At 44.9% G+C, this 72,089-nt stretch overlaps 1 protein-coding gene across 1 annotated transcript; it reads left to right on the top strand.

Annotated features, from left to right (window-relative positions):
* Positions 1-532: 532 nt before the first annotated feature.
* LOC126209846 (uncharacterized) lies at positions 533-50,963 on the top strand. The gene is made up of 5 exons (XM_049938974.1): positions 533-544; positions 3,449-3,518; positions 5,218-5,349; positions 48,073-48,245; positions 50,607-50,963. The coding sequence occupies exons 1-5, from the start codon at positions 533-535 to the stop codon at positions 50,961-50,963; spliced, it is 744 nt and encodes a 247-aa protein (XP_049794931.1).
* Positions 50,964-72,089: the final 21,126 nt, after the last annotated feature.

A 72,089-nucleotide genomic window follows, 5' to 3' on the forward strand; every position in this document is an offset into this window, starting at 1 on the left:
AGATTATTTACAGCCACGGCGAACTTACGACCAAGAAAGTGATTCGTCACTACAAGTTCTTGTCTGTTGCCCACACGGTAATTTTCCCTCCCAGCAGGATCTTTTGCTAGCTGTATGAAATAACCTGCCGCTGTAGCGGCCGCACACAGGGTGAGCCCAATGCTAACGGGGTCCCGGTTAGTTAGAGAAGCTAGGGCCGCCGTATCCACCTTAAACTGTGTCGTAGTATCGCTGATATCCAAGTCAATCACGACTTTACCAGGCGCTTCCCCGGGTTCTGCCGAGAGTTGAGTTAAAGCCAGTGTCAATGATTGGTCAGCTTCTGCCAGTCACAGTGTATTGGCGAATACCGGCGCATGGGTTCGCAGTGCTGTCTTCCTGCCGTGGCACACCCTTGCTTGCAATCATAGCTTGTGACAGGCGTAACATGTGGCGCCTTCATCTGTCTGGACAAGATTTGAGCATAGGTGTGGGTGAATTCGATGCAGAGGGGAACCTTTCTTACCATCTAAGGAAAGTGATTTATGTCGAGATGCCCGGCTCGGTTGTGTCGGTTTATTAAATGCTTTTACATCTACTTGAGAGCAATAAGCGTTTCCTTGCGCAGCATTGAAACCCAGGGAGTCATCTGGGGAACTAACTCGCTAGCACGCAACAGAGAGCTTGGCTATTTGCCCAATATCTGAAAACGCATTTCGAGCTGCTGCCAACACCTCAAAGGTTTTGGCACTATTTGATATGGTGCTTAACTCGGGGTCTGACGTTTGCGAAGCTCGAGGCTGAACTCCCTTCTTTGATACTAATCTGACAATAACGCCTCTTACCCAAGAACCAGTGTATGAGACGTCGCTATTCGTACATTAAACCTGGATTCACGGGCGAGGCGTTGCAAACCCACTGTCCAGGACATGTAAGACTGATCACATTGTGTTAAACTGCTGACACGCTATACGACATGTTTTTGATGGCAACAATGCTCACTCAGCAGTCTGCACAGTTCATTAAATTATAATGCTTCAGGATCCATGCACGGTCGCCATTTTTAAACAGTTTCATAAATGCTACTAGTGCTGCTGCTAAGTAACAGAGTGCTATGGACTATGGGTTATGATATGTTTCTTATCATGTGAGACAGCATAAATCTATGCACATAATTTTTCCACTTCTCAACTGTTTCATCAAACACAGCGAAAGCCATGGTTGCCTGATTCGCAAGCTGTGTGCCCACGATTTGGATCAGCTCCATATTCTACTTGATCAGCTCCTGCACCTGGTTCTGCTGTAGTAGTAGTAACTGCATCAGTTCCTAATGTATTTCCTGTACCGTTATTTGACGCTGCCAGAGATCCACAAACTGTGGATCTGTCATTACGAGCTATTCTGCTCGTGAGAAACAATCGTGTCGTCACTTCTGTAGTGTAATTCACAGGAAGCAGGAAGGGAGAGAGTCACTTCACAGGTCATCTGGAAAACGGCATGTGTCCAAAAATGAGCAAATCGACAGCAGGTAGCTGTACACAAACAGTAAGGGACAAAGGAAGTTGAACGTGAAGCTAAAAATTCGCCAATAGTGTACAAACAAAAGCTGAATCACAGACTGAGTGAATAACCTAGAACAAGCTTGTGACTGCGTGCGAGTAATAACGTTGGCAACTGGTAATGTTCTGATACACTGTAAGGTGGTGTGGTCTCCTGACCTTCATTTCTTACATATTCCGTCCTCACAATCGTACTCTTCACATCAAGACACTTCATTCGAACCCAAACTCGATAAGGTAAAGTCAATTTTGTATGAATGCAAATCTAATAAGTAAATCGCAAGTGCACACCAAGATTGAAAAAAGTCGAGGCTGGTGTACACAACACGACAGCCACAGGAATTTTCGTTCTCAAGAGGAAACCAGCCCACTGGGAAGACCGTTCCTTCAGAGGGCTGGGTCAACAACATACCTACTTCGGATGAAGCGACCGCCCAGAGAGAAGACAGCTTTTGCCGGAGTGAAGGGATAACGACCCCCGTGTTCGACTTAAAAGCAAATTCCGCTACATTGTGTGGGAGCGCCCAGAAGACGTATTTTTTCACAGACCTACTGCGTAGTTCCGTAGTTCTCACAGGAGGACAGTATACGCCTAACGGAGATGCTACAGATTACCGCATTGGTCGACTCAAACGAAACCTCATTCTCCTGTTTAAAAGAGCAACGCTGATTGGCGGAATATTTCTGACGTAAAGAGCCAGAGGAGAGTGGGAAGACAGTGAAAGATATACCCTTGCAACTTTTCCAGAAAAAGGGGCCATTCTCTTCTCATTCCTGGAGCGGGAACACGTAACGAGAGCGAGTGCGTTCGTACGTGTTCGCAAAGAGCGAGAAACTAAGTCTCTCCTCAGTACTTCACTGGGAGAGCACCTCTGTCCTTAGCGAACCGGAGTGGTACTCTATATTGAATTGCTCGTCATTAAGCATCGTTCACTGTGTTGGCCACCACACTTACTGTGCAGCGTCAACATGGACACAGCACTAGTTAAACGCCTACGAACGAGTATTGAGTGGCACCGTGGTGGACTGGTCATCTGACTGGTGTACCATGCCAATAGTTAGACTAGGGGCAGATAGGAGTCCTTGACTTCGTCAAGGCATAGGGAGGGTTTGATTGGCGAAGGTCAATCCAGATAGAAAGAAATAGTTGTGTCATTTGTCAGCAGCGAGCGACGCAGCCAGCCGTCGTTGCAGCTCGCGGTATTGTGCGCTATAGCGTATGCAAGCCCCATCTGTCCTCTATAACAGTACACTCCATTACGTTTCTCACACGACAGCCTTGACCGTACCTAGAAAAGTTATTGATGTTGTGTAGGCGCACCTCTCAGGCATTCTGCTGAGTAAATAACATTCTTAAAGAAAAGGGAGAAAAGAACCTTTCCATACTTTGTAAAATAATAGCATTCCTATCCATAAGAGGCAATCTACTGTTCTGAAAAGAAACTGGAAATTTATAATTTTTTTATATAAGAAAAAGTTTCATTTCATTTCTCAGAATTTTTTTGCAATAAATTATATTTTTCGTTCGTTTAATGTTTTTCTTACAGTAACTAGCAACACTCCCGCAATGAAGTATTCCACTAGTTATGAAAGAATATAGAATATTTTGTGTCTTTTCGTTACGGCGGACGCCTCCAGAAGATATTTGTTGCTGAATGTTTTCCAAGCAGTTCTTATTGGTACATTATGAGCGTCGGTCTGGCTTCTGTAGTAGTGTGAGGTGGAAATTGTTTCTTGCAGGAACCAAAGGGTACTTGTTGGATCAATCCATTGCTGAACTTGACAGAATAAAGTCCACACACTCACAACATAAACGAAAAGGGCCAAGAAATGAACGCCTACTGTTCTCCTAGCCTAGCCCAGCAGATGGCTTGTCAACCAGAGGGGCATCTGCACCGCTACCAACATAGCCATCGTCACCATTGCCAATATCATCCTCATCACCGACGCCACCACTCTCATCTCCAACGCCACCGCCCTCATTTATTTATTTATCGTTCCGTGGGACAAAATGAAGGAGAAGTCTCCATGGTCATGGAACGAGTCAATACATGAAATTATAACAAGATGGTAGAAACAGATAAAATGAAATACAAGAAATGTACTCGGGCGACAATTCGTAAGTTTAAATAAAGAAAATCAACAATGTAACACTGCAATTTGTTTAATTTTTCAGCTCTTCCAGGAGCTCCTCAACAGAATAGAAGGAGTGAGCCATGAGGAAACTTCAGTTTAAACTTAAAAGCGTTTGGGCAACTGCTAAGATTTTTGAGTTCTTGTGGTAGCTTATTGAAAATGGATGCAGCAGAATAGTGCACTCCTTCCTGCACAAGAGTCAAGGAAGTGCATTCCACATGCCGATTGGATTTCTGCCTAGTATTAACTGAGTGAAAGCTGCTAACTCTTGGGAATAGGCTAATATTGCTAACAACAAACGACATTAAAGAAAATATATACTGTGACGGCAATGTCAGAATTCCCAGACTATTGAATAGGGGTCGACAAGAGGTTCTCGAACTTACACCACATATAGCTCAAACAGCCCGTTTTGGAGCAAAAAATACCCTTTTTGAATCAGAAGAATTACCCCAAAAAATAATACCATATGACATAAGCGTATGAAAATATGCGAAGCAGACTAATTTTCGTGTTGAACTGTCGCTTATTTCAGATACTGTTCTAATGGTAAATAAAGCAGCATTTAGTTTCTGAACAAGATCCTGAACATGGGCTTTCCACAACAGCTTACTATCTATCCGAACGCCTGGGAACTCTAACTGTTCCGTCTCGCTTATAATACGCACATTCTGTCTGATCAAAACATCAGTTCTTGTTGAATTGTGAGTTAGAAACTGTAAAAACTGAGTCTTACTGTGATTTAGCATCAAATTATTTTCCACAAGCCACGAACTTATTTCATGACCTACATTATTTGATAATGTTTCAATATTACACACAAGATCCTTCACTACCAAGCTGGTGTCATCAGCAAACCGAAATATTTTTTAATCACCTGTAATACTAGAAGGCATATCGTCTATATAAACAAACAGCAGTGGCCCCAGCACCGATCCTTGGGGAACGCCGCACTTAACAGTGCCCCATTGAGACTGAACATCACTACCACTCTCAATATTGTGGAGTATTACCTTCTGCTTTCTGTTCTTAAAGTAAGAGGCGAACCAATTGTAAGCTACTCCCCTTACTCCATAATGGTCCAACTTCTGCAGTAATATCCTGTGGTCAACACAGTCAAAAGCCTTCGTTAAATCAAAGAAAACACCTAGCGTTCGCAACCTTTTATTTAATCCGTCATCCGTCATCAGAATCACACCCCTCACACCCACATCACTATGCTTATCGCCAACATCACTATCCTCATCTCATTACCATCCTCATCAGCGACACCAACACTGTGTGCAGATCCGCTCTCGGCCCCGCTCCTCGCCGGCACTGCCCACCGCCGCAGGGTCACCGCCCCCACGGCCCACGCCGCCCCCACTGGCCATCGCCTCACTGCCGCCAGCGTCCGCCCCGGGCGCCACCTCAACGCCCCCGCAGCCCGGCGCCACCCCGCCCTCGCCCCCGCAGCAGCCGGGCCTGTCGACGTCGTGCCTGGTGCCGCTGGACAAGCCGCGCCGGCCGCCCACCGCCCCACTGCCGCCGCCGCCCCCGCGGCCGCCGCCCACGCCGCCTCCGCCGCCCCTGGCGGACGCCTACTCCAACTTCGTGCTGGCCAAGCGGCAGGCCCAGGACAACCTGCGCCACCAGCCGCTGCCGGACACCGTCGAGGACGCGCTCTACCGCTCCGGTAAGTCACTCCCACTGCACAGCTCTATTAACACGCGCACAAAACTGGAACATGGCCTATACCTGACATGATTTACCCTCTATGCAAAGATACTACTCAGTAGGGTCCACAGTGTTTTTGTGAGACTGTTGAATCCAACTCTAACGCAATCTGTAATCAAAAAGATGTGTATCTATCTATCTATCTATATCCGAATCCCGCTCCAGCTACTGCCGGGTCCGGGTGCTGACGAGTCCTCTCCATTTGGCTCGGTTCTCCCACCACTTTTCTTCCTCCACTTGCTGCCAGGTCACACCTCTCCTTCCACAGATATTCTCACTCCCATTTTCCACCGTGTTATTGGGCGCCCTCTAGGTCTTTTCCCATCCATCTTTAGTTCTTCCATAATTTTGGGGAGTCTCTGCCCATGCATCCTCTTAACATGCCCATACCATCTTAATCTCTTTCTTTCAACTTCTTCTCTCATACTTTCTTGTTTGAGGTCCTTTCTAATCTCTACATGCCTTACTCTGTCCATTCTTGTTTTTCCCTTAACTGCTCTGGGACATTTCATTTCCTCTGCTTGCAGTCTGCTCCAGTCCCTTTCTGTCATTGTCTATGTTTCTGCACCATAGGTGACAATAGGGAAGTAATCATTCTTATACATAAGGAGTTTTGCTCTTCTGAAACTTCATTATTCCAAATCAGGTGTTTTATTGTTTGGTAGAAATTGGCTCCCTTCTGTAACCTCCTATTAATTTCGTTAGTTATTCTTCCATCCCTAGATATTTCACTCCCTAAATAAGTGAAACTTTCTACCACTTTGAGGGGTTCTCCATTCAAGGTAATATTTCTGTCGATTCCTTTCTTTCTTCCAAATACCATTACTTCACTCTTATCTTTATTTATTTTTAATCCATACCTTTTCATTATTTCCTTCCACACATCAAGCTGTAAATGTACATCTACCTCTTTATCACCCCATATTACCATATCATCTGCAAAAATCATCTTTTTGTCTTTTTCTTTTACTATATCTTTAACTGCCCTATTCATTCCCTCCATCACAACATTAAAAAGCGCAGGAGATAGAATACTTCCTTGCTTAAGTCCTTGTCTTATTTTGAAGTATTCAGTTTTCCCCAATGGTGTTCTAAGTCTACAATTGTGGCCTCTGTACATTGTCTTTATAACATTAATGTATCCATGTTCTATATCTATCTTCTTCAGTTCTTCCCAGAGTCTTTCCCTGTCAACTGAGTCATATGCCTTTTCTATGCCTATGTACAGTGTGTTAACTGTAAGACGGCAGAGTTGTGAGGGGAGTGCGGGGAGAGGAGGGAGCAAGCATTGGCTGGCGGGGGGAGAGGAGCCGCTGGGGAAAAGGAGGGGGGGGGGACAAGGCACGCCTACCAGTTGCAGTGCTGGCACTACAAATTGCGCGTCGTGCTTACACGAAAGCAGACGAAAGGCTTGGAAGTAAAATTCGCTTTAAATGTTGTTCGTAAACGAAACTCAAATCGTCATGTACATTAAAATCTATATATAAAAAAATGAATGTATGTATGTTTGTCTACTATCCGCTCACAAACCATTCATCCGATTGCAATGAAACTTTGGTGAGCTGTTCTCCAAACGCCCGAGAAGAGTAATGGATGTTTCAACAGTTAGGTTACTGTAGCATGCGTAGCGTAATTGACAAGGTGAAGGCTTGTCATGCAGCGAACCTGGGTTTGATTCCCACTACTCGCAATTTCTTTTTTCATTTTATTTCATTACCCGCAATGTTAAACTATTAATTATAAAATTTAGATATACTTAAACAGGTCATATAGTATAACGTAACTGTCAATCTCTATATATAAAATGAATGTATGTATGTCTGCCCTCTGTGCGTTCCCAAACCATTCATCCGATTGCGATGAAATTTTGGTGATTTGTTCTCCGTACGCCCACGAAGGTTCCTAGCCGAAGAAAAAGAAATAAGACACATTCTTGAGGAAAAAATGCGAGTCAATGATGATGATGAAATGATGATGAGGAACACACAACACCCAGTCATCACGAGGCAGAGAAAATCCCTGACCCCGCCGGGAATCGAACCCGGGACCCTGTGCGCGGGAAGCAAGAACGCTACCGCAAGACCACGATCTGCGGACATTCTTGAGGAGATATGGCGTCATAAACAATGAGAGGTCACTGCGGGAAAATACTCAGAGTCATGCATCCACTATTTGAGAAGCGCTATGTAATACTGGTTTCCTTCTAACCGTACGCCTACCGGTGGGGGTTGTTGGCGACTCCCGAGATGGACCAGCAACTGCCTCTTCACTCATTTTGATAACGATTAGCACAACTGCACAATAAAAACAGGCAGAACAGTACAGCGCAAAACAATAACGAAGCAGACGACAATGGCTACCTTGTACAACACAGTCAGCTACGTAATGTTGGCAGCAGTCGCAACTGCGTGCCTACCGAAGCCTCCCGACGTTTACCGACCTCTACCGATTCAGGTCTAGGGAGAGGTCTGCCATCTAAAAGTTTACACACTGTACAGAGTGCGTTCCATAAGTAATACGACCAATTTTTTCTGACGCAACACAGCGTGTTGTAACCGGCTGGGCTAAGCTTCATAAGCTCTTTGTCTCATTCGGCTGCGAGCTGCCGGAGAGTCAGGACGTGCGTTTCCGTCAACCGCGTTTTGAGTTTATGCAACAGGGCACAGTGGATCATTCTGTAGAGCAAAGGTAAGCTATCAAACTTTGCGTTAAACCTGGGAAGTCCGCCAGCGGAACGTTTCCATTACTTCAACATGCCTTTGGGACTGATTGCTCGTCCAAATCACAAGTTTTCCGATGGCACAAGTCGTTCATGGAGGGCCGAGAGGAGATCACCGACGAACCTCGCAGTGGACGACCATCAAGTGCATGAGTCGACGAAAATGTGCCGCGTGTGCGCTATTTGAGCTCTGACAGACAGCTGAGCCTTCAATTGATAGCACAAACTTTAAACATGTCAAAAACAACCGTTTTCCGCATTGTGACCGAAGATGTCAACATGAGAAAGGTGTGTGCCAAACTCTTCCCAAAAGTGTTGATCGACGAAGCACATGCAAGTGCTTCGGTGCCGAGAAGTATTGGAAATGTGTGAAAATGATCCTCATTTTTTGAACTCAGTTATCACTGGTGATGAGTCGTGGATTTCTGAGTACCACCTTGAGACAAAAAGGCAGAGTTCAGAGTCGCACACCGCATCGTCGCCCCGTCCCAAGAAGGCACGCGTGAGCAAGTCCAGGATCAAAACCATGCTCATTGTCTTCTTTGACGTCAGAGGCATTGTCCACCACGAACACCTACCGGGACTACAGTGAACTCAGCCTTCTAGTTGGAAGTGCTCGAAAGACTGAAAAGGAGGGTCTCGCGCTGCTGAAGCGACATCGAGGACACGTGGAAAGTTCAGCACGACAACACGCCGAGTCACAGCGCCTTCATTGTCAACGACTTCCTGGCCAGGACCAAGACCCCATTGGTTCCCCAGTCTCCCTACAGTCCTGACCTGGCTCCCGTTGACTTTTTTGTTTCATCGGTTAAAAGGAGTCAATCAAAGGAAAACAATGGGACACGATTGAAAGCATCCAGGCGCATGTTACATCAACTCTAAAGGACATTCCGGAAAAGGCATTCCAGAATGCCTGCCAGGCATGGAAACACTGCCTCCAGAAGTGTATCGACGCAAGAGTGTTCTATTTTGAGAACTTTTGATTATTTGTACGAATATATTCAATAAATGATTTTTTATGAATTTGGTTGCATTACTTATGGAACGCACCTTGTACATGTGCTACATACACCTCACGCCTGGTCCATAAAGTTGCTGTGTGGAACCAGATACCTCGCCCATGACCAGTGATCTTGGTAACTTACAGATGTACTGTGGGAAACGATGTTACTTTGGGAGGCAACCTGACGTTAACTTGGAAACGAGTTAATCCTCCGAATGGGCATTTAGACAATCTTCTACATCGTTTGTGTTGAGTTCTGGTGTCTCGCAGACAGTGCCACTATCGCGCTGCAAACTCTGATGGGAATGCGGGTAGATACCAAATATAAACGCTTTGGGAGGCAACCTGACGTTAACTTGGAAACGAGTTAATCCTCCGAATGGGCATTTAGACAATCTTCTACATCGTTTGTGTTGAGTTCTGGTGTCTCGCAGACAGTGCCACTATCGCGCTGCAAACTCTGATGGGAATGCGGGTAGATACCAAATATAAACGAGAAACAAGGATACGACTGTAAAGTATGTATGTAGAACTGTAACCGGATCCTAGCCAAGACACGACTTACGTTACGTACCAAGAATAATGGGTATGTAACCCTTGTGCGCAATTTCTGGTTAAGCCATCTCACAAAGACGATTATAAATTTGAAAATTACAGGGTCGCCACAAGCCCAAGCCGTTCCTAACAATTAAGAAAAGACCGAACTGGAAATTATCAGTTTAATTTAATTAAGAATTTAACTATAAGAATGCAATTTTTTTAAAAAGAAACTAACAAGAGGAACAGCATTGTATGTCTTACATCAATGAACTTGTTTAATTACAAGTGAATTCCTTAACTTTGAGACAGTGCTACGATCACTTTGATTTTTCCTCCCATTTTTGTTCATCACAAGCAAGCAGATTAACTTTGGAAAAGTCAGGGATAGAATATTAATTTGAAAAGTGGCATCAATGAGAAAGATAAAGGAGCTGAATTTATCTTTTACGTAGCACATTTATGTCATGGCAGTTTGATTCACATACTATGAATATACATGACTGGTGGCTGAATAAAAAATTTAACTAAATAATTTGCGAAAAAATGGTAGAATAGCGCAATTAAAAAAGGAAAAAACACACAAAAGGGAAGTGGAACACATCTAAATACCCACGACAGAAATAGTTCAGAGAGATACCTATCACCATTATGCTCATGCACTAGCTTGCAAAGTCGTATATCCGATTCGCAAGGTTTGTATAGTAGATACGCGACATGGAATCCGCGCCTGCCGCTTACGAACGGCCGATTAGACATTAAACCAAGCACAAATGTAAGAAATTTTAATGGTGCAATACCATAATAACCGTTTCAACTTACATGTGGTCAGTTCAGAAATAAACCGTTACAAACATTTCCTCTATGCGCATGAAAGACTGATATTTTACTGAAATTATACACACGAAACGAACTGGTGATACGAAAACCTACTGCAGTGCAGTAGTAGACCAGAAGGATCGTCGGTTACTACACACGAGGTACAAGACGAGCACGAAGAGACAATAGCATCTTCCACGAAAACATAGAAAATAAGAATAATAAAAATCACATTCGCTTGAAAACACTATTATTCTCATGTTCATCCGAAGTTATGCTAACTAGCTTTTCCTAAACATATTCACTGCTAGAAATTACCCACCATGATGTCCGAAAGGAACAAAGCAACTTCTGCACTTTTAATTTCAACCACCATCATCACCGATTTTTTTTAACAAAAGAATTATGCCACATTCCGAATATACATAACTACACACGCTTCCGTTAAGCTGGAGTACTTAAATATTCCATGGGTTTAACATAAGGAAGTTCTAATTCGACCTACTTCCTATCAGCAGAAACCTTCTCTAGGACCTACGAACTGTACTCACCAAGCGCTAGCTGCAGAGTGTCCTTTCTCCACCGAGCTTCGCCTAACTACCGGTGCAACGGAAGCTACCAGAGGGGCAGGCTTTCGCCACCAACCTGACAAACCAACCTCAGACCTCTGTCCAGGTTCTGGGATCCTAAGTTGCTCATCCTGTGCTACCCTCCAAACGAGAAGCAATCACCACCTGCTCCTAGCAACTCAGCGTCCGCCACAAAAGAAACCCGAAACCGCACCTAAAAACACAGTCACATTCACGCACACATAGGGTAGGGTGAAGAGATAAACGTAATAAATACATTCATGATTTCCTATGGAACACAAAAAAATCAAACATAATATCATTTAATAAGCATTAGTCTGACTGCTCAGTCTTTCTGGGAGAGTTAATAAATTAAACCGCAATCAGGTGGTGGACAAAATAGGATGCACAGAATCCAGTGAGACAAGCGTCTTATGAAACGACTCCACAGAGACGTTTCACCATCATGGTGCGTTTATCGTAACTAAACATCGCGAACTTTGCAGTGATACACTTCTGATATGAGTGATCATGATTGGCTTGAAAACATCACTCCTAGCCAACACGGAGTCCTCTGCTACATCCTGTCTCAGGCCTGACGCACTTGGCGCAGTACAAAAACCTCTTAGGTGACTTCTCACTTCTCGAATGATCTTGGGAAACTTTATGAGCGACAGTTTTTGGGACAATCCTTACCTTTACTCCATTGTAATAATGTCACGATTACGGTGTTGTTGGGGGCGATGGTTGCCCCACTGATGACCGACCTGTACGCTGCACCTGGTGTAGTAGTTGTTACAACGGCATCTCTTCCTGCTGTTGTTCCTACAGTGTTATTAACATTGTATACTATAAGATTTCTGATTTAAGTTTGACTGTTTGACGCTTTTTCACTGGGTGATCCCTTACCTATACAGAGTCATTCAGCTTACCGATGTTTTATGGAACCTGCTATGTTGTCTTCATAAACCAGTGCAAGATTTACATATCTCTCTCGCTATTAGTCCTACAGAAAAAAATGAACACGAGCGTTTTGTGGAAAATGTAATGCAGTTAAATTTTGTACTGGGGTACGTTTTTGCAAGAGACCATAGTTTTTATGCAAGAAATACGTACGGAACTGTCCTTGAAACACATCCCCAACCAGCCGGCCGCTGTGACCGAGCGCTTCTAGGCGCTTCACTCCGGAACCGCGCTGCTGCTATGGTCGCAGCTTAGAACCCTGCCTCGGGCATGGATGTGTATGATGTCCTTAAGTTATTTATGTTTAAGCCGTTCTAAGTCTAGGGGACTAATGACCTCAGATGTTTCAAGTCCCATAGTGCTTAGAGGCATTTGAACCATTTTTTGAGCATCCCCAACCGTCACTGGTCAGGATTTCTAGTACCTTGTGCACGGCACTCCCTCCCATCATTGCACAAACATTAGACTGCGTGAATTATCGTCCACATTCGACCGTTTTTGGTCTTCATTGACTAGTCTTATCACGACACCAGCTCAGTCGAGCACCTACAAATCGTAAAATTGACGTTTGTGTAAAATTTACCTTACAGTTTTATGACTTGCAACACAATAAAATAAGCAATTACATCGTTGTGTTCTTCAGGTCTTCTGACTGACAAACTACTGCGCTTGTAAGGGTTAAGTTTCGCTCGAACTATCAACGTAATTAACATTAGCATAACCCTTACAAAAGTTTTTTTCTTTCATTTTCCTCACGGGAACGTTTAAATTAATAACGTTAACAATGTAGCCGACTATACTGGTGGCATTATAGCCTAATCAACAGGGACCAACAAAGGTCAAGCAGCGGAAATAGTTCGTGTAGTCGAAAATTTTTGTACAGTCTCAGGAGAGAGTGCCACGAGCCACATACTAAATATCCTGACTACTGAGGGATGAGTGTGGGGGTGGAGACTTGATTGAAGGTCACTTTTTTACGTGTTTCCTGGATAACTCGAAAACTACAGCTTCTAGCAAGAATGTACACCAGAGCAAAATTAAATTTCCTACAAAAAGTTTCTCTTAATTTTTTTTTCTGTAGGACCAATAGTTTGTGCATAGCGAGACACAGAAAATCAAATCCTGAAGCATTTTTTGGTTGCCAAATCTAACATTGTGGGTTGCATCAATCGACGTCGGTAGGGGCAGCTGAGTCGCGCTACATACACAATGTGATCAAATGTGTCCGGACACCTGGCTGAAAATGACTTAAAAGTTCGTGAAGCCCTCCATCGGTCAGGCTGGAATTTAAAATGATGTTTGGCCACCCTTAGCCTTGATCACAGCTTCCACTCTCGCAGGCATACGTTCAGTCAGGTGCTGGAAGGTTCCTTGGGGAATGGCAGCCCATTCTTGACGGAGTGCTGCACTGAGGAGAGGTACCGATGTCGGTCGGTGAGGCCTGGCACCAAGTCGGCGCTCCAAAACATCCCAAAGGTGTTCTTTAGGATTCAGGTCAGGACTCTGTGCAGGCCAGTCCATTACATAATAGTTAAATGGCTACCCGGCCATTGACCTTGGTCTCTGGGAGTGAGTACAGGTTGCCCGAGCTCTTACGGGAATCGTCAACTTCAGTTGGCGCGAATAACGAGTGGATGGGCAAAGTACCTATTAGAAACAACAATAAGTATGTAGATTGTGGACAGTTGGGAATGTGGGTCTCACGGGAAGCGTGCAAGGGATAAGTCCTTGCAGTCGTGCTATTCATCTGTGTCCTCGGTGTCTCAGATGGATAGAGCGTCTGCCATGTAAGCAGGAGATGCCGGGTTCGAGTGCCGGTCGGGGCACACATTTTCAGCTGTCTCCATCAAGGTATGTCAACAACACCTGTCGGCAGCTCAGGGTTTCAGTTAATTATCTCATTACAGGGATGTTATTGCCGTGTAACCACTCCGCTACAGGCCGTGCATTACGAACAGGTACTCGATTGTATTGAAAGATGAAATCGCCACCCCCGAATTGCTCTTCAACAGTGGGATGCAAGGAGGTGCTTAAAACATCAATGTAGTCTGTGCTGTGCTAGTGCCACGCAAAACAAGGGGTGCAAGCCCTCTCCGTGAAAAAAACAACCACACCATAACATCACCGCCTCCGAATTTTACTGTTGGCACTACACATGCTGGCAGATGACGTTCACCAGGCAGTCGCCATACCCACACCCTGCCATCGGATCGCCACACTGTGTTCCGTGATTCGTCACTCCACACAACGTTTTTACACTTTTCAATCGTCAAATGTTTATGCTACTTACACCAAGCGAAGCGTCGTTTGGCATTTACCGGCGTGATATGTGGCTTATGAGCAGCCGCTCGACCATGAAATCCACGTTTTGTCACCTCCCGCCTGTCATAGTGCTTACAGTAAATCCTGATGCAGTTTAGAATTCCAGTGTGAGGGTCTGGATAGATGCCTGCATATTACACATTACGACCCTCTTCAACTGTCAGCGATCTCTGTCAGTCAACAGACGAGGTCGGCCTGTACGCTTTTGTGCTGTACGTGTCCCCTCACGTTTCCACTTCATTATCACATCGGAAACAGTAGACCTAGGGAGGCTTAGGTGTGTGGAAATCCCGCGCACATACGTATGACACAAGTGACACCCAATCACATACTACGTTGCAAGTCCGTGAGTTCCGGAGACCGCCCCATTCCGCTCTCTCACGATGTGTAATGACTACTGAGGTTGCTAATATGGAGTACCTGTCAGTAGGTGGCAGCACAATGCATCTAATATGAAGAACGTATTGTTTTGGTGGTTTCCGGATACTTTTTAAGACATAGTGAACTGCTTGCAAGATACCTCACACCAACCTGCTATCTGGCACCACGTATGTGCCGCTGAAGGTACCTTCAGTCGTGGCAATGAGCACCTGCCAAAAGTTGTGAATCTTTGTAACACTTCTAGCTATAGAAAATGCATAAAGGGTCCAACTGAATCTTCATCTACGTACACAGTCCACAAGACAGAGTACAGTGTAAGGCGGAGCGTACCACGTACATTACAAGTCGTTTCCCTGCCTGTTCCTCTGGCAAGAGGAGCGAGGAAAAAACAACTGTCTATATTCACCTATAAAGAGCCCCAATTTCTCCTGTGTTCGCAGTCTTACGCGAAATGCACGTTGGTGTCAGTAGAATCGTTCTGCAGCCAGCTTCAAATGCTGGTACTATAAATTTTCTCAACAGTGCTTTGCGAAAAAAACGTCTGCCCTCCAGAGATTCCCATTCGTGTTCACAAAGCATCAGCGTTACCCTCATGTGTTAATCGAATGTGCTGGGCATAAATCTATCAGCACATCCCTGAATTGTTTCGATTCCTTCCCTTAAAACGACTTGGTGCGGATCCCAAACACTGGAGCAGTTGTCAATGGGTCCCACCAGTGTTCTATGCGCAGTCTTTATAGATGAACTACACTTTCCTAAAACTCCCCCAATGAAACGAAGTCGACCATTACATGCTCGTTCCATTTCATATCGCTTCGCAAAGTTAACCCTCGATATTTGATGGACAAGTAGCACACGACTGACGTATTCCAACATTATCAGACCGTTTTAACCATCTTATTTGCTTTTCTACGAGGAAATTGCTATTCGGCGCACTAAGTGAAATTCTGTCTGTCATCTTGTATCTTATACAGTCATCCAGTTTCCCATACACTACACCATCAGCTCACAGTCGCAGACTGGTGCACACCCTGAGATTATTTATATGAAGAGAATAAGAGTGGTCGTAACAAATTTCCTTGGGTCACTCTTGACGATATACACTCCTGGAAATTGAAATAAGAACACCGTGAATTCATTGTCTCAGGAAGGGGAAACTTTATTGACACATTCCTGGGGTCAGATACATCACATGATCACACTGACAGAACCACAGGCACATAGACACAGGCAACAGAGCATGCACAATGTCGCCACTAGTACAGTGTATATCCACCTTTCGCAGCAATACAGGCTGCTATTCTCCCATGGAGACGATCGTAGAGATGCTGGATGTAGTCCTGTGGAACGGCTTGCCATGCCATTTCCACCTGGCGCCTCAGTTGGACCAGCGTTCGTGCTGGACGTGCAGACCGCGTGGACGACGCTTCATCCAGTCCCAAACATGCTCAATGGGGGACAGATCCGGAGATCTTACTGGCCAGGGTAGTTGACTTACACCTTCTAGAGCACGTTGGGTGGCACGGGATACATGCGGACGTGCATTGTCCTGTTGGAACAGCAAGTTCCCTTGCCGGTCTAGGAATGGTAGAACGATGGGTTCGATGACGGTTTGGATGTACCGTGCACTATTCAGTGTCCCCTCGACGATCACCAGTGGTGTACGGCCAGTGTAGGAGATCGCTCCCCACACCATGATGCCGGGTGTTGGCCCTGTGTGCCTCGGTCGTATGCAGTCCTGATTGTGGCGCTCACCTGCACGGCGCCAAACACGCATACGACCATCATTGGCACCAAGGCAGAAGCGACTCTCATCGCTGAAGACGACACGTCTCCATTCGTCCCTCCATTCACGCCTGTCGCGACACCACTGGAGGCGGGCTGCACGATGTTGGGGCGTGAGCGGAAGACGGCCTAACGGTGTGCGGGACCGTAGCCCAGCTTCATGGAGACGGTTGCGAATGGTCCTCGCCGATACCCCAGGAGCAACAGTGTCCCTAATTTGCTGGGAAGTGGCGGTGCGGTCCCCTACGGCACTGCGTAGGATCCTACGGTCTTGGCGTGCATCCGTGCGTCGCTGCGGTCCGGTCCCAGGTCGACAGGCACGTGCACCTTCCGTCGACCACTGGCGACAACATCGATGTACTGTTGAGACCTCACGCCCCACGTGTTGATCAATTCGGCGGTACGTCCACCCGGCCTCCCGCATGCCCACTATACGCCCTCGCTCAAAGTCCGTCAACTGCACATACGGTTCACGTCCACGCTGTCGCGGCATGCTACCAGTGTTAAAGACTGCGATGGAGCTCCGTATGCCACGGCAAACTGGCTGACACTGACGGCGGCGGTGCACAAATGCTGCGCAGCTAGCGCCATTCGACGGCCAACACCGCGGTTCCTGGTGTGTCCGCTGTGCCGTGCGTGTGATCATTGCTTGTACAGCCCTCTCGCAGTGTCCGGAGCAAGTATGGTGGGTCTGACACACCGGTGTCAATGTGTTCTTTTTTCCATTTCAAGGAGTGTACTTGTCTCTGATAAACGTTAACCATCGAGGACAACGTACTGGGTTCTGTTACTTAAGAAGTTTTCGAGCCACTCACGTGCCAGGGAACGTATTGCGCATGCTCGGGCCTGCAGAAAGTGGATAAGTAAAAAAAAAAAACTGCGAAAATGAATCGAGAGCGCCACAACTTTTTTTTTACTGTATACGCAAGTTTCTGTTCGGCAACGGCACGAGTGTGATGGTTTCAAATGCAGAGCAGACTACCGCGGGAAACCCAATCATTTCAGGAATGGGCCGAGTCAGTTTCTTGCCTCCTTCCTGTGCTGTAGTAACTGAAGGAAACGCAGGCGACAGCCAGTGAGGTGAATTCTGGGAAAATTGTGGATAGGACAGACATGGGAGGCAATTCATTGGAAAAAAGCGTGTTCGATTAATGGTAAAGGGCAATGAAAGTGAAGCATAACGAAAACACTAAACTGATGGGCATGTCAACTGGGCTGGAAAGGGTGTATCGTAACATGAAACAGGGGAAACATACAGTTAACTACCAAACTAACTTAAGAAAGGCTTGCACCCTGATCTTAAACACAGTTCATGAGTGCTTACAGACGACTTTTTATTACATTAAATAGTTTTCAGGCGATATTAACACGACTGTTTTAATCTTATCGCAGGCAAAAAATAATTAAGAAAGGATTTCATGAAGGCAATTATAATAATGAACCCGTTTTCTAACAAAAGTGAACAACACTCACTCACATTTGCCAAGAGAGCAGTGGTTGGAGACGTTATGGCTCGTAACTGTCGAAATAAGAAATTTTATTCTAAGATGCAAAAAGTACAGGAAAAACGTAAAGATCGAGATGGTGCACTCGGAACAAGATCGATTTTGTGTCGAATCTTTCTTTGCCAAATACACAGTGCAAGAAATTTGTTATTATAGGCAACTATGGGTGAACATATTTAGTATTCAATATCTTAAACGCAATAATGCACGTTTAGATTCATACGACGAAGGTACTAGCTGTCGCTCTCCAAATGAGTTACGTTACTTTCTGATTTGCTACAAACAGAATAATATCTCATCAGCAAAAGAACTGTATGCTTTTTTAAAAGTAAGAACTATGGCGATGAAAATGCAAATCAAATCGTTATTTCACTTTTGCTTACACTGACTCACTTGGAAGTATTTAGCTAAATCGTTCACTATTTGAAACTTTTTGGAACATTGTTCCAGGAAAACAATGAACTATTAATACTGTAACTTATTTAGTAAACACAGTCGTGGTCGCAATTAGTTGTTAATTTTTATTTTAATGTGAGCAGTTTCTACCCTCTAAAGAGATCATCATCAGATCTACATTCCTTGATGACAGTAGGAATCGCTGGTGTGGAGCAGGTCCGTCTGCGCTGGACATGTTCTCCAGGCCAACGATTCCTACCGTCATCAAGGAATGCAGATCTGATGATCTCTTTAGAGGTTAGAAACTGGTCATCTTAAAAAGAAAACTAAATGTGACGACGACTGTTTACTAAATACGTTCTCGGTTTACCACAACGAGACCACTCCCTTCCTCTAACTGACCGCGACTTCGGTGTAGTGAGACACATGGGCAGAACAATACAGAATGTCCCACTCAAATCTCCCAGAATTCAAAGACCCAGGAAAAAAAACCACAGTAGGTACAGCAATGAGAAATGCAACACATTGTAGAGCATCTCAAAGAATTTATTTATCATCAACACACCTCTACATATTAACCACTTGTAGCACGAAGAACACTGAGTCTATATTCAATGTCTTGTGAACTTCTTTGTAACGCTTCCTCTGTTGATTGTTACAATCGCTTTAAGATTTTAAACATGGCTGCAGCAGCAACTGTTAAAGTTCTTCACAATAAAGGATGACAGCCAAAAACAGTTGCAGGATAGAATTTTTTATTAAAATTCTTGACCAAGGTTTCGGTACATATAAATATACCTTCATCAGAAGTAAAACTTCCTGAACAGAAAGACACATTCATTAGAAAAGCCATATCAACGAAAGTGAGAAACAGAAGCTTAAGTAACGGTGAAATTACTAAAGTAATACAGGCACAAAATCTTTAGTACTTACTAAAATTACATCATGCAATGGAGAATAATAAAACAATTATGCCAAAGGCGTCGTCAGTAATTTAAAACATCATCTCCATTTGTACAACATGTGTAATGGGCACAGGATCGTAGCGAACAGTTTAACACCGTTACTTCGCCTATGAACTATTGAGACACGAGTGTGAAATCACTAAGGCAGCTTGTTTCGCCGCGAGAGGGCACTTGCATGTGCAAGACTCGCGTATATTAAAATCCATAAATACATACATAAGCGCATCGAAAATTATTAAAGGTTGTGTTAATTCAAACTCTGTCTTAATAAATAAAACGTATCAGGCCAATTAAAGACATTTAAGTGAAATAAAAATATAGAACCAAATTTACCTGTGTCCTAGTGTCAAACGGATAAAGCTTGCGCTTGGAACATCTAACGAGAGAGGGCACAAGTGTAATGCGCGAGAGTCTCGCGTAACGTAGGCATGAAATACATACTAGGCATGACATACATACTAGTGTAATGCGCGAGAGTCTCGCGTAACGTAGGCATGAAATACATACTAGTATGTATTTCATGCCTACGTTACGCGAGACTCTCGCGCATTACACTTGTGCCTTCTCTCGTTAGATGTTCCAAGCGCAAGCTTTATCCGTTTGACACTAGGACACAGGTAAATTTGGTTCTATATTTTTATTTCACTTAAATGTCTTTAATTGGCCTGATACGTTTTATTTATTAAGACAGAGTTTGAATTAACACAACCTTTAATAATTTTTGATGCGCTTATGTATGTATTTATGGATTTTAATATACGCGAGTCTTGCACATGCAAGTGCCCTCTCGCGGCGAAACAATCTGCCTTAGTGCTTTCAAACTCGTGTCTCAATAGTTCATAGGCGAAGTAACGGTGTTAAACTGTTCGCTATGATCCTGTGCCCATTACACATGTTGTACGAATGGAGATGTTTTAAATTACTGACGACGCCTTTGGCATAATTGTTTTATTATTCTCCATTGCATGATGTAATTTTAGTAAGTACTAAAGATTTTGTGCCTGTATTACTTTAGTAATTTCACCGTTACTTAAGCTTCTGTTTCTCACTTTCGTTGATATGGCTTTTCTAATGAATGTGTCTTTCTGTTCAGGAAGTTTTACTTCTGATGAAGGTATATTTATATGTACCGAAACCTTGGTCAAGAATTTTAATAAAAAATTCTATCCTGCAACTGTTTTTGGCTGTCATCCTTTATTGTGAACAATCGCTTTAGTGATATGATGTAATAACGTAGGAATATCGTCCACTTTTGTCTCATACACGGGGTCCTTCAAGAATCCCCACATGAAGGAATCATGTGGCGTAATGTCGGGTGAACGTGGTGGCCGGGCAATGGGTCCTCCGCGTCTAGTTCAACGATTGGTAAATTTCCTATCCAGGAACTTGCGAACAGCCGTTGACCAATGCGGCGGAGCTCCATCTTGTTGAAAAATGATGTTGGGTTGCAAACCTTGTATCAGAGGGTACACAAACTCCTCCAACATGTCCAGATACACTGACCCATTCACTGTTTGCCCCGCAAAGAAGAACGGTCCAAGAATCCTGTCATGCATTAGCGCGCACCAGACGCTTAGTTTAGGGCTATCACAGACATGTTCAATGACAACGTGCGGATTTTGCGAACCCCAAATCCGAACATTATGCCTATTAACACTTCCTGATAGATGAAAGGTGGCCTCATCTGAGAATAAACATCTCTCAAAGAAGCTGGCATTCATATCAATACGCTGCAGCATATCCACAGCAAACAATTGTCAGTGTGATTTGATGTTCGGCATCAGACGTTGCAGAATTTGAACTTTGTAAGCACACATACGAAGACGCTGGTGAACCACACAATGCAATGTTGATCGAGGTACATCAAATTGCCTAGATGCTTTACAAACTGACTTACATGGGCTACTGAGAAACGTCCTCCACTATCTCTTCTGAAACTCCGTAATGTGCATTACCAGAATGTTCCAGAACACTTCCTGTTGCCAGAAACTTCCTGTACCATTCCTTAATTGTTTTCACATCAGGTGGATCAAATTCATACACACGACGATAATTTCTTTGCACAGTAGTCGGCGATTTTGTTTCTGCAAACCACACTTCTGCTTGGGCGCGCTGCTGTGGAGTCGACATTTTCACTTCATGCGACCATGCTGCACTCTGGCGACGATACTTGGCACTTCTGACGCGGGAATATATATTCTTTGAGATGCTGTACAATGTGGTGCATTTTTCATTGTCGTATCTACTGTGGTTTTGCTCTCCGGGGTCCTTGAAACCAGGGAGGTCAACCCGGCTGCTGTGAAGAATAAATTTGCTGAAAATGCAGTCACTTCTAATGATGTTCTGATCTTTAGACTGGTGGCTATAACTTCTCAACGGAATCTGCTGCTTAATAGCCACACTTGGGATAAAAATTAAAGAGAAAGTAATATTTCTCCAGCTCAGCTGAGTTGATTTGTTGTATTAACTAAACGAAGTTTTTGAAACAAGGCTAAGAAAGGGTTTTGTTTACTTAATATATAGTGTTTCACCAAGAACTCAAAACTGAAACAAAATGATTAAGTTATTTACTTAGACGATCAACCTGGAGTTATGTGCCCTAGTTTTTACGTCAGTGCAGTTACTCTTTATTTGCGAAAACGTGGCATTTAATGCGGAACACTGCCTACACGAAAACCGTAAAATACGTAATACGAAAAATAGTACAGGACATTAAGAAAGTTAAGTGCATTCCAACAGAATACAGTTCCTTCTACGAAAATATTCTGAATTCGCCATCTTGTGACAAGGAATGTGCTGGTTAAGTTTGACAAGATGACACGGCATTTATCCAGTTACCTTTTAGTTTTCGAGGTCCACTCTCAAATATTTACTGTAAACTGAAATAGCTGTTTATTAACCTACAGTAAAGGTTACTCGAAACTAATAATATGTCGTGTTCCTTTGATGTTAAGCTATTTCATCTTACAGTACTTTTGGTTAAGCTAGACTTTACTGTTAATTGGTACTACTTCGTATGCTCTGCCTAAGATATTCTTTTTCAGGTGAAAAAAGGAAAACAGTGCGTAATTCAAGGCGTGCTACATGTTTTCTTTCTTTTGCTGTAATTTATTCCTTTTCAATAATAGGATTACTTGCTGAAGAGACGTGTGTCTCAACACATTCGTATTGCATATCAGACACTTCGCTGCAGAAACAGTTCAGGTCAAGAGTAGATTAAAGAATTTTCTGGGAACATATATAGTTAAGCTTCCTGGGCGCTAAACTTATGAGGAAAAAGCTATAACAATTAATTAATTATTAGAAGAGCAAACGTGTTTACTTTCATTGTCTCGAACGGTACAGTCCTTGACTTATCCCCTTTCTGCAATGACCTGTTTACTTATGACGAGGTATCTCATCCGCTGTCACATTCACTTTCAAGCAGTCAGTTTCATCTCGTATGCGTCAGCAAATCATTGTCTGCAAACAGTGCCCTCGGTGGGAGGAGGCAAACAGAAGTTAAGGGAGAACTTGATTCTGTGAGATGCTAGTGAGCACAGAATATAAACTGAGTTGACGAAAGTCCTGGGTTAGCGATATGCACATATACAGATGCAGGTAGTATCGCATACACAAGACATAAAGAACAGTGCATTGGCGGAGCTGTCATTTGTACTCAGGTGAGTCACGAGAAAAGGTTTCCGACTTAATATGGCCACATGGCGTGAATTAACAGACACTGAAGCGGACTGGTAGTTGGAGCTAGATGCATAGGACATTCGATTTCAGAAATCGTTACGGAAGTCAATATTGTGAGGTCCACAGTGCGAAGAGTGTGCCGAGACCAAATTTAAATCGTTACCTCTCACCACGGATGACGTTGTGGCCGACAGCCTTCACTTAACGACCGAGAGCAGCAGCGTTTGCGTACAGTCGTCAATGCAAACTGACGGGTGAAATAACCGCAGAACTCAACGTGGGGCGAATCAGTTAGAGCGGTGCCGCAAAATCTGGCGTTAATGAGTCTTGGCAGCAGACGACCGACACGAATGCCTTTGCAAACAGAACCACATCGCCTGAAGCGCCTGTCCTGAGCTTAACATCATATAAGTTAGACCCTAGATTATTGGACATTGGTGGCCTGTTCAGGTCAGTCCTGATTTCAGTTGGTAAGAGCTAGTGGTAGGGTTCAAATGAGGCGCAGATCCCACAAAGCCTTGGACCCAAGTTGTCAACAAGGCACTGTGCAAGCTGGTGATGACTTGATAATGGTGTGGGCTTTGTTTGCATGGAATGGACTGGGTCCTGTGGTCCAACTGAACCCATCATTCACTGGAAATGGCTCTGTTCGGCTACTTGGAGACCATCTGCAGCTACACTACTGGCCGTTAAAATTGCTACACCACCAAGATGACGTGCTACAGACGCGAAATTAAACCGACAAAGAGAAGATGCCGTGATATGCAAATGATTAGCTTTTCAGAGCATTCATTCACACAAGGCTGGCGCCGGTGGCGATACCTACAACGTGTTGACATGAGGAAACTTTCCAACCGATTTCTCATACACAAACAGTAGTTGACCGGCGTTGCCTGGAGAAGCGTTGTTGTGATGCCTCGTGTAAGGAGGAGAAATGCGTACCATCACGTTACCGACTTTTGTAAAGGTCTGATTGTAGCCTATCGCGATTGCGGTTTATCGTATCGCTACATTGCTGCTCGCGTTGGTCAAGATCCAGTGACTGTTAGCAGAATATGGAATCGGTGGGTTCAGGAGGGTAATACGTAACGCCGTGCTGGATTCCGACGGCCTCGTATCACTAGCAGTCGAGATGACAGGCATCTTATCCGCACGGCTGTAACGGATCGTGCAGCCACGTCTCGATCCCTGAGTCAGCAGATGTAGACGTTTGCAAGACAACAACCATCTGCACGTACAGTTCGACGACGTTTGCAGCAGCATGGACTATGAGCTCGGAGATCATGGCTGCGGTTACCCTTGACGCTGTACCACCGACAGGAGCGCCTGTGATGGTGTACTCAACGACGAACTTGGGTGCACGAATGGCAAAACATTTTTTCCGATGAATCCAGGTTCTGTTTACAGTATCATGATGGCCGCTTTTTTTTGGGGTTAAATGGCGCTCAACTACTGAGGTCATTAGCGCCCAGTCACAATTGTTAGAGCACATAGAATCTAGTAAAACTCAAGGGGGGGGGGGGGGGGGACACACACCAGAAAGTGCTTACAAAGATGCAGATAAAATAAGTGAAGGAGTTAGATGTCTTTGGACAAGCCAGTCAAAGTAATGAAACGAAGAACACGAGCAGCTGCTAGAGCGTCATCAGCTAAAATATCCTGTAAAGTAGATGGCAGAGACAGGACAACACGAGATTGACTAAAACGGGGACACGACAATAAAACATGGCGCACTGTTAATGCATGACCACAAGGGCACTGCGGGGCTGGGTCACCGGAGAGCAGGTAGCGGTGGCTAAACCGGCAATGCCCAATCCGCAACCTGGTCAGAAGGACCGAGATGGTCGGGAGGAGGTTGTCCAAGCGGTTGGGAACGGTTTTACTGCCCGGAGCTAGTTTCCTTGATGACCAAGTATCCCACCACAAAGACACAAGCCTCCTACAAACAACCCCACTAATGTCAGATGACGGGACACAATGGGAGGCTGGCCGAGGCAGGAGGACTGCAGTCTTGGCTGCAGCATCAGCAGCCTCATTCCCAGGCACTCCTTCATGGCCGGGAACCCACAGAAAGCTGACAGGAGAGACATCAGCAGCAAAAGAATGGAGGGACTGCTGGATCCGTTGCACCAAGGGATGGACCGGATATGGAGCTCCAAGGCTCTGAAGACCACTGAGTGAATCAGAGCAGAGTACATACGATGAATGGCGGTGGCGGCGGGCGTACTGAACGGCCTGATGGAGAGCAAAAAGCTCGGCCATAAAGCTGGAACACTGGTCGAGGAGCCGGTATTTAAAGGTGCCGGCTCCGACGACAAAGGCACAGCCAACACCATCGTCAGTTTTGGAGTCATCAGTGTAAATAAAGGTGTGACTGGCAAGTCGCACACGAAGTTCGACAAACCGTGAGCAATACACTGCAGCCGGAGTACCCTCCTTCGGGAGCGAGCTGAGGTCGAGATAAATATGAACCGGAGCCTGGAGCCACGGCGGTGTCGGGCTGTCACCCTCTCTGAAGGTGGTAGGGAGAGCAAAATCCAATTGTCGAAGCAGGCGACGAAAGCGGACTCCAGGGGGCAGCATACAACCCATACTGACGGTCGAGAGAATCGGCGAAGAAGGACTGATAAGAGAGGTGGTTGGGCATTGACAACAGCCGGCAGGCATACCGACAAAGCAGTAAGTCGCGCCGGTAGGTCAATGGTAATTCGGCAGCTTCAGCATAAAGACTCTCGACAGGACTAGTGTAGAATGCTCCGGTCGCAAGACGTAACCCCCAATGGTGGATGGAGTTGAGACGGCGTAAGAGGGATGGCCGAGCAGACGAGGCTCCCATAATCCAGCTTTGATCGGACTATGCACCGATACAAGTGAAGCAGGACAGTGCGATCCGCTCCCCAAGATGAACCACTAAGAACTCTGAGGGCATTAAGGGAACGTGTACAATGGGCAGCCAAATAAGAGACGTGCGGAGACCAACAAAGTTTCCTGTCCAGTGTGAGCCCTAGAAACTTAGTTGTTTCCACGAATGGGAGAACAACAGGACCGAGATGTAAGGATGGCGGAAGGAACACTTTATATCGCCAAAAGTTGATGCAAACCGTCTTCTCTTCAGAGAACCGGAAGCCATTTGCCACACTCCAGGAGTATAGGCTGTCTAGACAACGCTGAAGGCAGCGCTCCAGGAGGCATGTTTTCTGGGCACTGCAGTAGATCGCGAAGTCATCGACAAAAAGAGAACCTGAGACATTAGGTGGAATGCAATCCATAATTGGATTGATCGCTATGGCAAAAAGGGCTACGCTCAAGACGGAGCCCTGAGGCACTCTGTTCTCCTGGAGGAAGACGTCGGACAATACGGAACCCACACTTACCCTAAACTTTCGATCTGTTAAAAAGGAATCAATAAATAGGGGCAGGCGACCGCGTAGACCCCACCTGTGCATAGTGCAGAGGATACCTCCTCTCCAACAGGTATCATAAGCCTTCTCCAAATCGAACAACACGGCTACCATTTGGCGCTTTCGCAAAAAGTTGTTCATGATGAATGTCGACAAGGTCACAAGGTGGTCAACAGCGGAGCGGCGGCGACGAAAGCCGCATTGAACATTGGTAAGTAGCCGTCGAGATTCAAGAATCCAAACTAACCGAGCATTAACCATGCGCTCCATCACCTTACAGACACAGCTTGTAAGAGAAATGGGGCGGTAACTAGAAGGAAGGTGTCTATCCTTCCCGGGTTTGGGTTTAGGAACAACGACGGCGTCACGCCAACGCACGGGGACTTTACCTTCGGTCCAGACGCGATTGTAGGTACGAAGAAGGAAGCTTTTGCCTGCCGGAGAAAGGTGAGCCAACATCTGAACGTGAATGGCATCTGGCCCCGGAGCAGAGGACCGGGACAGTGCAAGCGCACGTTCGAGTTCCCGCATAGTAAAGGGGGCATTATAAGTTTCCAGATTCAGCGAGTGGAAGGAAGGTCGCCGAGCCTCTTCTGCCTCTTTCCTGGGAAGGAAGGCAGGGTGGTAATGGGCGGAGCTTGAAACCTCCGCGAAAAAGCGGCCGAAGGCGTTGGAGACATCCACAGGATCAACAAGGACCTCATTACCTGAAGTCAGGCCAGGTACGGAGGAGTGGGCCTTAATGCCCGACAGCCGGCGCAGGCCACCCCAGACGACAGAAGAGGGAGTAAAACTGTTAAAGGAGCTGGTGAAAGAGGCCCAACAAGCTTTTTTGCTGTCTTTGATGACTCTACGGCATTGCGGTCGGAGTCGTTTGTATTCAATAGAATTCGCCAACGTAGGATGGCGGCGAAAGGTGCGTAAAGCACGTCGTCGAGCACGGATAGCGTCTCTACAAGCCTCATTCCACCAGGGGACGGAAACGCGACGTGAAGAAGAGGTAGTACGAGGAATGGAACGTTCGGCAGCATTGATGATAACAGCCGTGAGGTATTCGACCTGACTGTCACAACCGAGAAAATCGTGGTCCAGAAAGATCGCCAGGGAGGAGTAAAGTCCCCAGTCAGCTTTCGGTATGTTCCAGCTCAAAGGACGTGGGGATGGGGTGTGGCGCAGGAGACGAACGACACAGGGGAAGTGGTCGCTCGAATAGGTGTCAGAAAGGACATACCACTCAAACCGACGGGCAAGAGTGGTAGAACAGATCGAGAGGTCCAAGTGGGAGTAGGTATGAGTAGAGTCCGAGAGGAAAGTCGGGGCGCCAGTATTGAGGCAGACAAGATTGAGATGGTTGAAGACATCCGCCAAGAGGGAGCCTCTCTGACAGGATGCAGGAGAGCCCCAGAGGGGATGATGGGCATTGAAGTCGCCAAACAATAAAAACGGCGGAGGAAGCTGAACAATCAGGTGCATCATGTCAGCCCAACTAACTGCGGATGATGATGGAGTGTAGACAGTACAAACGGAAAAAGTAAAGGCAGAAAGAGTAATACGGACAGCTATTGCTTGGAGTGGGGTGGTCGATAGGATGGTAATAGACATCGTCCCGAACGAGCAACATGACCCCACCATGAGCTGGTATACCGTCCACAGGGGTGAGGTCAGACCGCTCCGAGGTATAGTGGGGAAAAGCAATACGGTCAGTTGGGCGCAACTTGGTTTCCTGGAGACCAAGGACGAGCGGACAGCACAGGCGGAGGAGCAGTTGCAATTCCTCCCGATTAGATAAAATACCTCTGATGTTCCAATGTAACAAAGCCATCGCTAGTCATAAAAAAGGGGGAACGAAACAGGTGAAGAGCTGGTCACCTCGACGACCAGGTTTCGAGGGAACAACGCTACAACCGGCGGGAGGTGGATCCTGTTCTATCGAGTCGTCGCCAGCTGCGGCCGCTTTCCCGGGTTGCGTAGGAGGGGAGCATCATTCACCGACGAGAGGCCAGCTGAGCGCCTGGCAGCAGAGCGTCCCGGCGAAACTGAGGACGGCCGGGAGCAGCGACTCACGGATGGAGCGTCAGACGAAACGCGCCGGGGTGGAGAGGGGGATAAAGACTTCTTCTTGGATGCCTTCTGGGAAGCCCAATGAGGCACGGGGATGGTGGGCTGGACCCGAAGAAGGTCCTCACGCGCGGGGTCCGTTTTGGAACGCCGGACCTCGGAAGCCGGGGTCCGGAATGTTTCCCCGATGGATGCCTGAGAAGAGGATCGCTTCTCAGGCGGCAGAGGGGGAGGAGGAGGAAGGGTGGCCCCTGGGGCAGAGAGGGCAGGGGCCGCGAGGGAGGAGGATTTGGAAGGGAGGGATTTGGGAGTCGGAGGCCGAGGGGGGACAGGATAGGGGTGAGGATATTGTGGAAGGAGTGGACACGACTGAGGCAAACGAAGTTGCCAACGTCACGGGATGGAGGCGGTCATATTTCTTCCTGGCCTCAGAATAAGAGAGGCGATCCAAAGTTTTTAATTCTTGAATCTTCTTCTCCATCTGATACGCGGGGCAGTCTAAAGATCTAGGCAAGTGGATGCCAGGACAATTGATGCACCGAGGTGGTGGGGTGCAGGTATGTTCCTCACGAAGAGGACGTCCACAATCGCCACAAAGGGGCTCAGCCTCACACCGTGACGGCATGTGCCCAAAGTGCAAACACCGAAAGCAGCGCATAGGAGGCGGGATGCAAGGTCGCACGTCGCACCGGTAGCACATCACCTTTACCTTCTCCGAGAGAACATCCCCCTCGAAGGCGAGGATAAAGGCCCCGGTGTCGATGCGACAGTCTTTGGGGCCGCGCTGGACTCGCCAGACTAAATGCACGCCTCGGCGCGCCAGGTTGGCCCTGAGCTCCTCATCAGATTGCAGCAGGAGGTCCCGATGAAAAATAACCCCCTGCGTCCTATTCAGTGCCAGATGCGGGACAATGGACACTGAGATGTCCCCTAATCGGTCGCACGCCTGGAGCGCCGCCGACTGAGTGGCGGTCTTTATAAGATCGGACCCCGAACGCATTTTACTGAGAGCCTCGATTTCCCCGAAGATGTCCTCGATGTGCTGGACAAAGAACATGGGCTTGGAGGTGGCGAACGTCCCCCCATCGGTCCGAGAACAGACTAAATAGTGGGGGAAGTACTTCGCCCCAAGCCGGCGGGCCTGTCCTTCCTCCCAGGGAGTGGCAAAGGGGGAAAGGGCAGGAGAACCAGAACCAGAGACAGTACCTTTCTTTTTAAAAGACTCTGCCACAGAGCGACCCGATACATGTTGACGTTTCATTTGCGAAACGTCCGCCCCGATACCACCCACTCCGACCAGGGGCTCTCCCCATGGGCGCCACCCAGCCTCAGCACGGGCCACCTGGCAGGATGACCGTCGTTGCCGGGAGTCCTGATGCCCCACGTGGGGAGGGTGCAGCTAAGGTATCGGCAGTACGATCCCTGTGTTGTCAGGGGGCTACAACCTAGAGGGTACATGACGACCCCACCACAACGGGCTGGCTACCGTGCTGGATTTCAGGTGCCATGGAAAATCCATCATGATCATAGGTGCAGATGGGGACGCACTATGGGCGTAACTTGTGCAACCCATCAGGCGTTTAGGCTCAATTTGAGAAATAGTGGGTGTGGCTACAACGCTGTTACAATGCTGAGTGCCAAGGTCTTAGTGCACTGAGGACCAGTGAGACACCACGTAAGGCGTCCTTCCCCAAAAGGCTCGTACTTCTGTAGAATTTAAAAAAATGGAGGTCTAACCCCAAGGGGGACCATCACGTGGAAGGCCGAAACGGTTGAAACTCCTTCTCTTACGACAGGCAGGAATAACGCGGGCCTATTCTTACCCCGGACCCGCAGGGGGGGATGATGGTCGCATCCGTGTTTGCCGACATCGCGGCGAACGCACATTGGAAGCGTGTATTCGTCATCGCCATACTGGCGCATCACCCAGCGTGATGGTATGGTGTGCCATTGGTTACACGTCTCGGTCACCTCTTGCTCCCACTGACGGCACTTTGAACGGTGGACGTTACATTTCAGGTGGTTAAGACCCGTGGCTGTACCCCTCATTCGATCCCTGCGAAACCCTATATTTCAGCAGGATAATACACGACCGCATGTTGCAGGTCCTGTACGGGCCTTTCTTGATACAAAAAATGTTCGACTGCTGCCCTGGCCAGCACATTCTCCAGATCTCTCACCAACTGAAAACGTCTGGTGAATGGTGGCCGAGCAACTGGCTCGTCACAATACGCCAGTCACTACTCTTGATGAACTGTGGTATCGTGTTGGAGCTGCATGGGCAGCTGTACCTGTACACGCCATCCAAGCTCTGTTTGACTCAATGACCAGGCGTATCAAGGCCGTTATTACGAGCAGAGGTGGTTGTTCTGGGTACTGATTTCTCAGGATCTATGCACCCAAATTGCGTGAAAATGAAATGACATGTCAGTTCTAGTATAATATATTTGTCCAATGAATACACGTTTATCATCTGCATTTTTTTCTTGGTGTAGCAAATTTAATGGGCAGTAGAGTATTTATGAACTTCATGTTCCCTAACAACGATAGAATTTATATGGATGAGAATGTGCCAAGTCACTGGACCACAACTGTTCGTGATTGATTTGAAGATCATTCTGCACAATTCGAGCGAATGGTCTGACCACACAAATCGCCCGACGTGAATCCCACCGAACGTTTACAGGATTTAATCGAGAGGTCAGTTCATGCATAAAATAGTACATCAACGATTTTGCAGTTACTGACTGCTATAGTAGGAGCGTGGCTCAGTATTTCTGCAGGGGACTTCTAACGACCTGTTGAGTCCATGCCACGTTGACCTGCCGCAATACGGCAGGCAAAAGGAGGGCCGCCCCGATATCAGGATGTATCGCCTCAATATACGGCGCATTCTTTCAGTGTATTTCTAACGTAAAAAAATGAAAGTTTCGACCTAGGGACCCTACCCTGAAACCCTCGGATTACCATTCTGTGGTCCTTCTATTGCGCCAACAGTTGCCTAAAAACTATGCGGACATAAATGGTTCGTGCTTCTCCCGACGAGTAGGCGCGGTCCCCTTATGGGAGTGTCTGTTGACGATACTGTAGCATACGGGAGAGTATGTTCATTGGTGTGATTGTAGGAGGGTACGGGCGACTTGGAGAGAATTCCTCTGTGGCGTTATAGGTGGCAGCTTTCTTTAAACAGACTGACGAGCTGAAACATTGGGACTACATGCTTAATGACGTGTTGTTTGCCCTTCGGAAAGCAATACGGCGTCGAGTCTGCGCGGCATGCATTCGGCAAGTCATTGGTTTCCTGCTTTCGTAGCTAGTGCATTTCTACGGTAAGTACTGAACTGTATGTACTGAGTCCTGCCAAAACACCTTGATAATGCTTTTGTTTTGAACCATGTGTTGATGCTTTCAAATATCTCGTTGACTGCCTTTTCAGTAAAGTGACTGGTATTATTTTTATCCCAAACTCGCATTATTCGCAGAAACGTCAAATTTTGCACCTTATGAAAGTGCAAATGGAGGATCATTTGTGTATATCAGAAACAACAGATGACCCAAAATCCAACCTTGTGGAACTCAATGCCTCATTGCTTCAGATTCTGACTGCCTTCGTTATGCGATTGATATGAATGTGATAGATACTGCTTTCTGCCATTAAGATAATCGTGAACCTGTTGTGCCTACCATTCCGTAATATTTTAACTTCTGCATTAGAATAGTGTGTTTCATACAGTCAAAAGTTTTAGTCAAGTCACAAAATAGTCTCAAAGGTATTCAATACTGATTTATTAATTCTAGCATATCCTCTGTCAAGGTAAATATAGCCTGTTTACTATGATGAAGCGTCTTGTACATAATGCGTCCCGAAATTCTGACCCACCTCTATCATGCGATGCAGAATTGAACTATAATACATAACACAGTACGTCGAACTGTCTTTCGATCCATCGTTTATGCAAAAGGTCTGGTGAAGTACGCGATGACGCAACATAGCATCATTGTGGACTTGGCTCGAATCTTATCTCAGGGCTCACAAACATTACCGATGTTTCACATTCGTGACTGAATACTAATTTGTTGTTGTTGTTGTGGTCTTCAGTCCTGAGACTGGTTTGATGCAGCTCTCCATGCTACTCTATCCTGTGCAAGCCTCTTCATCTCCCAGTACCTACTGCAACCTACATGCTTCTGAATCTGCTTAGTGTATTGATCTCTTAGTCTCCCTCTACGATTTTTACCCTCCACGCTGCCCTCCAATGCTAAATTTGTGATCCCTTGATGCCTTAAAACATGTCCTACCAACCGATCCCTTCTTCTAGTCAAGTTGTGCCACAAACTTCTCTTCTCCCCAATCCTATTCAATACCTCCTCATTAGTTACGTGATCTACCCACCTTATCTTCAGCATTCTTCTGTAGCACCACATTTCGAAAGCTTCTATTCTCTTCTTGTCCAAACTGGTTATCGTCCATGTTTCACTTCCATACATGGCTACACTCCATACAAATACTTTCAGAAACGACTTCCTGACACTTAAATCTATACTCGATGTTAACAAATTTCTCTTCTTCAGTAACGCTTTCCTTGCCATTGCCAGTCTACATTTTATATCCTCTCTACTTCGACCATCATCAGTTATTTTACTCCCTAAATAGCAAAACTCCTTTACTACTTCAAGTGTCTCATTTCCTCATCTAATTCCCTCAGCATCACCCAATTTAATTCGACTACATTCCATTATCCTCGTTTTGCTTTTGTTGATGTTCATCTTATACCGTCCTTTCAAGACACTGTCCATTCCGTTCAACAGCTCTTCCAAGTCCTTTGCTGTCTCTGACAGAATTACAATGTCATCGGCGAACCTCACAGTTTTTACTTCTTCTTCGTGAATTTTAATACCTACTCCGAATTTTTCCTTTGTTTCTTTTACTGCTTGCTCAATATACAGATTGAATAACACCGGGGAGAGGCTACAACCCTGTCTCACTCCTTTCCCAACCACTGCTTCCCTTTCATGCCCCTCGACTCTTATAACTGCCATCTGGTTTCTGTACAAATTGTAAATAGCCTTTCGCTCCCTGTATTTTACCCCTCCCACCTTCAGAATTTGAAAGAGAGTATTCCAGTTAACGTTGTCAAAAGCTTTCTCTAAGTCTACAAATGCTAGAAACGTAGGTTTGCCTTTTCTTAATCTTTCTTCTAAGATAAGTCGTAAGGTTAGTATTGCCTCACGTGTTCCAACATTTCTACGGAATCCAAACTGATCTTCCCCGAGGTCCGCTTCTACCAGTTATTCCATTCGTCTGTAAAGAATTCGCGTTAGTATTTTGCAGCTGTGACTTTTTAAACTGATAGTTCGGTAATTTTCACATCTGTCAACACCTGCTTTCTTTGGGATTGGAATTATTATATTCTTCTTGAAGTCTGTGGGTATTTCGCCTGTCTCATACATCTTGCTCACCAGATGGTAGAGTTTTGTCATGACTGGCTCTCCCAAGGCCATCAGTAGTTCTAATGGAATGTTGTCTACTCCCGGGGCCTTGTTTTGACTCAGGTCTTTCAGTGCTCTGTCAAACTCTTCACGCAGTATCTTATCTCCCATTTCATCTTCATCTACATCCTCTTCCATTTCCATAATATTGTCCTCAAGTACATCGCCCTTGTATAAACCCTCTATATACTCCTTCCACTTTTTCTGCCTTCCCTTCTTTGCTTAGAACTGGGTTGCCATCTGAGCTCTTGATATTCATACAAGTGGTTCTCTTCTCTCCAAATGTCTCTCTAATTTTCCTGTAGGCAATATCTATCTTACCCCTAGTGAGACAAGCCTCTACATCCTTACATTTGTCCTCCAGCCATCCCTGCTTATCCATTTTGCACTTCCTGTCGATCTCATTTTTGAGACGTTTGTATTCCTTTTTGCCTGCTTAATTTACTGCATTTTTATATTTTCTCCTTTCATCAATTAAATTCAATATTTCTTCTGTTACCCAAGGATTTCCAGTAGCCCTCGTCTTTTTACCTACTTGATCCTCTGCTGCCTTCACTACTTCATCCCTCAGAGCTACCCATTCTTCTTCTATTGTATTTCTTTCCTCCATTCCTGTCAATTGTTCCCTTATGCTCTCCCTGAAACTCTCCACAACCTCTGGTTCTTTCAGTTTATCCAGGTCCCATCTCATTAAATTCCCACCTTTTTGCAGTTTCTTCAGTTTCAATCTACAGGTCATAAGCAATAGATTGTGGTCAGAATCCACATCTGCCCCTGGAAATGTCTTACAATTTAATACCTGGTTCCTAAATCTCTGTCTTACCATTATATAATCTATCTGATACCTTTTAGTATCTCCAAGATTCTTCCAGGTATACAACCTTCTTTTATGATTCTTGAACCAAGTGTTAGCTATGATTAAGTTATGCTCTGTGCAAAATTGTACAAGGCGGCTTCCTCTTTCATTCCCCCCCCCCCCCAAATCCAATTCACCTACTATGTTTCCTTCTCTCCCTTTTCCTACTGTCGAATTCCAGTCACCCATGACTATTAAATTTTCGTCTCCCTTCACTACCTGAATAATTTCTTTTATCTCGTCATACATTTCATCAATTTCTTCATCATCTGCAGTGCTAGTTGGCATATAAACTTGTACTACTGTCGTAGGCGTGGGCTCCGTGTCTATCTTGGCCACAGTAATGTGTTCACTATGCTGTTTGTAGTAGATTACCCGCACTCCTATTTTTTTATTAATTATTAAACCTACTCCTGCATTACCCCTATTTGACTTTGTGTTTATAACCCTGTAGTCCCCTGACCAGAAGTCTTGTTCCTCCTGCCACCGAACTTCACTAATTCCCACTATATCTAACTTTAACCTATCCATTTCCCTTTTCAAATTTTCTAACCTACCTGCCCGATTAAGAGATCTGACATTCCACGCTCCGTTCCGTAGAACGCCAGTTTTCTTTCTCCTGATAACGACGTCCTCCTGAGTAGTCCCCGACCGGAGATCCGAATGGGGGACTATTTTACCTTCGGAATATTTTACCCAAGAGGACGCCATCATTTAATCATACAGTAAAGCTGCAGGTCCTCGGGAAAAACTACGGCTGTAGTTTCCCCTTGCTTTCAGCCGTTCGCAGTGCCAGCACAGCAAGGCCGTTTTGGTTAATGGTTCAAATGGCTCTGAGCACTATGGGACTCAACTGCTGAGGTCATTAGTCCCCTAGAACTTAGAACTACTTAAACCTAACTAACCTAAGAACATCACAAACATCCATGCCCGAGGCAGGATTCGAACCTGCGACCGTAGCAGTCTCGCGGTTCCAGACTGCAGCGCCTTTAACCGCACGGCCACTTCGGCCGGCTTTTGGTTAGTGTTACAAGGCCAGATCAGTCAATCATCCAGACTGTTGCCCCTGCAACTACTGAAAAGGCTGCTGCCCTCTTCAGGAACCACATGTTTGTCTGGCCTCTCAACAGATACCCCTCCGTTGTGGTTGCACCTACGGTACGGCCATATGTATCGCTGAGGCACGCAAGCCTCCCCACCAACGGCAAGGTCCATGGTTCATGGGGGGGGACTAATTTATAGAAGAAACTCATAAAATAAACCTTATTTGCTGCGATATTTATCAGGAAACTTAAAATTATTGACATCACCATGTATGGTACCATTCCTACTGTGGCGTGAATAAAAATAAAATTAAAAAAAGCAGCCTAATGTGTAGTGAAATGATTTGACTAAAAGAGAGAAATAAAATGGACTACAGGAACATCTGACACTTCCTTGAATGATGCTCGAAATCATGAACAACAAATTAAGTGACGATTGAGAATGTGCAGTCTCCTTCCTTATGCTTGAAGAATTTTCTATTCTCAAATTTTTGAGATAGAAAAATTGTTAGGACTTTTTTTGTATCGTCGGGCGTAGACGATAGAAGTATGTCGCCGTCATACAACAACAAATTACATGGTAAACACAATCCGACAGGCAAAATTCTGAGATTGTAAGTTAAACGCTGAACCTTAAATTCTTAATCTTCATCTCACTTGCTGTACATGATTTCGAGCATCATTCGACGGCGCGTCAAATGCTACTCAAATTTATTTTATTTGTTACTTTTAGACACGTTTTACTAAACATTTGACCGTTTTATTCAAAATAATTTAATCATTTCGACACATCATTTGCTTTCCATGCGTCTACTGTTCTCAAAGTGTCCTGAACTTAGTATTTGATTCGATAGAAGCCAATTTTGAAGTTAAATGTCACACCAATGCAAGTTCTTATTCGAACAATTGCTAGACGTTGAAAAGATGAACTTTTTGGCATTTCATTTACATAGAGCAGTGTCCGCTCGTTAAATATTTCAATTTTCCCCAAAATCACCAAGTTTTTCTTTATTAGCCTGATTACTTAGAAGCGATCAAATATTTTTCTGCAGAACTATACACCGTGCTGGTCAGTTTGATACTCCAGTTGCCAATTTCCACCTTTCGTTTGGCTATGAAAATTCGGCTAAGAATCCATAGAGTAATTTACATGGACCCCTGTTCTCGCTCCGCACAAACATCTGCTAAAAACCTTGCTGTGAGTCTGTCATTTTAGTACACTGCTTGTATTTAGGTACGACGCTCCTACGTCCTGTAGAATGTATGCAAATTTTGCTTCGCTGTATATAAACTGTGTACTAAGATTAGCACCGTTGTTGGTAATAATGATTCTCAATCCCAAGACCTCAGGTCGCACTTAAGATTAGTTTATCACTATAACTTCCATAAAAAAAATGAATAAATAACAGCACAATGTTGCAGAATAATAAATTAATAAATAACAGGACAGTGTACGGTAGAAAAACCAGAATGTTTGTACACAACCGAATGCTTGGATTCCACTACGACAGGAGAAGTAGGAAACACTAGGGCCAGTCAGGTACAAAGGTGAATGCAAGAATTGTAATGAAAGACTGCGCAAAAAAATTAAAGACCTAATTAAAGCGACGAGAAAACGTGGAATGTTTTACGGCCATCTGGTTCGGGTAAATGAAAACAGCATAGGGAGAATTATAGAACACTTCAGTAGTCTCCCTTGTGCAAGAGGCGCCAAGTAATCAGAAGGGGATCTGAAAGAGATGAAAACTGAAGAAGTTTAAATTCTGAACAGGGATACATTTCGAAAGAAAATTTTAGATTTCCATCTCAAAAAGGAAAGTAGTACAATGTAGTCAGAAGTTTGGAAACACTATCAATATGAGCAAATGAAAAATTACTGGCAAACCGGAAGTTAAATCAGATGTTATATACGTCTATGGAAGGCCCAAATCTATTTAAAAAAATATCACACACTGTGACGTAAATAGTCAAAGCAGAAAGTCAGTATCGTGATACTCAACACAACACTACTCAACTATTGTCCGAACTATGCATACCATCAGTGATAATTTATTAGGAAAGGTGAGAAATTTAGAAATAAGTTAATTTCGCTTCGAATGTTCTTAAATGTTCTAGCGTACAACACGATCGTCCCGTCCCAGACGGCCACCACCTCTAAATCTACGCTGGTTTAGTAAACAAGTCGATCTAAGCACTAAACAACACGATGTAAACTAAACATAAAAACGACATCTGCAACTTAAACTTACGATTAAGAAGGTCGCAGACAGCGTCTACGTAACATACGTCACACTTCAAAGAACGTACTGAGGTGTCGTGTTATTCAGTAGACCCCGCTAAATCGAGCGACTGCAAACATTCAACCACGTTTCAGCACCAAAGGCAGACGTTTTGAAGGAGCACAGTCAACTCAAACGCCGTATGTGACAATATAACGACACCAAGTTTCACCGTTGGCGATAATCTAATCTATGGTCGCAGTGCGCACTACTTCATCAGCTACTTTTGTTTCACACCATGATTCTCCGACAGTCAGTACCTTTGCTGTCAAAGACCAATGACGGGACGGGGTGGGGATAGGAGACGGGGGTGGGGAGGAGGGGGGGCAGCGCCTAAAGCTTGAATTTCGGAAATACGGAAGCGTCCGATCCCACCCGTCTGCTTTGACCCATGACGTCACAAATATGGCGGAAACAAAAAACAAACACACACACTTTCCACAAGAAGCCTAATGAGACTAACGGGACAAGCGCGGGAAATGGGGTGTTTTGGGTGGGGGGCAAACTAAATATAAACAAATTTAGACGCCTTGCGTAGCTACAACGTGTAAGTGAAGACAGCCATGCATGAATACCTACCCACCTCCCCAGGGGTCGTAACCCCTGCAACCCATAGAAGATAAAGATGCTTCAGTAGCTGATTAGTGTTTTTTGTCTTTTTTTAAAAAAATCTCACGGGATAGAACGAACAGATCAGAAAGATAAATAAAATAAGATAAAACAGAACTGGAGACAGCCACACTCAAACCAAACTCTGCGCCGTCATGACGTCACACACGACAACACCCTTATGAAACGGGTCAAAGCCGACGCGTGGGATCGGACGCTTCTGTCGACCCTGAATTTCCTTAGAGAAATAACGCGAGCCTAAGTATTTTATGCTTGATCCCTGTCAAAAACGTTGTTAATGGTGAACATTAAGTTACTCGCCAGATTCTACTGCATTGTTCAGTAATGCTAATCACACTATGCGGCGATGCATTTCAAGATATCACACGTCCATCGTCAGGCAAAACCCAAACAAACCTCTTACAAACTTATTCAAGATCTGTGAAAACGAATAAAATCAGTCGCGTCACAGCGTTAACTATGAGACGAGCTGCCTCTGTGTTACTTTGTGTCGACGACTCACCCCTTCAAGCTCAGCGCCTTCCCTCGAACTGTGCAGCTTATTGCTCTGAAACGGACACGCTACACTTCCATCCACATCTTCATCGCTCACTCGCAACAAGCAAACTGAGCCCTGCGTTGTGCAAAGATGTTAACCGCAGTGATCGAAATAGTGTTATCAAACGGCGCGTTATATCGATACTGAAGCTACGTACTTTTCTGCACACTACGCACGCCATCTGTCGGGCGATTAACATTAAAAGTCGCACAGTGTTTTTTTCTATCCAAAATGACTAAATACAGATAGTTAATGGTTTGGCGAACGATCTTTTGCGCTATAGCAAGGACTCTTCGTAGCAACTAGCTTCCTGTTGAATAAATCACAATTTGGATTTCAGAAGAGGCTATACTGAGAATGCCATTTACATGTTCACTCAGCAGATTTTACAAGCGTAAGATAACAAAACAGCACCAGTCGGTAATTCCTGCGACCTGTCTAGGGCATTTAACTGTGAGAATCACATTATTCTCCTAGATTAATTGAATTTTCGAATGAAACAAAGTATTTACTGTTACCAGTCACTGTTTATTTATATCCACGACGCGTTTCGAATGTTTAAACCTTCATAATCGGGTGGATTTACATGTGTATGATATATGTGATGTGTTGTGTCATACTAAAACATATAAATCCACTGGATGATGGACATTTAAACCTTCGAAACGCGTCGTGGAGATATGTAAACAGTGACTGGTAACAGTAAACTTGTTGAAACTTCCTGGCAGATTAAAACTGTGTGCCGGACCGAGACTCGAACTCGGGACCTTTACCTTTCGCAGGCAAGTGCACAACCATCTGAGCTACCCAAGCACGACTCACAACCCTCCCTCACAGCTTCAATTCTGCCAGTCTCCTACTTCTGTGAAGTTTGGAAGGTAGGAGACGAGGTACTGGCAGAATTGAAGCTGTGAGGGCGGGTTGTGAGTCGTGCTTGGGTAGCTCAGATGGTAGTGCAGTTGCCCGTGAAAGGTGAAGGTCCCGAGTTCGAGTCTCGGGCCAGCACATAGTTTTAATCTGCCAGGCAGTTTCATATCAGCGCACACTCCGCTGCAAAGTTCAATTCGGAATCAGTAACAATCACGGTAAAGCCTAATCTAAAGTGTTTGCATTTGAAATTGAAGTTTGATGGGATTAATGGTATAACGAACCAATGAATGACGTCATGTCTAACAAAAAGAATGTATAAAGTTGTACTTAGTAATTCAATCAATGTAGTCTCAGGACGTTATTCTGACTGGAGAGAAATGGCGTATAAGGTTCCTCAAGGCTCAATCTTAGGTCCACTATTGTTCCTCACCTATGTAAAACGATCTTCCGTCTAATATACAACAATCAGAATTAGTTCATTTTGCAGATGACACTAGTATTGTAATCCGTTCAAGCATACATGTAGAAATGCAAGAGATGGTAATCAAAGTTCTCAAAAGTATCACTGACTGGTTTTCTGTGAATAGTCTGATCCTCAATTCTAAAAAGCCACAACACATTCAGTTCTGAGCATCTAGTGGTATAAGGACAATTACAAGAGTAATACGTGGCCAGAAAATAATAAATTGGCTGGAAACTTCAAAATTATTAGGTGTCCATACCGATGAGAATTTAAATGGGAAAAGCATATTTTGGAAGTCCTAAAACAACCTAGTTCAGCCACATTTGCGTTTAAAATCATTACGAATCTGAGTCTGAGAGAGAGAGAGAGAGAGAGAGAGAGAGAGAGAGAGAGAGAGAGAGAAATCTGTTTTGCATTTTTCATTCAATAGTGTCATACAGAATAATGTTCTGGGGTAACTCATCTTTAAGAAAGCAAGTCTTCATTGCTGGAAGACGTGCTGTAAGAATAATGAATGATGCTCACACGCTGGCCGGGGCGGCCGAGCGGTTCTAGGCGCTACAGTCTGGAACCGCGCGATCGTTACGGTCGCAGGTTCGAATCCTGCCTCGGGCATGGATGTGTGTGATGCCCTTAGGTTATTTAGGTTTAAGTAGTTCTAAGTTCTAGGGGACTCATGACTTCAGAAGTTAAGTCCCATAGTGCTCAGAGCCATTTGAAACATTTGATGCTCATCCACAATCATCTTGTAGACAGCTGTTTAAGGACTTGGGCATTATTACCACTGCTTCCCTGTATATTTATTACCCCCATTAACTTTGTTGTAAATAATCCACTGCAGATGAAAAGGAACAATGATATACATAATTACAATACCAGAAGGAAAAATGGCATTTTGAGCCCACATTAAGTATGTCTTTAGCACGATATAGCGTGCAATATAATCAACAGAACATGAAACGAAATAAATTAATAGAGTTATGTCTCCAGTGCCATCTACATGATACGGATGAACTTCATTGGGAACGTGGGTCTGCTGTGCAAGTGTGGAGCTTGACAAGTTGGCCCTCATTCAGCACACGACCCCAACTGCAGTGACTCCGACATCCATTCTCATCCCGAATATGACGTTTTATCCACGTACTAAAATGCTTGCAGTGTCATGGATTAAGGGTTTGACCATACTGTGTCTTTACTGGGATGATGAGAAGCTTTTTATCGAGTTTTGGATCTTCCTATTCCAACGATTCACTCACCTCTGACGCCACCCGCAAATACTTTGCTCCCCACAAATACTTAGCTAATTATCTGGCTGGTGTGTTTTTGGACCCCACAGGGGGAGTGTACTGGGTACGAGAAATTAAACTTTTTTACGGACAGGAAAAAGTGACAGAACCATGTGGACCCTTTATTTTTGAAGACGTATCAGGCCCCAATGGCGGGTTAGAAAGATCCACAGACGTCTTGTAGCTTATATCCGAGCGTGTAGCGCCTAATATTGGTTCCGCTGGATGGGCCGCCTTTACGTTGTATATATGCTTTAATTTTGGTTTTGCTGTTCAGGTACTCTCTTAACCGCTAGAAGGACACAATTGTACGAATAAAGATGTCTTGTTTAACCTCCCTTCCTGTTCCACAATAATAATAATAATAATTAGGAGGGGGCGGTTCAGGGACGGAAAGGGGGCGAACCATCGTGGCGAGGCCTCGGGTTTCGATTCATGGAAGGCAACCGCTCATGAAAAGCTGTAAATTCGGGTTCTAGTGTCGACCCAGCAGAAATTTCCAGTTTTCCCCGTTGATTTACTTCATTGCCCACCAGCAGGCGCTGTCTGTCTTTCCTGCGATTCACGAGGTTTTATCTGTAAAGGAAGAGTAAAATAAAAAAAGTACTGGTTAGTGTTGCTGCTCCCAGCCAGGTCATGGGTGCTTCTATTGACCTCAGCATCACATCATCATCATCAGCAGCAGCAGCAGCAGCAGCAGCAGCACGCAAGTCGCCGAGGTTGCATCAAATAGACTTGCATTAGGTGCCTGTAAAACTCCAGTGCCAACGATCATTTCATTTCATTATTCATTGGAACTCACTTTTAAACACTTACTGCGCTCAGAAAAATCAACAATAATTATATATATATGTCGTCAACTAGATGGTAGTTTACATAGAATATGTACGAAGAAATACTTACGTTTAGTTGTTCATAATGTACAACATACTGCATCTGTGTTTGGTCACTATTTTCTTGCTGTCTTATATTATGAATAATTACGCATTTTTCGTATATATTTGGCAATTGGTACTATACTGACTGCTTTATAGTTGATCCGGAGATGCCGTATGTTTACACTTGTTTATCTGTATCATAGATATTGTGCTTTCAGTTGTTGTTTGTTTAATCTTTGTTGTATCGCTTCAAAATTCTAAATAAAATTTTCTGAATAGTGTTTGCTAGTGAAGAAAAGTTATAAAACTAACTTTCAAAATATCCAGTAACTTAAGTACCAATGACTACCCAGCAATTGCCTCAGTTCCAGAATACTCATATCCTGGAATATATAAAATTAGTTGTGAAAACTGCGAAAAATATTACATAGGACAAACGGGACAACTTCTACATCTGATACAACACACAAAAGATTCCGACACTACCCCATGCACTTTTTTCTTCATCTAAACATCCGCAATCATTAAATAGAAGACATCTAAATAGCATTCTAAACTCTACACAAAATTCCACAAGGCATCAGCGTGAATATTTTAGAAGAAATGGAAATTTACCACACATAAGAAAACAACCCGAAAGTTATTCTTAACGAACAAAGAGACCTAACACATAAACGCTATTTAGAAAGCTTTGTTAACATTTTGAAGCAATTAATCAAATTAAAACATACACCAAAGATTACAGAAACAACACCTCAAACTGTAGCATCTACGATATGGTAAACAAATGTAAACATACAGCATCTTTGTATCAAGCTATAAAGCTCTCGACACAGAATCAACTGTCAAATCTTACGAAAATGTAATTCTTCACAATACAAGGCAGCAAGAAAATTACAACCATATACAAATCCAGTATATATTTTACTTTACTACAGCTTAACTCAAGTAAATCTGGATCGAGTTAATAAACTGTCAAAATGGAACCAACTGTCAACTCTTATGAAAAATACATAATTATTCATGATATAAAATGACAGGAAAATAGCGACCAAACACAGCTGCAGATTGTACATACATTATGAACAACTTAATGAAGGTATATCGTCGCACATATTTAGTGTAAACTACATCTAATTGACGACATCTATACTATGTGTAATGATCACGGGCTGTACTAAAATACTGCAATAACACCCAAACATGCCTACAGTACGAAAGAATAATAAATTCTAAGAACCTAAAAGGAATTAACTGTTCATTAAAATCTTCTTTCGCCTGCCAGTTCCCCAGATTCTTTTGCAAAAAATGGTTCAAATGGCTCTGAGCACTATGGGACTTAACATCTATGGTCATCAGTCCCCTAGAACTACTTAAACCTAACTAATCTAAGGACATCACACAACACCCAGCCATCACGAGGCAGAGAACGACTCTTTTGCATTTTCTTTGGAGTGTGTCCTCACTCTCTGTGCATTTACTGCAAAATTGGCATAAAGTCTGCCAAGGGGATCATTCCCCTTCATCAGACTCCTATAACAATAACAATAACACATTCACGTAACAGTACGTAATTGATACAAATCCAGAGGGGTCCAGAAAAATGCACACACACTTTGGTAGTCAATATTAATGGAACACAATGACATACCGTAACAGTTCTTGCATGGGGCGAAGGTTATTTTGCGTGTTCAGAGTGACACCCATTAGCAGCCAAACAACGTCGATGTCACTGAACTGTTGACCGAACTATGGCTGTCAGTGCGATAGTCGCACAGTAAGCCTCGATGGTTTCCGTAGCACGTTCAGTGTAGCTGGATTCTGTTGAAAAACTTCATTTTCAAGGTCCCCCACATATGGAAGTCAAGAGGTGGAAACCGTTGTTGGCACTTAACAGCTCATCTTCGACCTAACCACCGTCCAGCTACATTTTCATCCAAGCAAGCTCTGACATCTCTGTGGCAGTGAGGTGGAGCGACATCTTGTTGTAAAACCTATGTTTACAGCATATGACGATAAACCTCATCAACTACAGTACTTTCAAAGAAGAATGGTTCAATCAATCTGTACAATGACACACCACACCATTCAGTTTGAATTGTGCCTCGTTAGACACCAAGATAACCATCCCTGCAAAGTGTTCATACTCACAAAGCATGCCTTCAAACCACTCGCAGTTCTCTATCCTTCGATCTGGGTCGTCCTCGCTCATAGCTGGCAGCGATTTTGGAATGAACACCCTCCACTTTGCAGCCTTCGGAATTCGTCGCATGCATGATCTCCTTATCCAACTTTGACATGCACCCTACATCGCAGATTTTTGAGGTGACGTAGTAATACAGGATGTCCCATTCAGACCACCTTGATTTCAAAGGCTCACGAAAAGAAATCACAGTAGACACGACAATGAAAAATGCAAGACATTGTAGAGCACCTGAAAGAATTGATTTATTTATCATTAATACACCTCTACATGTGAACAATTTGTAGCATGAAGAATATCGAGTCTATATTCAATTTCTTGACAAGTTCTTTGTAACATTTCCTCTGTTATTGCTGCAATCGCATTAGTGATACAATGTCGCAGCACAGGAATATCGTCCACTTTGGTAGCATACAAGAAGTCCTTCATGAATCCCCACATGAAGAAATCAAGCAGCGTAATGTCGGGTGAACCTGGTGGCCAGACAATGGGTCCTCCGCGTCCGATCCAATGACTGGGAAATTTCCTATCCAGGAACGTGCGAACAGACATTGACAAATGCAGCGGAGCTCCATCTTATTGAAAAATGAAGTTGGGTTGCAAGTCTTGTATCTGAGGGTATACAAACTGCTCCAACATGTCCAGATACACTGACACATTCACCGTTTGTTCCACAAAGAAGAATGGTCCAACAGGAAAATAATCTGCCGTTTTGGGCACTATATTCAATATATTTCGGCATCAGGACTACGAGTTGCAGTGTTATAAATGATTTTCAAATTCCTGCAAAATTTCCACTGTAAGTGTACTATCACAATGTTAATTTAATAAATTGCTCATACATCTGTGTTACAATTTGCACGAGCAGAATGGAGTGAGAGATAGTAAAATTCTTAGCTATTGCTAGGGAAGAAGTTTCATCATAGCCGCAGTGGCTATTGATGCAGAAACCGATAGAATGAAATAAATGGTTAACAATAATATCCTGTTACTGTTTTATCAACAGCGTTTTCGCTATCCCTATGAACATTTTGAAGTCACAAAAAATGGTTCAAATGGCTCTGAGCATTATGGGACCCAACTGCTGAGGTCATTAGTCCCCTAGAACTTAGAACTAGTTAAACCTAACTAACCTAAGGACATCACAAACATCCATGCCCGACGCAGGATTCGAACCTGCGACCGTAGCGGTCTTGCGGTTCCAGACTGCAGCGCCTTTAACCGCACGGCCACTTCGGCCGGCTTGAAGTCACAGGTTCATCGAAGGGAATGGAGTAGAGTTGGGGGAAAACGATAGTGGTACCGGAGTACCCCCCAACACACACATCGCAATGTGACTTGAGGAGCATAGAATATACCGGATGATCAAGAAGTCAGTATAAATATGAAAAATTAATAAACCACGGAATAATGTAGATAGGAGGTAAAAATTGACACAGATGCTTGGAATGACATGGGGCTTTATTAGGACAAAAAAAGTTCACAAATTGTCCGACAGATGGCGCTGGACAGCAAAACGTCAGTGACTGCGCGTAACAATCGTGTATAAAATGAGCTGTAATGAGAGAGAGTCAGATGTGCCAGCAGTCGCAGCATGTTGACGTTACCTGAAAAAGCGCTTTTAGTGAAGCTGTATTATCAGAATGGGGAATGTGCTAGTTCAGCGTTACGAACCTATCGCCATAGGAAGGGGATTCGAACGGGTAAAGGTCAGTTGACAAATGCAGCTGTGGCGAGAATGATTTCGAAGTTCGAAGCCACGGGTTGTTTAGACCCTGTAGTGGCCGACCGAGCACAAGGCGTAATGCTGCTGAGACAGTTCAGGAAGAAATGGAGACCCTAGCGGGTTCGTCTATGCACGGGGAAGTCAGCGCTCGTGCAGTCTCACGTCGCACCGGCATTCCATACACTACTGTTTGGTTGGCACTTAGGCGTACCCTCCGATGCTATCCGCACAAAATCCATCGGCATCATGAACTGTTACCTGGCGATTTAGTGAAGCGGAGGGCATTTGCGGTGTGGGCGTTTCAAAAGGTGGCGGAAGATGACGATTGGTTGAGTAACGTATTGTGGACCGACGAAGCTCATTTCACGCTCCGAGGGTCTGTCAACGTCCACAACTGCAGAATTTGGGCTACCGAAAATCCTAGAACTGTCGTGGAAACTCCATTGCACGACGAGAAAATCACGGTATGGGTTGGATTTACCACATCTACCGCTATCGGGCCTTTTTTCTTCGAGGAAATGCGTGATTCTGGTTTTGTAACTACTACCGTGACGGGTGAGAGGTACGCCGATATGTTACAGAATCGCTTCATCCCCAGACTGGCTGATAAACACCTGCTGGTACGTACGATGTTTATGCAGAATGGCGCTCCACCCCATATTGATAAACGCTTGAAAGATCTCTTGCGCACGTCGTTTGGTGATGATCGTGTGCTTAGCCGCCACTTTCGTCATGCTTGGCCTCCCAGGTCCCGAGACCTCAGTCCGTGCGATTATTGGCTTTGGGGTTACCTGAAGTCGCAAGTGTATCGTGATCGACCGACATCTCTAGGGATGCTGAAAGACAACATCCGACGCCAATGCCTCACCATAACTCCGGACATGCTTTACAGTACTGTTCACATTATTCCTCGACTACAGCTATTGTTGACGAAGTCTGGTGGACATATTGAGCATTTCCTGTAAAGAACATCTTCTTTGCTTTCTCTTTCTTTGTTATTCTAATTATTGCTATTCTGATCAGATGAAGCGCCATCTGTCGGACATTTTTTGATCTTTTGTATTTTTTTGGTTCTAATAAAACCCCATATCATTCGAAGCATGTGTGTCAATTTGTACCTCTCTATCTACATTATTCCGTGATTTATTCCGTTTTCAAATTTATACTGACTTTTATCACCCGGTAGATGAAAACGTAGAAGAGGCTTGCGCAGGACAGACTAGCATTACACGAGCCTTCGGACTGAAGATCACAACAATAACAGCAACGACAGTGTGTGTTGACCCAAGTCGTCGCGTGGTGTGTTTGTGTTGCAGGCCGCGGAGGCGAGGGTGCGCTCTCGGAGGTGGAGCCTCGAGCAGCGGCCGTGGGGTGGCGCGGCTGGGGGCCGTCCGCCCCCGGGCCCACGCAGTGCAGCAAGCTGCGCGTCTACCGCCCCCACCCACCGCCCCCAGCGCCGGCGCCAGGAACCCCACCAACCCTCCAACATGTAACGTATCTAAATTTAGTATTATTCTTCGCACAATCATGCTACGCACTCCATCATATATGAAAGTTCTTCACCGATTGCTTTCATATACAACCTAGAGAAGTTCTTGACCAATTCGCTTCACATTACTCTAATAAACTTTTGACAGATGTAAGCTTTATGTTTTAATATATTAATTTGGATACGTTGTTGGCAAAAGTCTAGAAAATTTCTTGACCAGTTTACTTCACATTTTCCATGATACTCTAAGAAACACTCAGACAGACTTAGGCTACAGGTACTTTAAACAACAATGTATAGGTTTTCGGTTAAAAGCGACTGTGAGAAAGAAAATGCTGTGCTGTGCTCTCCTGTGAAACTGTCCTGTTTTGTTTCCTTTCCCACAGTCTAATTCAAATACGATACCAGAGTATTTAAACCATACAGAAATTGTTTCTCTTGAGTATAGTCTTTCTCATTACACATAATTTGAAACAAAAATTGTGTATGTAACAATGTGTTGCTTCATTTTCTTTCTCAAAGTCGGTTTTGGAAGAAAAGTTGCATTTAAGACTTATTGGCTTATGATTACAATACTATTACATAATCTGAATTTTCAGTAACAATAAACAATGCTGAAGACCAGAGAGGAGGTGGAGGAGGGATGGAGGAATTGGATATTGAGAGAGGGAAGGACGTAATGGACAGAGAAAGGGGAAGGAGTAGATGGAGAGAGAGAGGGGGGATGAAGGTGATGGTCAGACAGAAGGGGAAGAGGTGACAGTTAGAGGGGGGGGGGGGAGTGATCGACAGAGATTGGGGGAAGGACACGTGGAAGGCAGGAGAGGATGGGCAGAGAGAGCGGAAGGAGGAGACTGGGATGTATATCTAATTCCTATACACATTTAGCACATGTGAAGCACTGCCAAATTCGGTAGTATAAATGTATTTATGTGTGTATGTATGTTCAACAACTCCTCAACCAGAATTTGATAAACACACTGTTGTGTACATAGTTCCGCATAGTCAGTGCGTACACAACTTTCCCACTAGAGCGCGCCCCGCTAAGCACAACAGCGCAAGCGCAGCACTCGTCCGTCTCCGCATTACGAGATGGCGCTGCCATAGAGACGGACCAAATTCTGCTTCCGCCGATCCGCGTATTAATATGTAACGCAGCCAATGAGATTGCTGCTAACGTAGAACCTTTTCTCCTCGCAGATCACAGTTGCACAGTGATACCTGAACGCGCGAGGTATTATAACGAGTGTACAGACCTCTGATTAGTCAGTCTGCATTTGTCTGCACCAGTCTGTACCAGTCTATAGTCAAATTTCAGTCTGCGCCTAGTAAGATTACCATATTCCTGTACATAGCCATGAAGATAAATGTACAGACACTTTTGTCAAGTATCTGAGATATATGTGAGAATAAGATTAACGTACCAATACCAAAGGAACTTCAGATTGTCAATTGTAAATAGCATCCAGAACCAAGTTAAGTAATTTTTATGCTTGTTATTATTTTAATAAATGTGTGTGAAAATTAATCAAGTTCTGTTTAAAGTTGGTTACCGTCAATCTGCTACTCTAAGCGTGTTCAAGTGGCATTTCTATCGTCTGACCTAACGGCAGAAGATAAACACGCCACGATAAGACCACGAGACATATTGCTGACACTCGCCTACTTCGTTAGAGCGACAAGTCAAATAATCTGATGGTGTGTGTGTACTGAAGGTCTTACAGTACGCACACCACACACACTACTTATTGTTTGGAAAGAAATGCTTTGGAGATAAGTCCACCTACTTCTCATAGAGGTAGTCTGGGGGCAGAAAAGGTTTGGTAACTCCTGACATCTAGGCTGCCTTCTAGGACCGATATATTGTGCATGTAGTCGGAGTGTGTTACAGAGGTGCATGTGAGGGTGAACAGAGAGGGGATGGATAGTGAGAGGGAGGAGAAGAAGATTGACAGATAAATGGGAGGGGAGATGGGTGGAGAGACAGGGAGGAGGAGATGGACAGAGAGAAGGGGGATGAGGAGGAGACAGACAGAAAGAGGTGGGAAGAGGATGTGAACAGAAAGGGTTAGGAGGAGATGTGTGTAACATGTGTGCTATACGCTATGTGGGCAATGCTGTGGGTAAATCTCATCCTAAGTATTCGGACACTCGTATGTAATGCGAAATTGGCCACCTTATTTCATCAGAGCCAGACCTGCCAACGTTAAGTTGTGTACCAGCAGTGAAGTATAGAAGAAGTGGTGTTACAGTGTGTGTGTGTGTGTGTGTGTGGTCCCATTATTATAATCAGGTAAATGCTAAACATGAAGAGATATCAAGACATTACTTTGAGACACAGTGCCCATGTGTGTCCACCAGGCGCCGCAGCCGCTGTCGGCGATCCAGCTGGCACTGTGCTGGGACCTGCGGCCGGACTCGCCGGCTCTCGAACCCAGGCCCCCCACGCACATCGACGGCTCCAACGGCAGCGCCGCGCCCGCCGTGTTCGCGCTGGTGCCGCCCGTGAGGCCCGCCTGGGAGGACACGGAGAAGACGGCAGGTAACGGCAGGAGCGCCGCGCAGGACCGCCCGGCCTCTGGGAGGCCCCTCCACGTGGACAGCACGTGGCGCGACGCCAGAGTCCTGGGCTGTCGGGAGCCGGGGTGCCCACTGGCAGAGCACCTGCACGGCAGCCGCCAGTGGCTGTGGGAGAGGGGCAGACCTTTTGACCTCTAGGGCACACCTACCTACACATCACACTGCTTCCACTAGTTTGCAGGTTCACCTTCACTTGGAGTAGAGCTCTGTTCAAGGGTACATCAAGCATTAACTCAGTAGTCTCTCAGAGCATTTGTCCACCCCTAGTGAGGAATAAATGTGACCAGTTGACCCATTCAATAGGCTGCACCTAAGCTGATTTGCCCCTGATACAATATGGTGCAGTAAGGGTTCGTCACTACAACACAGCTGTGGTTAAGACATACAAGTAGATCTCCAATAGGCCTCTAGGGCACAGTTCTCTACACATCGCACCCAGTAGTTTGCAAGTCCCCCTACAGCTGGTGTACAACTTTGTATAGGTATACGTCAATCATTAGTTGAAATTTTCTCACAGAAGATATGCTTATATTTACTATTAAAAACAGTCTTGATCAAGATTTATTTATCAAGGTGACCGGTTTCGACCACTGCTGTGGTCATCTTCAGACAATTGAATAGGTACCTCTTTCTGTTGGAGAAAACAGTCTTGATCACGATCTATTTATCAAGGTGACCGGTTTCGACCACTGCTGTGGTCTAGACCATTGAGTAGGTACCTCTTTCTGTTGGAGAAAACAGTCTTGATCACAATTTATTTATCAAGGTGACCTGTTTCGACCACTGCTGTGGTCATCTTCAGACCATTGAGTAGGTACCTCTTTCTGTTGGAGAATCACAGAAAGAGGTTCCTACTCAATCGTCTGAAGATGACCACAGCAGTGGTCGAAACCCGTCACCTTGATAAATAAATCGTGATCAAGACTAATAGTAAATATTTGTAACACATTGATCACTGCCACTCCCATAATGTACTCAAAAGATATGCTTTGCTTTAGTGAGCAATAAAAATTACCAATCGAGCCATTCAATAGGCAGCGCCTATGCTAATTTACCCCTGAAATAATATTGTGTAGTATGGGTCATCTCTACACGACAGAAGTGGTTGCGGAAGAGATGTGGACCACCTCTAGGCCTCTATGGCGCAGTTCTCTACAGGCTGTAAGGAAGTTCCACTTTCAGTTGGTGTACAGTTTTGTACAGAGAGATATCAATCATTAGTTGCACTTTTCTCTCGGAAAATTTTCACAGCTTCAGTGAGGAATGAATGTGTCCAGCTGATGTGCAATACACTACTCAATAGCTACTGGATATGCTGATTACCCCTGAGACAATGTTCCAAAATATCTTCCACCTCCAGAGCAGAAAACAATGGCTCTGAGCACTGTGGGACTTAACATCTGAGGTCATCAGTCCCCTAGAACTTAGAACTACTTAAACCTAACTAACCTAAGGACATCACACACACCCATGCCCGAGGCAGGATTCGAACCTGCGACCGTAGCGGTCGCGCGGTACCAGACTGTAGCGCCTAGAACCGCTCCAGAGCAGAGATGATTGTTTATGGCAGGCCGGCGGTGGGGGGGGGGGGGGGGGGAAGTCGACCTGCTCTAGAGCACAGATTTTTACACATCGCTTCCACAGCTATGCAGGTCCCACTTTGGGTTGCTATACACCTTTTTATCTACATCTACAACATACTGCGCAAATCACCTAACGGCATGTGGCGGAGAATACTTCTGGCACCTCTCCTGTTCCACTTGCGAATGGCGCGTGGGAAGAATGATTGTCGATAAGCCTCTGTATTGGCTCTTATTTCTCGAATCTACTCGTCGTGGTCATTAAGCGAGAGGTATGTGGGAGAAAGTAAGATATTGTCCTGCTCTTCCCGGAGATGCTCATTCGAACTTTCAATGGTACACCTCTCCGTGGTGCATAACGCCTCTCTTTTAACGTCTGCCGCTGGAGTTTGTTGAGATATCTGTTACGCTCTCGCGGCAACTGAACGATCCTGCTCTTCGTTGGACATTCTGTATCTCTTCTATCAGTCATACCTGGTGGGTATCCCAGATCGATGAATAATACTCAAGAACCGGTCGAACAAGTGCCTTATAAGCCACTTCCCCCGTGGATGAGATACATTTCCATCAGATTCTTCCTATGAATCTGAGCGTGGCATCGGTTTTTTCCACTATTTGTTTTTTGTGGTCATTCCACATAAGGTCGCTCTGGATCGTTACTCCTAGATATTTTACGGTAGATACTGTTTCCAGCGGTTTGTCACCAATAGTGTAGCTGAACAGTAGGGGATTTATTTTCCTATGTATGCGCAACATGTTATATTTATTTACGTCCAGGGCTAACTGCCAGGGTCTCTATCGTTCATCACTCCTGGTTATTCTGCAAATCGATACTGCCTTCTGGCGTTCCTGCTTTCTTACAGACCACCGCATCATCTGCGAGGAGTCTTAAAGAGCTTCCGATGTTATGTAACACGTCAATTACATACACTGTAAACAGTGTAAGTAGTCTGTTTATGTTTTCTTATTGGCAACGTTACGTAGCGCTCTGTGTGGTGTCACCGCCAGACACCACACTTGCTAGGTGGTAGCTTAAATCGGCCGCGGTCCATTAGTACATGTCGGACCCGCGTGTCGCCACTGTCAGGATCGCAGACCGAGCGCCACCACAAGGCAGGTCTCGAGAGACGGACTAGCACTCGCCCCAGTTGTACGGACGACATTGCTAGCGACTACACGTACGAAGCCTTTCTCTCATTTGCCGAGAGGCAGTTAGAATAGCCTTCAGCTAAGTTAATGGCTACGGCCTAGCAAGGCGCCATTTGTAACATTGCATGTATCTCAAGATAGTCTCACTTGTATCATCAAGAATGATGTATACCAAAGGACGATATAAAAGTTAAGTGTTCTAGTAGCTACGTTCTTTTCTTTATCACATTCATCACGTATCCTGTTCCAGACTTCGCGCCAGTCGGCGTGTGTGTACGTGTGCCCTTTCGGCTACCCGTCACTGTGGACTGGCTGCCTTGTCAGTCCAATACACTCTGTATGAAAATCACTGGTTGTGCTGTGTTTGTCTCTGATTTTGTTCCACTGTGTCTAACTTTTGAAGCTTTTGCTGTGTTTGTCCCATTTGTTGTATTAATTGTAATAACAGTGCACTGGTGTCTGAAACTGTTGTGGCGTAACAAGCTAGCTACGCCACACTGAGAAGTAGCCGAAAGGGCACGCGTCAACTCACGCCGTCTTGCGTTAAGTCTGAAACAGGATACGTGATGACAGCTATAAAGAAAAGAACGGAGCTTCTCGTATACTTAACTTTAATTTCTTGTTGTACATTGCTCTTGATAATACAAGTGAGACTCTCTCCAGATATGGTTAATTGCGCCTTGCTAGGTCGTAGCCATGGACTTAGCTGAAGGCTATTCTATCTGTCTCTCGGCAAATGAGAGAAAGGCTTCGTACGTGTAGTCGCTAGCAATGTCGTCCGTACAACTGGGGCGAGTGCTAGTCCGTCTCTCGAGACCTGCCGTGTGGTGGCGCTCGATCTGCGATTCTGACAGTGGCGACACGCGGGTCCGACATGTACTAATGGACCGCGGCCGATTTAAGCTACCACCTAGCAAGTGTGGTGTCTGGCGGTGACACCACAGAAACATGTTCCTCAGTGCTATTCGGCAGTGCATTTGAACCGGCAATATTCGCATTTTGAAAAGCAGAAAATGTGTCTTGATTTATTTGAGAAAATGGTGAGGACGCAAAACCTGAATCTACAGTATTTGCAAGATTGTGTCCTGTCATTTCGGAATCCTGAGGCGAGCTGTTGCCGACCGATCGATCGATAATGCTTCCCTGTTCACTAATTGTTTCACTGCCTACATCATTATTTGCAGCTCGCTCCATTTCCCTATGCACAATTACCAAATTACTACTTTGAACATTAGTTAATTCATTACATGGTGGCGCTAACACACTGCTTTCGTCTTCACTGTCATTTCTCAGTTTACTTTGGAGCCTAGTATTACGTTTTTCACACGCCATTATTGTTACAATATTTCATACGACAACACATAATAACACAATTTGAAGAGCAAAAATAAGAGAACACATTAACATAGCACTGAAAATAATATCTAGTTAATTGCAAGCGCAGCTGCGAAATACTTGGTGCAAATTTACATGCGTGCCACACCTGTTTTAATGTACAACAATGAAAGACTGCAACTACAAAGGAGATTCTCTCTACAATTACACGCTAGCAATAAACAAAATCTACACTAATTACCACAAACTACAAGAAAAAATTAGAAGATTCCAGTGAGGTATCCTCGGCTAAGGATCGACATATGAAACGTCCCCTTAGAAAAATTATATACATGACGGTGCTTAAACTGAAACACAATATTTTTTAGCGCAACGCAATCTGACTTTCAATAATCCCTACAAAAGAATGGCCCTGACTAACATTAACCTATACCTTTCACAAATCACTTACCTCATAAAAATCTTCGTTACTCGAACTACTGCAATACAGCGAGCGCCACTACTGCCAGCTAAATAAAAGATTCAGACTACGGAAGGCAGTAACTACTGATAGGCATAGTTAGCAAATGAAAGATTTTAATAGAGAACAAACAATGTATTTACCTTAATAGTCATAATATATATAGCAGTTCATGACATCCAGTCTTAAAAATTTCAAAACTCCGCCATCTCTCTCCCCACATCCACCACTGCTGGCGGCTCACCTCCAACTGCGCAACGCTACGCGCTGTTCACATCAGCTGCCGCTGCCCAACACTACAATGGCAGACAACAATGCAAAATAGCCACAGACTGAACACAGCACAGCCAGTGATGTTCATACAGAGCGCTACGTAACGTTGCCAATAAGAAAACATAAACAGCCTACTTACAACAGTAACAGTCCTATCACAATTCGTTGGGCTACTCTGCAAATGACATCTACATCCGTCGATTTTATGCTGTTGACAGCGACGTCGAAGTTGCACAGGTTTAATAAACAGGCTTATAAGGCACTTTTTAAAAATCTTGATTTTTTTTTGGTGGGCCTGTCCCCTAGTCTCGTTCCATTCCATTTAATAATGAGCTGTGTGGAATTTGGAGACAGCAGGATAAGGGGAAAAGATGCTTCTGGGCCTTAAAACAGTAACCTCCAGAAAAAAAGAAGCCAACAACATCGCTAAATAACGGTTCTGCATCACAAATATATTCATTCATTCCCTAATGAGGACACGTTCTTTACTTCAATGGAATGCGTTTTCGTGTTACAGATCGCACTGGATGGGTGATGAGATAGCGCAGTGAACCCAAGGCAGGTAGAAACATGGTAGAGTGAGACATGCCATACCTTCATATGACCCAGTGTGCTCCACCCCCTTTTTCACTTTCGAAGAAAGATAGAAGATAGCAGTCGTGGGAAGTACGAGGCCTGTTCAGAAAGTAAGCTCCGATTGATTGCCAAATTGAAACCACAGTGAACATCAGAAATGTTTTACTTGTAACAATTAGCTACACCTTTCAGCTACTTCTCTACGTAGTCGCCGTTCTGACTTAGACTTTTGTCATAGCGTTGTACCAACTTTTCAATAGCCTCCTCATAGAAGGCAGCCGCCAGTGCTTTCCGCCAATTCTCCACGCTGGCCTACACCTCGTTGTCTGTGTCAAAATGTTGTCTTCAAAGACAGCGGTTCATGTGACCAGAGATGAAACTCAGGGGGAGACAATTGCGGACTGTATTGTGGGTAATCTCACATTTCCATTTGAAAACGATGCAGGAGCATCTTCATTGCCCCTGCAGAATGCGGCTGAGAATTGTCTTGAAGAAGAAACAGCACGACAGTTATGTAATGTTAGCTGCATAGCTTCAGGCGAAATTTCTCACCAGGCCCTCGTACTTGGCGGCAGACACTATTTTCTAGACATCTTTACGCACTCACTGCGAGCTCAGAAATGAGAAGAGCGACGTGATGCTAACTTGGGTTATACTAGAGACGCTACCCAACACATCTGTGCAAAGCTTTATCGGATTTTCATAGTCGTTTCCATTTCGCGACCGATCGGAGCTTACTTTCTGAACGCCCCTCGTACAATGCGAAAAGTTTTTGCTCGGGTGACACCAGCACCAAATAACAGGAAGGAAACCGCCATCATTGGTTGACACACTCCCTCTCCCCCCCACCCCCCCCCTCTCTCCACACTCTCTCTCTCTGTCTCGTACTTTTACAGTTTGCAGGCATGTAAACTGACTATACCTTGCTGGTATTACAGAAATGACTCACGCAAGTAATATTGAGAAAAAAGATGCACAGCTCCAACTTACCCAGACTTGAAAATATTTCGGAAGACTTGGTCTGGAATCTATGTTGATAAATTTCAAAATGACGTTCAGCTCAGAATGGTTTTTGTTTGAGGTATTTTAAGAGGACAGCACCATAGGGAAGATATGGACAATTTTTAGGATTAAATGCGACCTTTCGTTGCAAGACAACATCTCATGGAATATATTGCCGTCTTTCATGGGCTATCAACCGTCGAAAGTGTCTAGCGGTACTACTTTATTGCTTGAAAATATTTTTATGTCCCGTGATGAATTTTAAATACCACCATAAGGCGGAGTTGCGGTTTGTGTTTTTCGAATTCTCCTTATCTCTGTGCATGTCAAGTGTGGCTTCATGGTCTTTCTACAGGCAAATGACCCTGTTTAGACTGCAGCTTTCCTTCAAAACTTTACAAATGTCAGGGTGTCAGTCACGATGTCTCTCCTGTAGCTTTATAGAAACTGAAATATCTTTTATTGTTTCTGTCTCTAAAGTCTATCGTCTTAGCATTGTTGAACCCTGCTAGCTTACAGTCGTGTGATTCAAGATGGAGGTGGGGGAATTGGGCTCTGTATGTGACATACGTTAATTGTTCACAATCCAAAATAATGAACTAGGAATTAAATGACAATTAAATAAAACAATAATCACAATTATTTTGTTTTATTCTGTTAAGGAAAGCATTTGACAAGCAGTGGTGATATTATTCTAGTAAAACCTTCGTACATCTGATGAAAGGCTCTAGGGTAAGATTCTAATAATCGTGTAAATGAAACAATAGAGAATACGAGAAAAACATGATAAAATGTAACATAACAACATATTGTAACTACCATATAACACGTTTATTAAATGTATAAAAAGAAACATGTATTATAGGCCACTGAAAATGCTTCACAGATAAAAGAAGCGAAACGCGTATGGGAATAAACAAACTGTCTTCAATTAACTGCATGGACGGGACATACCTCCACGAAACAATAGCAATCGTGATGTTGTACCACGATTGTCGTGACGTTAGTAGAAAAAGCAGATATTACTATAGAAGGGTATGCGATTAAATTGTGGTCGTAGTTGAAAGCAAGCTGATCACTGAATCTGGATGCAAGTCTTCAATGTGAAGTTTGATGTTACGAAATTATATAAAATGGCTGTAATCTACCTACACATTATCTTGTGGTTGTAGTAAATGGTAGGTGGAGGTTGAAGTGGCTGTACAATCGGTCAGTAGTAGCATACTAACGACCCTTCCTAAGTGCAGATCAGCCCGAAATCTAAGTTCCTCAGTACCTCTGCTGTGGAAGTGGACCCTAGGCGTAAGGACACTCAGAGGGGATGCGATGGTGGCTGTCTAAGGAGAGGTCTTGAAGGCTCCGCCCGGAGAAAGAGTCCTGAGAAGAAGTAATTTTGTACAGAGTGTTCACTAAAAGCAAAATGACCGAATAGTAATTTTCTTCCTTGTGTTTAACAGTCATATTTCGTGCACACAAGAACTACCATATTTTATACTTTTAGTAGCACTACATGTCTTCCACCTGGTTACGTTTTGGATCTCCTTATGTCCCTGAGTGTTGTAGTTAGATTGCAACTTGCAAGTCTCAAGATGAACTTGTGTAAGTTCGATATTCATCATGCGAATTCAATACCTTCAATAAAACAGCTGAATGGATTGCGCAATAAAATTATGTTAACTGTTGCTTGTTCTCCTTCAATTTTAATTCCCTGTCCAAATTTCTCGTTAGTTTCCCTTACTGCTTTATTGCTTCCCCAGTGTACGGACTGAATGACACGGGGGTCAAACCAGTCTCCCAGGCCCCTGGAAATCAACTGACGTAGCTTCTAATTTAGTGAGCACGATGGCTGTTCCTCCTCAGTTAAATATAGGAGTGCATAAGTACTGGTATAATCTAATATTTCTTAACGTCCTTCGGAACGCAATATTTTTTTAAACCAGTTAGAAGCCTTACATTCCAAGTACATTTCAAAAAATTTTAAACGTTGAATGGGGGCAAATATCGATGTAAAAGAGGACATCCGGCAGCTAGGATCAGATTTCCAGAATGAGTACTGGAGTGTTAACATGGCCAGTCACAAGCACTATTGGATTTAGGACTCCCATGTAAAGTTAGTGACTGCCTGCTTTGGTGAAAGTTAATGACTGGTAACTGTTACTTGACTGAGAGTAAATGAACAGTATTATGGCTTTCTCTTCACGAGGTACGACACAAAAGTGGTTGTGCGTTTCAACATCACTGCCATAGTTCATCTACAGGAGGCACATGTCCACCAGAACTGAAGCTGCCCGTGGCTTGCATTCCTGCGGCTTTTTGGACCTGTGACCTCAGCTTCCCGACCCACCAGAGCTGATGCCTTGGAAGCACATCGCCGCAGGTCTTTTGGCGCAGTCGCATGCCTCACCATCACCGCTGAACATCTCCACCAACAGCTGGTCCACGGGTTCTGCAAACGCTGTCAAAAATCACCAGCTCTCGCTGTCACCACCAGACGTCACCTGCTTCTCATCGTAAGTCATCATCACTCCACATACTCACTCAAGCCTCCTGCCAACATCCTTTAGTACAACCATGGCATGCTACTAATCTACACTAGCCGCTAACACTAGTGCATCAGCTCACCAACAACTATTCTCTTTGCAAGAAGTTACTCTTGCTCTCCTAGGTTTACAGGTGCCTTTCCTGTGAGCAGCAGTACTGGCACCTCCAGATGCATGCACACAAGCTGCAGCACTATTATCACCCTGCATAAACACATCAGATTCACCATAATCACCATCAACAACGTATAGGCAATCTCCATAAAAGGCAACAATGAGTGCGTCATGTTCTGTATCTACAATGGTAACATGGCATAACAACACTTTCAAGCGATTCTTGATGCCATTTACCTGTCCAAACCCAATGTTACCCAACCTTCTGCAAGTTAACATGCCAAGCCCTTCACCACAGTTGACAGGCACATGCTAGCAGTACCCATGAGACCTACATGCAGTCCCTGGAAACAGCAGCAGTGGCTGCACCATCGACATCTCCTACAGTGGCAATATTGAAATGCGAACTTTCTTAAGTTCCTTGAACCGTTTTCACTGTCCAAACCCAATGCTATCCAATGTCCATCATGTTGATTACCATTTATCGACACCGAGCGAGGTGGTGCAGTGGCTAGCACACTGGACTCGCATTCGGGAGGACGACGGTTCAACCCCGCGTCCGGCCATCCTGACTTAGGTTTTCCGTGATTTCTCTAAATCGCTCCAGGCAAATGCCGGGATGGTTCCTTCGAAAGGGCACGGCCGACTTCCTTCCCCTTCCTTCCTTAATCCGATGAGACCGATACGTCACTGTCTGGTCTCCACCCCCAAACAACCCCCCATTTATCAACGAACCCTCTGCTTCACCATTCCTCCCAGGCATATCTGATCATTACCTGGAATACTTTTCACATGCAATCAAAACTCAAAAATTCGGGACCACACGGTACTTTCCCTTCCATCATACAAGATCCATTGACTCTAGTACATCAGCATGACATCGGCGGCAGGAACGGCCAGTACTGAAGCATGGTATTAGTGTGCCAGCTACTAACAGCAGTACTAACAATCTTACATAAGGTCTAGTTGGAGGAACATAGCCACCAAGAAAAACGCCTTGATAGTCAACAGAACCAACGGCAACTGCTGCTTCATCTTCTCCATCCAGAATGGTAACAATGATAACTGTAGAACAAATGACAGTTGTAGTACTGTCTGAGACATTGCGGATACTTTAATAAGAAATGATCACTTTAGCAACCATAAAGCATAGTAATGGGGATCCGACATTGCCTGCAGATAATCAGCTACATTCTACAGAAAACTGTTCCAAAGTGGTATACGTTTTTTTCCCTTCTCTGGAGGAGGAAGAAGACATGATGGAGCCACCCTTCCATTGCATCACGCATGGCTTTATCGCAGGTCATGCACTGATCTTTCATGGCATTCTTTAGAGGCTGAACCTGCGAAAACTGAATGGCGTTGTTTTTGTTGTTCCTGCTGTTATTGTTCAAATGGTTCAAATGGCTCTGAGCACTATGGGACTTAACATCTGAGGCCATCAGTCCCCTAGAACTTAGAACTACTTAAACCTAACCAACCTAAGGACATCACACACATCCACGCCCGAGGCAGGATTCGAACCTGCGACCGTACAGGTCGCGCGGTTCGAGACTGAAACGCCTAGAACCGCTCGGCCACACCGCCCGGCGCTGTTATTGTTGCTGCTGCTGTTGTTGTGATGGTCTTGAATCAGAAGACTGGTTTGATTCAGCTCCACTCGCTTCTCTATCCCGTGCAAGTCTCTTCATCTCCAAGTAACTACTGCAGCCTACAGGAGGGGCCAGAAGCCAAGATCGGAAAGCATTCAAGTAACTTCAAATGCAGTTCCGTGGTTATGTGAATCTAGAAATGTATTCTAGGTTGAAAATTATGATCCCTGCCTATTGTACGTTTGTCTTCTGGTGAAAATAAGTCTAATTATGACAATGCAGGAGATAATTGCTGAAAGTCAATTTACAACAACGCAAGGATCAGCCCATGAAAATAGGGCATGTGATTGCGTTGCTTTTTTTGGGATTGTGGCGAATGCTACGGCATGTGGTCATGTTCTGTTTTGTTACCAAGCTAAGGGCACCCACACGATAATTTTTACAGGAGGGCCTAGACCTGGGGTTATGGAGTATTCTTAATATTTTTGAAGGCGAATGGCAACATGTATGTAGCCATAAAAAGCTCCTACTTTTAAATCACTTTCTTGAAAGAAAAACACCTGACTACACTATACCCCTTTTCCTTTCCCTGCGAAACATGTGGGGGGGGGGGGGGGGGGATGAAAAGGAACGAACGGGTACGACATATAATAAAATTAGGGACAACCTTTTTAATCTTCAAAAAAGAACCACCAGTCTAGGCTAATCTTCGGGAAATGGAAAGAAAGCCTTTGCAACTGGGTCTGTGACAGATGCACCACGCAGTGGAAGGTTCAAGAAATACACTCCTGGAAATGGAAAAAAGAACACATTGACACCGGTGTGTCAGACCCACCATACTTGCTCCGGACACTGCGAGAGGGCTGTACAAGCAATGATCACACGCACGGCACAGCGGACACACCAGGACCCGCGGTGTTGGCCGTCGAATGGCGCTAGCTGCGCAGCATTTGTGCACCGCCGCCGTCAGTGTCAGCCAGTTTGCCGTGGCATACGGAGCTCCATCGCAGTCTTTAACACTGGTAGCATGCCGCGACAGCGTGGACGTAAACCGTATGTGCAGTTGACGGACTTTGAGCGAGGGCGTATAGTGGGCATGCGGGAGGCCGGGTGGACGTACCGCCGAATTGCTCAACACGTGGGGCGTGAGGTCTCCACAGTACATCGATGTTGTCGCCAGTGGTCGGCGGAAGGTGCACGTGCCCGTCGACCTGGGACCGGACCGCAGCGACGCACGGATGCACGCCAAGACCGTGGGATCCTACGCAGTGCCGTAGGGGACCGCACCGCCACTTCCCAGCAAATTAGGGACACTGTTGCTCCTGGGGTATCGGCGAGGACCGTTCGCAACCGTCTCCATGAAGCTGGGCTACGGTCCCGCACACCGTTAGGCCGTCTTCCGCTCACGCCCCAACATCGTGCAGCCCGCCTCCAGTGGTGTCGCGACAGGCGTGAATGGAGGGACGAATGGAGACGTGTCGTCTTCAGCGATGAGAGTCGCTTCTGCCTTGGTGCCAATGATGGTCGTATGCGTGTTTGGCGCCGTGCAGGTGAGCGCCACAATCAGGACTGCATACGACCGAGGCACACAGGGCCAACACCCGGCATCATGGTGTGGGGAGCGATCTCCTACACTGGCCGTACACCACTGGTGATCGTCGAGGGGACACTGAATAGTGCACGGTACATCCAAACCGTCATCGAACCCATCGTTCTACCATTCTTAGACCGGCAAGGGAACTTGCTGTTCCAACAGGACAATGCACGTCCGCATGTATCCCGTGCCACCCAACGTGCTCTAGAAGGTGTAAGTCAACTACCCTGGCCAGCAAGATCTCCGGATCTGTCCCCCATTGAGCATGTTTGGGACTGGATGAAGCGTCGTCTCACGCGGTCTGCACGTCCAGCACGAACGCTGGTCCAACTGAGGCGCCAGGTGGAAATGGCATGGCAAGCCGTTCCACAGGACTACATCCAGCATCTCTACGATCGTCTCCATGGGAGAATAGCAGCCTGCATTGCTGCGAAAGGTGGATATACACTGTACTAGTGCCGACATTGTGCATGCTGTGTTGCCTGTGTCTATGTGCCTGTGGTTCTGTCAGTGTGATCATGTGATGTATCTGACCCCAGGAATGTGTCAATAAAGTTTCCCCTTCCTGGGACAATGAATTCACGGTGTTCTTATTTCAATTTCCAGGAGTGTATGACAACGACAATGAAGTCACTGAGTGCTTAAAGTTAAACGCTTCTTTGACCAGCAAAATTGGCAAGAAACAGTAGCGGAGATGAACTGGTTGGAGGAAGAAGATTAGGGTTCATTTCGTAAAAAAAAAGGTTCAAAAGCTTCTAAGCACTGTGGGACTTAACATCTGAGGTCATCAGTCCCCTGGACTTAAAACTACTTAACCCTAACTAACCTAAGGACAGCACACACATCCATGCCCGAGGCAGAATTCGAACCTGCGACCGTAGCAGCAGCGCGGTTCCGGAATGAAGCGCCTAGAACCGCTCGGCCACAGCGGCCGGCGTTTATTTCGACCTGGCAGCAACAGAAAGTAAGTGATCATGAAATGAATACGCGGCGAGATTTGTCCGAACGGTTACAGCTTTCACAACATTGGCGGCTCGTGAAAAGGTTATGACGATAGATGAATGTGCTGTGAATCTTATCTCCTGGACTCGAAATGTTTATATCTGGGTGAAAGGCAACCCTCAACAACATCCAACTCTGCGCCAAGAATGATGGTCGGTTTAAGAGTTTGAAATAGTTAAGCAGTTTGGAAGGACGTTCCTTTATGTATTACTCCATTCTTGCATATATCTTTTCCTGTTAAATACAGTTTCCGCTAGAGCCAGGGAGTCGTTTCATGTTCCTGTTTGCCTTTCATGTCGCTTCTTATTTCAATACAACATGAACCATTTCCGATCGTGACTTCTGGCCCACCCTGTGCATCTATTTTAACTTGCTTACTGTAGTCAGCTCTTGGTTTCCCTCTACTATTCATACCTATCACACTAGATTGACGATAGAGCCGCATTACTTGCTTTTCCGTGTCGGGAAACCAATTGAAGTCTTTCAGCCCAGTATCAGGTCACATGCAGGGCTTCTTTTTTGTCCAGTCACAGACCGTCGAGTTTGCATCTGTAGGCACAGTTTGGACAGGCCAGTAGGTATTCGATATCTTGCACAGCACCACACTCGCACTTGTCATCGATGTTATCATGACCCTTTGTTTTCGCTGGGGCCACCCCTGTTCTGATGTGGTTCAGGGTCGTCCAAGCTTTCCAGTGTGTTGTGGAGCTGCCAGGCGCTACAGGTGCTGGTGGACAGTCAGATGGTGGTTCCTCGACGGCCATGTTTAAGAACCATTTATGGGATCTCACGCATTCAGTCCCGCATTCAGTGCCAAAGAATGGACGTCGATCATCGATGGTTTGTCTGAGCCTCCCTGTGAATTCGTGAGGTGTTCTTTGGGAGTTAGGACTCGCAAGACCAGCAGCTCTGTAAGGCTTTGCTAGGGAGCGTGGGTCTCATACATTCTGTTGTGATTCGGTATGTTTCATTAAGTCTTATGTGGGTTGAGTTGGTTCGTACTGGGCAGGCATATGCAGATGTAGAGAAGCATAGTGCTAGGGTGGTGGTTCTCGGGATATAGGCTTTGCTCCCCATTTGATGTTTACGAGTTCCCGCAAATATTATTTCTGGAGGTCACCTTCTGACAGATGTTTTCGCAGTGGTGTCTATATGTCAGGGATGTATCCAATATCACACCTTGATAGATTGGTTTTCCGGCCGCGGTGGCCTTGCGGTTCTAGGCGCTTCAGTCCGGAGCAGCGGGACTGCTACGGTCGCTGGTTCGAATCCTGCCTCGGGCATGGATGTGTGTGATGTCCTTAGGTTAGTTAGGTTTAAGTAGTTCTAAGTTCTAGGGGACTGATGACCTAAGATGTTAAGTCCCATAGTGCTCAGAGCCAATTGAACCATTTGATAGATTGGTTTATCTGTGTGTTCCAAAGTGGTGATATTCCAGGGAAGACTGAGCTTTCGCTTTGCTTGCCGGGATCGTAGGTGGAAAACGCTTACTTGAGTCTTCGAAGGATTCGGTTTAAGGGAGTTATTTTGACAGTATTCTGGCATGGCTCTGAGTGCTTTCTTCAGCTTCTGCTCTGCCCCTTAGAAAGTCCTCCACTGACCTGTGACTGCCAAGTCGTCTACATATAGGAAACGCTTAGTATGATTAGGTGTTGGCTGGTCCTTAGTGTACAGGTTAAAAAAGTGAGGAGGGGAGAAGAAGGACGAAGGAAGAGTGGGTTTAACGTCCCGTCAACGTCCAGGTCATTAGAGACGGAGCACAAGCTCGGATTGTGGCAAGAGTGGGTAAGGAAATCGGCCATGCTCTTTCAAGGGAACCATCCTGGCATCTGACTGGAGCGATTTAGGGAAATCACGGAAAACCCAAATCAGGATGGCTAGACGCGGGTTTGAACCGTCGTCCTCCCAAATGCCAATCCAGTGTGGTAACTGCAGCGCTACCTCGCCTGAAGGCTAGAACACTTCCCTGAGCCAATCCATTTCTTTGGTTTCTCCGTCAGCTCTTTTTCGATCGAGAACGACGTAAAATTGTCTATTTTGTAAGAGAGAATCAACGATCTTGACAAAATGGTAATCTCTTAGTTCGTTATAGAGTTTCTGGAAGAGCAGCTTTTGGTTCACTGTATCATATGCAGAGTTGAGGTCGACCCTGTAGTCTTTTAATTTTCGTACCTTTCTTCTATACGTTCTGTCAGGTACAGAATCGGGCTGGTGCGTGATATGCCAGGTCTGAAACCAGCTTGTTGAGGGATAAGTTTTAGATCTATAGAGTCTGCTATGCAGTTCAAAATGAGACTCTCGTCCAATTTTCATCCAGGCTTCAGTGGCGCCACTGTCCTTGCCTTTCTTTGCGGACCCTATAACATTCAATTCAATGGTTGAAGACCCACAGGATCCACACTTTGTCGCCTGGACAAAAACGTTGTATCTGCTCTGTGCATATCATCCATCTTAGCCGCATTGTGGTTCTTACCATCGGAAACCTATCTTCAAGAGCCATACGGTAAGATGGGTGACCCAAATCTCCGACAGGAAAGAATGCAGTGTCTCTTGACATACATTGGAAGTATCGTTAACTGAAACCACACCTTGTGAGAGTTTAATTTGCCTGGCTATTGCTCTTAACGGCCCTTCGAAAGTCCTATAAACTGTTTCAGTAATGAGTAATGATGAGCGTTGATATCTGTCATAAAGAGTATCCACTTTAACATCAATATCCGCTAAATAAACAAAATGATTAATCGTTGAATATCGAAAAAACAAGCTCAGTAAGTCTGTCTACCCACAAGAGATTACGGCCTTCTTTGGTCTCAGTGACAACAGATGTCTCCATTCCTGACTCATTCATTTTGTTGCTGGTTAAAATTTTGTTGCCATTAACTCTGTCATGTTTTTCAGGTATCTTAACACATACTCACCCCTAGGATTTTTGCTCATTGGGGAAGTTTTAAGGAAGCCATTCTCTACTCACATCCTGATATCGAAGTCTTTATGCAGCACTGTGTGTTCAGATCCGAGGCTAGTGTTCTTAGCATTTGACACTACATGTACACTTAGAGTGCACACATAATAGCTCGACACGGCAGCTGTGCAGACAGCATGAAAGTGGGGGCTTCTCTGTGAACGGCCACTGTGCAGTAGGGGAGGTGTAGTTTGACAGCTGAAATCTATGTAGAAATGCGTATCTTGCAAAACTTGTAAGCTACAGTCAGCTACTCTGCAAATGATCATATTATCAGGTCTATATCTACATCCGCATCTACTTCTATACTCTACAAACTGCCGTGAAATGCACGGCAGAGGGTACATCCCATTGCACCAGTTATTAGGGCATCATCTTGTTCCATTCACATATGAAGGGCTTATTTGAATAGTGGTACAAGTCCATTTTTGTTCATTTTAAGATACAGAGTCCTATAAATGAGCTCTGAAAAATCTGCAGTTGAGATACCTAAAATATTCAAGCATATGGCTTCTTGCTAGAGATGAACCTTTCTTTCTGTTTGTTTGGATCATTAATGTCAGAAGCACTATAATCAGAAAAGTGGAGGTAATGGACTTGTACCACTATTGAAATAAGCCCTTCATATAGAGTGCAGGAAGAATGATTGTTTAAATGCCTCTGTGCATGCTGTAATTAATCTGATTTTGCCCTCATAATCCCTATGTTAATGATACATAAGGGTTTGCAATGCGTTCCAAGAGTCATCATTTAAAACCGATTCTTGAAACTTTGTAAACAGGCTTTCTCAGGATAGTTTATATTCAATCTTGAAGAATCTGCCAGTTTCTTCAACATGGGTTAAACAACCCTGAGATCATTCATGCTGATCTCCTCCTCAATTTCCCATGTTAGTATATTTTGTGCAGGTGCAGGTCCCACATAACTGAACAATATTCTAGAATGGGTCACACGAGTCATTTGTAAGCGGTCTACTTTGTAGGCTCATTGGGTTATTGGTGGACCACCAATGAACCCCTACTTTACCCATGACTGAGCCTATGTGATAACTCCATTTCATATCCCTGCAAAGCATTACACCAACGCATTTATATGAGTGGGCTGACTCCATCTGCGAGTCGTTGATGCTATGGTTATAAGATCCTACGTTTTTTCGTTTTGTGAAGTACACAATTTAACATTTCTGAACATTTAAAGTAAGCTGTCAATCTTTGCACCACTTTGAAATCTGATGGAATATTTATGCAGCTTCTTTCACACAATACTTTATTATAGGTAACTGCACATCTGCAAAAAGTCTGAGGTTGCGAGGTCATTAATATACAGCATGAACAGCAAGAGTCCCAACACAGTCCCCTAGGGTAAGTTACAAGCTGTGTCAGTGAGATGAGTAAGTCGTCAAATATAGTGATTCAAAGTATACGGTTTCTCACTAGAGTACTGATAAAGAAATAGTCACATAAACAAAGGCGCAATGAAAACGAAATAACTCAGACCACACACTGTTAGAAAGAAACCTCATAAAACAAGAAAAGGGAAAAACGTAATGTAGTGGACAAAATTGCTTGCTTCGATACTGACAATGTAAAATAAAGAACATGTGTAACCTGGGAATTATGTTTTAGTCCCCTCACAACCGATTCGCTGATATTACCTGAATATTACATCTCCTTTTGCTTGATATGTTTCCCCCTACTTCTTACTGTGGAATAGCAAGCTGTTCCTGCAACCCTCTGAAGCTCAGTCGTTAGTGAGATTTTTGCTTTCTCGTTCGCTTTTTCTCACAAAGTGCTCGGCAGCTGACAGTCACCGATATGGCTGCCCCTCTGGAGCTATGGGTTGGACTCTCCCAGTGGTCAGAAGGATAATGCATTTCTGCGCTGTTGCCACGTCATCATGCGCGAGTTGTAGGTGGCATTTTACCTTCACGCCCACGCGAAAAACTATTCCTCCAACAATTACGGGCTCCCGTCCAGTGTTATTGGTGTCCGACATACTCTTCCGGCTGCTGTAAAAATACTGTTTCAACACGAGTATTATCAACGCGAGTATTACGTTTGAATCACACTTCTTCACACACGGCTTGTACTCACCAATAAATTTCACTTCCCTTCACGCCTTTTCACAAAATTTTGAACATGATCATATGCTTTGCTTGGAAGTAATCTATGACACGCCTCTGTTGTTATTTATGACTATTACACGCAGTGCAATTGCGTCTGGAAAATCGTATGTTCTGTAGCTATCTCATGCCACTAGCTTCACTATGCTTCCACCTAGTGGCCAAATGATGCATTATGTATTCGTTTCTCTTTGACTTGAACAACTCTTACATGTTGAACACTTGGCTGATCCCATTTCACAATTCAATCACATTTTGATTCCCCAGATCATCCAAATAAGCTTCTGTCCTTCAGTATCCAAGCTCCAACCTCAGTGCTCTCAACCACACCACTAACGAGGTGCGCATTAATCTTCCTGGCACGCACATTATCAGCAGTATTTGTGGTCGTCAAACAGAGCTGCTTTTTCGCACTTTTAGATTGTCTGCTTCCCGTCCATAGGGACATGTCTTTCAACGAAACCAATTCGTTGAAGCACATTACTAACAACACTAAAATTATCAGCAGCTCTGCCTAATCAGCATTATCAGCACCACAACCATCAATAACAGCACCTGCATGGGATAGCTTGGGTCTGTGTCGGATAGTTCTACAGGATGTTTCAAAAATGACCGGTATATTTGAAACGGCAATAAAAACTAAACGAGCAGCGATAGAAATACACCGTTTGTTGCAATATGCTTGGGACAACAGTACATTTTCAGGCGGACAAACTTTCGAAATTAAAGTAGTTACAATTTTCAACAACAGATGGCGCTGCAAGTGATGTGAAAGATATAGAAGACAACGCAGTCTGTGGGTGCGCCATTCTGTACGTCGTCTTTCTGCTGTAAGCGTGTGCTGTTCACAACGTGCAAGTGTGCTGTAGACAACAAGGTTTATTCCTTAGAACAGAGGATTTTTCTGGTGTTGGAATTCCACCGCCTAGAACACAGTGTTGTTGCAACAAGACGAAGTTTTCAACGGAGGTTTAATGTAACCAAAGGACCGAAAAGCGATACAATAAAGGATCTGTTTGAAAAAGTTCAACGGACTGGGAACGTGACGGATGAACGTGCTGGAAAGGTAGGGCGACCGCGTACGGCAACCACAGAGGGCAACGCGCAGCTAGTGCAGCAGGTGATCCAACAGCGGCCTCGGGTTTCCGTTCGCCGTGTTGCAGCTGCGGTCCAAATGACGCCAACGTCCATGTAACGTCTCATGCGCCAGAGTTTACACCTCTATCCGTACAAAATTCAAACGCGGCAACCCCTCAGCGCTGCTACCATTGCTGCACGAGAGACATTCGCTAACGATATAGTGCACAGGATTGATGACGGCGATATGCATGTGGGCAGCATTTGGTTTACTGACGAAGCTTAATTTTACCTGGACGGATTCGTCAATAAACAGAACTGTCGCATATGGGGAACCGAAAAGGAATCATTGGCCCATTTTTCAGATCCGAAACGATTACTGCATCACGCTATCTGGACATTCTTCGTGAATTTGTGGCGGTACAAACTGCCTTAGACGACACTGCGAACACCTCGTGGTTTATGCAAGATGGTGCCCGGCCACATCGCACGGCCGACATCTTTAATTTCCTGAATGAATATTTCGATGATCGTGGGATTGCTTTGGGCTATCCGAAACATACAGGAGGCGGCGTGGATTGGCCTCCCTATTCGCCAGACATGAACCCCTGTGACTTCTTTCTGTGGGGACACTTGAAAGACCAGGTGTACCGCCAGAATCCAGAAACAATTGAACAGCTGAAGCAGTACATCTCATCTGCATGTGAAGCCATTCCGCCAGACACGTTGGCAAAGGTTTCGGGTAATTTCATTCAGAGACTACGCCATATTATTGCTACGCATGGTGGATATGTGGAAAATATCGTACTATAGAGTTTCCCAGACCGCAGCGCCATCTGTTGTTGACAATTGTAACTACTGTAATTTCGAAAGTTTGTCTGCCTGAAAATGTACTGTTGTCCCAAGCATATTGCAACAAACGGTGTATTTCTATCGCTGCTCGTTTAGTTTTTATTGCCGTTTCAAATATACCGGTCATTTTTGAAACACCCTGTATAACTTAATAAGAATTGCAAAATCTTGTACATGGCTGCACGTTCAGAGACAGTGAATAATTACAACTGAAAGAAAATCAGCCCTCGGTCACTATTTTTAACAAATTAACCTTGTTTCGACACTGCTAGGAGTGTCGATACCAGGTTAATTTGTTAAAAATAGTGACCGAGGGCTGATTTTCTTTCAGTTGTTAATAAGAGTTGTTTGGTATCTGACTTGCAGTGGTTGGACGCCTGCTTCCGCTAGGCCGCTGTCAGCTGTATTTGTCTGAAATATTCCAGTTGGCAGTCCCATTCCACTTGGGCAACAATGGTGGTCTAAAGCAGCCATTGTTGCCCTGAGACTCCTCAAATATAAACATGGTCTCAAGTTCAGAGGGACGAACGTACCGAGCAGAAATACAGATACTCGAGCAGGTAGCCGTGAAAGCTAGGGTGAATAAAAAAATAACGGCTGAACGCAAGACGGATCGATACAGTACTGGGACAGGCGCTTGGCGTGAAAAGACTCCCCGTGGCGAAGAGAATGGAGCTCTCCAGGGCCTGATGTAAATGATCTTCGTCGCGGCCTGAAAAAGAAATACAAAACGGGCGTTTGTGGCTGGCTGTACTCGCCAAGGTCATGTCTCATTGCTAGTGGAGCCTATAGAAACGTGTCATCGATTTAGCACTTCAGTCAGGGACGCTTATGAAGTGGCTTTGGAAACTCCAGTGTATTGTAGGTCAAGAAACGGTGCTATTCTAGGTCACAGGGATAGAGATCAGCATCAACACGATTCTGATGCGTTGGAGTAGCATTTCTGGCTCTCTTCGTCAGCTGTCCCTTTAAAATACATGGAGCGGCAATTATTCACAACTTGTGCAGAAACTGGGATACACTTATCAGAAAGG

The sequence above is a fragment of the Schistocerca nitens genome, chromosome 10 (assembly GCF_023898315.1).
Source record: "Schistocerca nitens isolate TAMUIC-IGC-003100 chromosome 10, iqSchNite1.1, whole genome shotgun sequence".
NCBI classification, from domain to species: Eukaryota; Metazoa; Arthropoda; class Insecta; order Orthoptera; family Acrididae; genus Schistocerca; species Schistocerca nitens.

Excerpts from the sequence above, each read along its gene's own strand:
- LOC126209846 (XM_049938974.1), top strand. Across the intron at positions 5,350-48,072 it reads GGACGCGCTCTACCGCTCCG|GCCGCGGAGGCGAGGGTGCG; the intron begins GTAAGTCACTCC and ends TTTGTGTTGCAG. Across the intron at positions 48,246-50,606 it reads CCCCACCAACCCTCCAACAT|GCGCCGCAGCCGCTGTCGGC; the intron begins GTAACGTATCTA and ends TGTGTCCACCAG.